The sequence below is a fragment of the Capra hircus genome, chromosome 10 (genome assembly GCF_001704415.2).
Source record: "Capra hircus breed San Clemente chromosome 10, ASM170441v1, whole genome shotgun sequence".
Classification (NCBI taxonomy): Eukaryota; Metazoa; Chordata; class Mammalia; order Artiodactyla; family Bovidae; genus Capra; species Capra hircus.
Window position 1 is genome coordinate 81,242,894 of NC_030817.1, and position 57,863 is coordinate 81,300,756.

At 53.1% G+C, this 57,863-nt stretch overlaps 1 protein-coding gene across 1 annotated transcript; it reads left to right on the forward strand.

The window, feature by feature from the left end:
- Positions 300-45,262, forward strand: HCN4 (hyperpolarization activated cyclic nucleotide gated potassium channel 4). The gene is made up of 8 exons (XM_018054666.1): positions 300-2,081; positions 25,825-26,248; positions 36,025-36,186; positions 38,218-38,436; positions 40,340-40,486; positions 40,584-40,824; positions 41,255-41,419; positions 41,514-45,262. Exons 1-8 carry the CDS (start codon positions 1,294-1,296, stop codon positions 42,977-42,979), a joined length of 3,612 nt encoding a protein of 1,203 aa, XP_017910155.1. The 5' UTR covers positions 300-1,293; the 3' UTR covers positions 42,980-45,262.

Below are 57,863 nucleotides of genomic sequence, written 5' to 3' on the forward strand. Positions count from 1 at the left end.
GTGACTGCTGCAGGCGCATTTCCTCGAAGTCTTACCTCGAAGGGCTTGGGTCGCACCCGCGCGCCCTGTGCCTCCTGGAGTTTCCCCCACGCCCTCCTGGCCGGGTCGCCGCGAGGCTCCGCAGGGGAAAGACCAGCGGGGGATTCGCCCCCGCCCGTGTCACAGGAAAACCCCGGGAGCAGCCCCGACGCAGCGCATTTCCCGGAAACCCCCTCTCCAGGCGCGCTGCGGGAAGGCCCGGGACTCCGCAAACAGACGGCCCGCCTCCCGGGAGGAGGGTCGGAGACCCAGCTGAAAAGCATAACCGCGGGGGAGAGGCGAGCCCGGAGCTCAGACAAGGAGAGATCGGGAAACCCCGCCCCACCCCCCTATCTTGGGGTGGGGAATTAGCAACCCAAGCCCGAGCCCTGGGTTTGGGCGCGCTCCCAGCCTTAGGCCAAGGAAAGACACTCGAGGGTTGAGGATTAAGGTCTTCTCTCACCTCAGCCCCTAAGGTCCGGCAAGGGTCCACCCTGCTCCCCCCGCCGGGCCCGCCTCCGCCCCCCTCCCTGCCCCTGGCCCGCGCGCCACTGCCCCTTTAAGAAGCCCAGGTAGGCAGGCCGGGCTGCGGGAGCCGCTCCTATGGCAACCCGCGAGCTGCGGCGGCTTCATGAATATTCCGGGGCGCGGGAGCCGAGGGCTGCCGGAGGGCGCTCCGGGGGAGGCGGCCGCTGATGTAAGCCCGGCGGGCCGCTGGGCTCCGCTCGGCTGCAGCGGGAGCCCCGGGACGTGCTGGCCGGGCTCGGCCAGAGGAAGCGAGGCGAGCTCGCGAGCAGCTGGCCACAAAGCCCGGGCAGCGGAACAGACAGACAGCCCGCCTGCCCGCGGGACACACGCCCCAGAGGAGCGCTGGCCGTGCGCTCTGCGCTCCGGAGCGGTTTTCCGAGCGCCGAGGCTGCAGCTCCGTTTCAACCCGCGCCCATTGTTCCCCGCGGGGGCGGGGCGCCTCGAGCCCGGCCGCGCGCCGCGCCCCTGACCGCGGGAGTGAGGGAGGGAGGGAGGGAGAGCGGGGTCCCCGCGCCCAGCCGGACCCAGGAGGAGGCGCAGCGCGGAGAGCCCCGGGACCCGAAGCCGGACTAGGAGCCTCCCCGCCGCTCACAGCCTGCCTAGCATGGGCGCCTGAGGCGGCTGGCGCCGGCGGCGAAGGACGCGTCCCTGCGGGCGGACTGACCGGCGGGAGGAGCTGGAGCCGGTCCGCGGCGCCGCACCCGCGCCCCTGCCCCTGGCCCGGTTCGCGCCCCGGCCCCTGGAGCCATGGACAAGCTGCCGCCGTCCATGCGCAAGCGACTCTACAGCCTTCCGCAGCAGGTGGGGGCCAAGGCGTGGATCATGGACGAGGAAGAGGACGCCGAGGAGGAGGGGGCTGGGGGCCGCCAGGACCCCAGCCGCAGGAGCATCCGGCTGCGGCCGCTGCCTTCGCCTTCACCCTCGGCTGCCGCGGGCAGCACGGAGCCCCGGGGCGCGGCCCACGGGGCGGCAGACGGCGAGGGGTCAGCCCGCGGCGCGGGCAAGTCCAGCACGAACGGCGACTGCAGGCGCTTCCGCGGGAGCCTGGCATCGCTCGGCAGCCGGGGCGGCGGCGGCGCGGGAGTGGGGGGCGGCAGCAGTCACGGGCACCTGCATGACTCCGCGGAGGAGCGGCGGCTCATCGCCGAGGGCGACGCGTCCCCCGGTGAGGACAGGACGCCCCCGGGCCTGGCGGCCGAACCCGAGCGCTCCGGCGCCTCGGCGCAACCTGCAGCCTCGCCGCCGCCGCCGCCCCAGCAGCCGCCGCAGCCGGTCCCCGCCTCCTGCGAGCAGCCCTCGGTGGACACCGCGATCAAAGTGGAGGGAGGCGCGGCCGCTGGAGACCAGATCCTCCCTGAGGCCGAGGTGCGCCTGGGCCAGGCCGGCTTCATGCAGCGCCAGTTCGGGGCCATGCTCCAGCCCGGGGTCAACAAATTCTCCCTGAGAATGTTCGGCAGTCAGAAGGCGGTAGAACGCGAGCAGGAGAGGGTTAAGTCGGCCGGGTTTTGGATTATCCACCCCTACAGCGACTTCAGGTAAGGGGGCCCGGCGACGGTCCTGTGGGTTCTCTGAGCGGTCGCAGGCATGCTTCCTGTCTTCTCGGCCCTGCCTCTCAGCCAGAGTTAACTTTCCTTCCTCGCGCTGGGAGCTTGGGGCACCTCGAGGCTCCGAGACACCCCCAGACCTCCTCTTGCACCGCGCTGAGAACTTTCCTCTGTGCTCCAGCCTCCCAACCTCATCCTCTCCGGGTCTCGGCCGCATTAGAGGCAAGCTGAAAAGGTGTTCTGAGCCTGGCCTAGCCCTGCCCGCAGCCACGATGAGGCTCTGCCGCCTTAAGCCCCACATCCCGCCTCCCTCTTCTGGGCTGCAGAGTCAGGGTGGACATCCCCAAGTCTGCTCCAGGTCTTTCAGCCTGCAGAGCAGGGCCCGGAAGAGAGAGACTGACCTTTTGGCAGCTGGGCCAGCTCCTTGGGCGCTGACCCCAGGCATTATTATCTGCCTTCTGGTGTCCTGGGAAGCTGCAACTGGGGAGGAGCTCCAGGGAGACTGAGGTCACTGGGGCCTCAGGTCCAGGGTAAAAGCCTTCTGCACCTACCTTAGCCCTGGGCCCAGCCCCTCATGCCAAGTAGTGGGCCAGGAACAGGCACCCTGGGCAGCTGGCATCCAGATGAGCAGGGCAGCATGACCTTGCTTGTCGTGGTCAGTGAAGATGCCTGGTGTCCTGACTGACGAGCAGTTGCCCTGTGCCCCATTCTCACCCCAGTGGTCCAAGCTCCAGCATCTGCTAGGTCTTTCATGGGTCAGCTATGGTTCCCTAAACGGTGTGACTACCAGTCAGGGAGAGGAACCCCGCCCCCTCCTCATCACCAGAGTAGATGCCGCTGAGGAGCAGATACCACTCTGGGCCTGTGGGGGTATTGTGCAAAAAGAGAGATTGATGATTTTCTCTGAAGTTAGAATCAGCGATGCCCCTACACTCATCAAGATCTTGGGGCCTCCCTGGGGTTTCCTGATACACAGCATTGAAGTGAGGGTCTGGAAAACGTTCACTCTTTTGAGGTGGGTTTAATTCATTCTCTCTCTCTCTCTCTCTCTCTCTCTCTCTCTCTCTCTCTCTCTCTCTCGGGGCCCTGCCCCCTATTTAACTCTCTTCCCTGCCTTCGCTGCTTGCCTGCCAATATAAATGAACATTTTGCCAACGCAGAGCCCTCTTTGCAAACTCCAGGGAAGCTAGGTTTGTAATGAGAGCAAAGCCGTTTTCCATCCAATGAGAGAGATTTCTTGTGCTAGGAATGACCAGTCAGGCAACACTCAACGGCTTAAAATAGGTGGTGAATGGAGGGCCCCTGCCTTTTCCTATTTTGAGGGATCACTCTACCTAACCCTAATATCCAAGATTCCTGTTCCCAGAGGGCATGGGCATTCAGAGGACAGACTAAACAAACAGCTACAGTCCTCAATGAGCTGATGTGTGAGCTGATGGGAGACCCTCCCATGAGGAACTGTGGATGCTTCCCTATACCAGTTTCTTAAAGTGTGGCCTCCCCTCAGGTCAATACTGGAACCTGAGGATCCCAGCCTGAGCTAGGGGAGGCATGGGAAGGCGCTGTTGTCTCCTGCATTCCCCCCCTCCTGGGGTGGGGGGGTGTCCTGGGCTCCTCCTGTCTCTGAACTCCCTGGTGGTGCTGGCAGGTAGGCCCTGTCAATATCAACCTTCCTTCCCTCGCTTGGCTCCCTGCTGGCTTTGTTGTCTGAAAGCCTCTGTTCAGAGTTCTCACCACCAACCTCATTGCCTGGGATGGGAGACTGCTAGGGACCAACCCCAGGAATGCCTAGCTTCTGCTGACAACAGGCATTAATGGAGCACCTTCTGGGAGCTGGCTTTTACCCTTCCAGTTGCCCCTTACCCGGGATGCTGAAGGGTTGGGGCCAGGCTGACTGCATCTATGCAACCTCCCCTGCCTTCCTGATCGAACTCTGCCTATCTTGGCATGTCTGTCTGCAGTCCTCTTGCTGCAGAATCTCCTACTAACCGCAGGCCACCTGGGACATGGTGGAGAAGACGGTGGTAGGGATAGGGAGGTGTGGCTGCAATGGGATTGTTAAATGGGCAACCGAAAAAGGGTCAGACTGGGCTTTGAATTTGGGTTTGTGCAACAAGCAACAGGAATTGGTAGCAGCAAGTATACACCTTCTGTGTGCAGCCTGATGCTAGGTGCAGTGCAAGAGAAGAAATCCAAGAAAAACTATCTGTGTGTGTGTGGAAGGGTTGTGATCATGCCTCTAGAACAAAGCAGCTGGTCTCATCTTCACAAGGTCAAAGAGGCAAGGATTATGGCCAAGTCTTCCAGGCTGAGAACACCCACCAGTTCAACCCAGCCTCACCACCCTGCCCCAGCCGCCCCAGTCAACCCAGCACCCTAAGCCTCAGTGCCTTGAGTTTCAGTCACTGGCCTTGGGCCTCTATGTGGAGCCAATCCAGCTCAGGCTTCACAAGAGCTTCTGTGAGCATTGTTCAGGCCTGTTGAGGATTTGTTCATCATTTTGACGGGCAGGAAGCATTGATCCAACAGAACTGGTTTAATAAAGAATCTCCAGCAAACCATGATAGATTGAGTTTGTGGTTTGGCGTTCAGGGCTTGCCGTCACAGACTGCTTCCGGCATCTCCTCTTCCTGGAGGAGAAAAGGTGGATGCCTTTTCCTGGGGCTGGACTTGGCTACGCTCTGAAGGGCCCACATAACTTGGGCCCTATAGATAACAGGCTTTTCTTGGTTGCCTCTGCTCCACACCGCCCGCTACATGCACACACACCGTGTCCTGGCTATCCCCATGCTTGTCTCCCTTCCTCTCCCCTTCGACTCCACATTTGCCTTTTGAACCCATATTTAGGGTTTGGTGAGGGAAGAGACCAGAACATGCAGCCCCTCGGGACTTTGCTTCCCAGGCTCCTGCCCAAGGCTGGTTGGGCCCTTGGGTCCTGGGTGGGTCCTTCCTTCCACATGAACCATGTCTTGGAAGCTTAGCTTGGTGGTGGGAACCTGGAACAAATAAAAAATAGTATCTGTGTGATCTTGTTTTCCCAAGAGGAGAGAAAAGGAGTGGGGAGACCGCTCGCCCCCCCAGTGAAGATGTACCTGGTTTTGCTCCCGGAAATTAGGCTTTCACGTGTCAGTCTCAGGGGGTTGTCCTGAGTATGTGACCTCTAGGTGTCTGAGCAGATGTCTTGGGGCTGTGCGTGTGGCCTTGGGGGCTGGAGGGAAGTCCCTACGTAGGACGTCAGTTCTAGGGCTACTCCTATGCCCCAAACTCCAGCTTGGCTCTGAGAGTGGAGACAGGCAGAAACTTGACTCTTCTCATCCCCCTGCCCATTCCATCTCCTCGCCTAAGCTTTCTGAAACTGTGAAGAAAGGAAGGAAACAGCAGGCCCTGGAGGGTCCTTGGGGGCAGAAACAGCTGGGTCCAAAATCGCATAAACTGGGCCAATGGCTGGTAGGTCCCTGGGCTGGCCTAAAACTGACTTTCTGTGCTGCTCCATGGCCCAGGCACTGCCACTGCCCACCTCATGTCAATTCCTAGCCCTGTCTGCTAGGGGCACCTGCTTGGTATATGAGCCGTCCCTGTGCCTCAGTTTTCCCATCCAGAAAAATGGGAATCCTGTTGCCTATGGCCAAGCCAGACACCAGTTGTCCAGCTGTGGTCACCCGGTGGAGGTAAGGTGAACTGTGAGAGAACAGAAATTCGAAGGTGAGCCCCGCCACCCTGGCCTCACTGCTCCCTTCCCTTAGTTCTGAGCAGACCAGATGGGCCTCTGTCCTTGGTTCAGGCCAGTGGTTCTGGATCTGCATCAGAGAACTGAGAACCTGCTGGAAACTATAGAGTCTCTATCCAGAAAGACACACGTATCCAGACACACTTGATATGAACACTCTCAGTTTCTGGGGTCTGTGGACCCCTCCTAAGTTGAAAACCATCTAGGCTGTGAACCCTACTCTGGACCAGCCCCAAAGAGAGTCTTGGCCTGGGAGGGGCAGGGGCTGGCCTCCCAGAGCCTTCGCTGGGGCCCTCTGTAACCTGAGGCTTTCCGTTGCCTGCAGGATGCAAATGAAAGCGGGCGACGAGATGCTTTAGGAGGAAAGGTGCCCTGCTGGGGGATGAGTGATTTGTCTGCCTCCTCAGTGCCCTGCCTGTCTCTCTCCCTTTCAACCATGGGAAGGGTTGTTCGGGTCAGTGGTGAGGAGAAAGCAGGCAAAAGCAGGATGCTGGGCGTGGGGCTTTCTGGGGCCTTCCTGGGGGGTCTTGTCCAGGACCGTGCTTCTGCTATCAGTGTGGAAAGCCAGGAAAGACACTGCAGGCTGCTGTGGCGCTAGGGGAGGGGGAAGGGCGTTGGTGCAGAGGGGAATTCCAAGGTGAGCTGCCTGGGCGGTGCTGTCGGCGGGCCCAGTGGGCAGCAGGATTCTCCAGTGATGAGGACGTGCTCAACCTGCTAAGACTCGGGCAGGTGGAGGATGCTCTGCAAAGGCCAGCATCCAGCGCAGGGCTGAGGTGCTCCCGGGATGTCGGGTGCCCCGAAACCCAATAGGGCCAGGGGGCCAGGACCCTCTGGGTTCTCCCCATTGCAAGGCTTCAATTCCGTGTCTGGCTGCTGCAAGATGAGGCTGGGGGCCTTTCTCCTGCCCGGCCCCGCCCCATTTGTTCCCTTAGCTGCTGTGAGCACCAGGCTTTGGGGCAGTCAAGTGGGCTGTCTCACACAGTGCTGGGCCCCCTGCCTTCCATGTGCCCTCCTCTCCCAGTCTGAGGGCACTGGGGTCTTCTGGGATGCCCTCTCAGCCCAGTGTGGCCACCCTCATCCATCTCCCCCTCCTTGCCCATCACATGGCATTTGCATAGAGCTCTGTGTTGGTTACAGTGTGGTGGTTCTCATGCCGTCCTGTCATCCTACTCACCAAGGGTCTGTTAAAATGCAAATTCTGACTCTTTAGGTCTGGGATGGGTCTGAGCTTCTGCATCCTGATAAGTGCGCAGGTGAACCGAGGCTGCTGGCACCTAGCCTAGAACCATGCTGAGAGAACTGAGGTTCAGAGCGTGTGTTCCAGCCATAACCTGGGCTCCCTGACTGAGTTTCTTGAGACCAGAGACTCTCTCCTCCTCTTGGCCTCTAGGACACCCAGCAGAGTGAGTTCTGTGGACTGAGTTGAGCGGCCCGCAGCCACAGAAGTCGGCACAGGCTTGGGGATGTCAGATCCACGGCCTCCCTCCCTTCCTGCATCACTGCCTGGACACTGCCGGCCCCGGATGCTGGCTGTTGGGATGAGCAGGAGGAGGCCAGGTGGCCCGAGGGCCCTCATTAATCCATCCCATCCCACTGTTTTCACAGCTTCTTGCCCCTTCAAAGGGCCGGAGGGGTGGCCGGCTGGAGAAGGGGCAGGGAGTATGGTGACTGCTGTGTTGTAATGAGATTTCTGGGAAGGAACAGATGTTGTCAGTGAGGGAGTCCAGAGGTGCCAGGCAGGCGAGCTGGTGTGAGGGGTAGCTGATGGTGGCTGGCTGGGAGGAGGACAGACACAGTCAGTGAGAGCAGTGGTCTTGGCACCTTCAGAGTGGGGGTCTCAAGCTTAATGCCCCTTCCTCCACCCCAGACCATGCCTAGCGGCCCCACTGGGCTGGACTTGCCTGTCACTTCTCACTGCCCCTGCCCAGCCTGGTAAGCATCCATCTACATCTCGATGACGAGGCTGACAAGTGTCATCGCAGCCTGACTGGCCCTTGTGCCTGTCACAACACTGGCCACCATGGGGGAATTCACCCAGAGCAGAAGGTCTGGCCCCAGTCCCCCAGGGGACTTGTCATGTAACTGAGGAGGCAGCCGGCTCCAGCACACATACCTCTTGGCTCAAGGCTCTCACGAAGCTGCTGCTGCCAGCTGCTAATTAATAGAGGGCTACTGAGGCCGGCCAGGCGGTCCTGCTTGGGCCCAGGGGATGTTGAAGAATCCACATTTCCCAGCCAGAGCGGGCCATAGGGAGGCCAGGGGCACTGCCTTGGCTTCAGGGAGGATGTTCTCTGCCAGCCAGGCTTTACCAAGAAAGCATTGCCAGGGCCCTGGAAATCTGTGATCCTGGAGCCTAGGCGGCCACTCAGAGACACTCTGTCTCATCATCAGTTACCCAGCGCTGGGGCGAGAGTCTGCCCAGTGAGGTAGTGAGCTCCCTGTCACTGAGACTGCTCAAAGTGAGACAGCAGTACTTACACCAGAGGTTGCTAAGCAGCATCCTGTGGACCAAATACACTACCCAGATGTGTTCTGTTTGGCCAGCACCGTGTGTCATAACAAGTCTGAAACAATGTTTAAAGCGGAAGGATGTCAGACAAAAATTTGGCTTCCCAGCTTCTCTTGAAAAATCGGAAACTGGTAATGCCGGCCCCACGTTCCCACCCCACGTCAGAGAACTGGAGCTCAGCAGAGGCCTTAAACTGGTTTTTGGTCCCCAGCTACCCACAGTCCCCTCCTGTCCTGTGGTCTCTTGCCTGCACCCAGCCGTATCACTTGTGCACGCTTAGCTGCCTGACCCCGTAGGCTTCTGAGTTTATGACTCTGGACTCAAACCAATAGAGATCGGAGCTCTCTGTTGAGATTGGACTCACAGACCAATAACCACCACTTATGAACCACAACCATGTGCCAGACTGTGCTAGGAGCTGCATTTCTCATGTTTCACTTATTCTTCATAGTGGCCCGAAAAATAGGTTCTATTGTCCACAGTTTACAGATATGGGAACTGAGGCTCTGATGGGCGGGGGAAAGGATTTGCTTGAAATCACACAGCTATGAAGCACCAGAATTTTTAATAGAATTTGAACTTGTTCTCTAGGACTCAAAACTTGTACTTGTCCCTTTTCTCTCTTCCTTCTTTTCTGTGTGTGTGTGTGTGTGTGTGTGTGTGTGTGTGTTAGCTTTTAAAAGCCAAATTACAAAAGTAGTTCAAGAAAACATTCTCCTAAGAATGAACACATTGCAGATAATACTGAACACACATTATCTGTGTGGAGGAGCTCAGCTGGCATGGGAATTGAACAGGCCTCAGAGTACCAGATCTGGACAGGGCTTAGCAAGCTCTTGGCCTAAAGCCTTTATTTTATAGGTAGGGAGCAGAGGATCAGAGAAGGAAAGTTACTGGCCCAAGGTCAGAGAGTAAGTCCAAGTTAGAGATGAAACCATAACCCAAGAAGGGTTTTGACTCAGAGGTCTTAGGGCTCCACAGCCCACCCCACCCCCAGCCAGAGAGGGGTCCAGGGAAGACTTCTGAATGGTCTCATCACCGGAACTCCTTTTTGTCTCCCCAGCCTCATGCCTGAATTTTGGACTGTTGAGTACGTTCAGGATCCGTCTTAATTTAAGCTCATCAATGAGAAGGGAGCCTTTCCATACCTGAGAATGTAGCATCTGGAGGCTGAGCAATGCCTATCCTAATCCGCCCCCCTGGGGCTGCTGCCTCTGGGGATCTGGACTGGGACACTTGCCCATCTGCTCCCCCTGCACAGCCTGACATGGAGACCTTTGGGATTTTGGAACTACATCTGGATGCCACTGATGTGTTTGGGGTTCAAAGGGGGAAGGGAACAAGTAGCCAGTGGTGTCTGTGTTTTCTCCACCAGAGAAACATATGGTCACGGGGTCTGTGAAGAAGTGGAGTCAGTCTGTGGTTTAAGGCTCAGTGTGCGACCAGGATCAGGGTTCAGCCTGGGACCAAGATAAGGCCTTTGTCTGAAGTGAGGAACTGGAGTACTTGAACAGAGCCTTGGAGCCAACCTCAGTGCCTCCCTGAGACACTGGGGCTGGGGACAGGGTGGGCAGGTTGCCCGTTCCATCCTCTGCCCTGCCACCCCCATCCCCAAAACCGTCCCTTCTTTTAAGCTCCCAGAGCTCCTACACCTCTTAGCATCTGAGCCAGCTGCCTGTGGTCTGCTCAGGGAGGTAAAGTACGAATTATAAATACTCAAAGGTTCTACTGCTGCCGAAGCCAGAGCCACCAAACCTCACACGTGCCCACTCCTGCCATGCTCTGGTTTCTCATTGTCTGGGACTGTGTCTATCTTCCCAGCCAGGCAGCCAGCTAGTGGCTCCTGCAGAGTAGTGCTCAGGCTGGGCAGAGAGATGTGCTGGCTTGGTAGAGGCACTCCCTATTTCCCACTGCATCCCCACCTCTGGGCTCCCACAAATTGCCGAGCAAGCGGTGGGACCTCCAGGTCTGCTCTCGGCAGCTGCGGGGGCCTGATAATTGGCTGATGATGATTTTGTGTCTGTCTAAGCATTTACCTGTGTGGGTGGATATGTTATGTCTGCACAAACGAGGCTTTCAGAAATTAATACATAACACAGGACTGGCTAATACCTTGTCTTCTGGGCTTGGAAAGGGGTGAGTGAAGGCAGGTTGTGCCCACTGGGAGACCAGATGCTCCAGTCCAAGACTGTTTTCACCCATCATGGAGAATGGGGATCTCTACCCATCTGGCAAATAGGAGGGTAGTATTTCAGCTCCTCTTAGGGTCCCCTGGTTGGGTTTGCGGGAGAGCAGACAAGAGATAGACCAATTTGGACTGATGGTCAGGGAAGGCTTCCTGGAGGAAGCAGAGCTGAGCTGGATCTGAAGGAGAGAGAGACCCATTTTGCACACTTTTCTTGGAGGCAAGTGCCTGGGAGCTTGAGCCGCCTGACTCGGTATTGTCAGACAAGGGGGGCAGATTATTCCAAACCTGCCCTTTTGGACCTGCACTCCTGAAGCTTAGCCCTTGAGGACTCTGACCTCATGGCCCCAGGTCTTGCCCCCCGATGCTGCCTGAGTATGTGTGTGTGCATTTGCAGGTGAGTTTGTCTGTGTCTGTCTCTGGCCTCTGACCCTGGGTCCTTGCAGCCCAGGCCAGCTCTTCCAGGCCTCAGCCCCAGCTGTACAGCCTCTGAGAAGACTGCCTTCTTCTGCCATCCTAGACCCGGAAGGCAGATGTTACCACTGTAATAATGTCACTGAGTGTGTGGCCTGGAGCCCAGAAGTAATTACCCTGCGGTTCCCCATCACAGGCTGGAGCAGCCCCTGTCAATAATTAACCTGAGTCCCCGGCCACTTGACGCCAAAGCCAGCCATGGGCTTCTCCTACCTACGATTTGTCAAAGGAGACTGGGGGATATCCCCTTCCCCACGGACAGGAAAGTCCCTCCCCCTCAAGCCCACAAGGCTCCTAAATGCCACTGGCAGCTCCTAAATGGTCCACTGCCACTGGACCATGAAGAAACATGGTCCAGGAGGGGGGACTCTGCAGCTGTGGCCTGTCCTCATGTAACATCAGGGCCAGCCCAGCCCGGAACCCTGGGCCTGTCATCCCAAGCTTCCCCAGCTTGTAACTGTCCACCCTCCCACGCTGGGTTTGCCTTCCTGACCCTCATCCTGTTCTGCCGGGTGACCTCAGCAAAGTCCTTTCCTCTCTCAGGGTCCAGCGTCATAGCTCAGTCTGAGGCTGAGAAGGGAGCAGAGCTAATTGGCCAAATAGGTATTGAACCCGTAATCCTGACCCCATTAGTGCAAATTGAGCCGGCAAAGCAGGGACCACGCCGCTGACAAGTAGAGCTGATGAGAATCTCCTGCCCTGTTTCCTGAGACTCTGAGAGGCCAATCCAGGCGTGATCTTGGATTTACATGGCCCCTGTGCTCCCAGAGTGTGTGTGGGGTTCCTCTTTCGGTGGCGTCTCCACCAGCCCCTATCCTGGGGATCAGGGCTGGGGCCCCCTAGCACATTGTTTGGTTATGCTGTGTCTACTCCCTCCACCCCCCGGCGATTAGATCACAGCCCCTGTTGGGGTGGAGATCAGGCTTTTCTCTGGGCAAAGGCCCCCACCCACCCCTTCCTCCCAGTCACCTCTTCTCTGGGGCCAGGGCTGCTGTCCCCTCCTGGAACCTCCAACATGGTCTCAGTTCAGATGGGGGGATCCACAGAGACCAGGTCACATGAACAGCTAAGGCTGGAAGAGTCCTGCAGGGCAGAGCAGTAGGACCATTGGCTTTGGAACTGGCAAGGGAAGGAAATGCGACAATGTCCATCCTGTCCCAGAGGCTCTGGGGAGTCATCCTCCTGCCGTGTTGCTCCAGGGCTTCTATGGACAGAACGAGGGAGCCAGCTGGAGGAAGAGGCCAGGTGAGACCAGGCTGTGCCCCATGTAGCTGAGTGGGCTGAGCCACGCCCTTACCACCTTGGCCTTGCTCTCCTTCTCTGAAAACGGAGCTGGAGAGAGGTTGGGTTTTAGCATGACCCCCAATCTGAAACTGGTGGTTGTAGAGTCACCTGGGAGCTTTTTGCAATTATGGATGCCTGGGTCTCCGTGCATGAGGCTCGGGCAGGTAGAAGTTTGGGAAGCACCCAAGTGAGCTGGGTACCCCGAGTGCCCTTTCTGCGCAAACCGTCTGCCTGTCTCCAGCTGCAGTGTGTTCACCATAGCCCTCCAATGCTTCCCAGAGCCTGGTAGAGAGATACCTCCAAGCCATTCATGACGTTCTCCTCCCCAGGGAGTCATTCCCTTTCCTTCCTCAGGGCAGGAGCAAAGAGAATCATAAAACTCTGGGCCTGTTGGGACCCCAGGGAACATGGCCCTTGCTCTGTGTCCTTGTCAAACTGTGTTTTCCTGGAGGGAAGGCAGAGTCCCATCCAACTCATGTCCCCAGAGCCCAGGCACTCCCAGGAGAACCCCATCCTAACAAGAAGAGGGGCCCGTAGGGAGAGTCAGCGTTTAGCCATAGCCCTCCCCCCTTCCCCGCCGGTGTCCTGTTCACCCTGTCCATCTCCTGCTTGGCCTCAGGAAGTTTCCCTCTGAGTGCATCCCGTCTCCTCCTCGATGAGGTGTGCCTTCCTGCAGGAGCTGGTGAGCCCTCCTACCTGATCTCCCCTGAGCTTGTGCTCACGTGTGACTCCGCAGCAATATTCTATTTTTACTTCATTCTTCTAAGTGGAAAGAGCTGTGCTTGAGCCTTTTTTGTTTCTTGTAAGCCAGCTGAAGAATTTCTCCATTGCTGGCCCCCTCTACAATTTCCCCCAAATGGTCTGAGTGAAGTTCAGAGAGGTTGGACCACTAGCCTGAAGGAACATCCTGGCAGTTCAGGGTCATTGTAGAGTAGGTGACCCCTGCTGTATAGTTTGGGGTGTGTGTGTGTGTGTGTGTGTGTGTGTGTGTGTGTGCATGCACACACGTGCATGCTTTTATGCTACTGTGTCTCCGATGAGTGCACAGATTCAGAGTCTCCAGTACAGGACTGAGGCCTTCAGAGAAGCAACGGGTTGATGTCTTGGGTGTTCCTCCTGGCCAGGGCTGGGCTTGGCTGTGCCGTTGAGAAGGTGCAATAGCAATCCTTTCCCCGAGGAACTGTTTCCTCTGCACCTTCATGGCTCCCCATGTCCCCAGAAGAGTCCTGACTGCTCAGTCTGACATTCAGTATGCCCCCATCCTTTCTTTCTTTGGGTCAGGATTGGGTTGAGGGAGGGAATGTCATGGTTTTCTGAGATGGGCACTCTTCTCTCAGCAAGCTTTCCCCCTGGCCAGCTGCCCTTGGCTAGCCTCTGCACTGCAGAGATCCATGGAATCAGTATGTCTTTAGAGAGTGTCTGGCTCCATCCTCTCATTGTACCAATGGGGACACTGAGGCAGGGATCGTGGGCACACAGCAAGTAAGAGGCTGAGATGGGTAGAACCCAAGACTCTTGGCCCCTGGTCTAGCTTCCTTCTGCTGGATACCACACACCTCCTTCCTGCAACCACAAGGCCAGCCTTCCTGACCAGTGGGCACTCTCAGGCCCTGTCCTTTTTGGGGTTTTTGTGCCCAACAAGCCATGCTGCTCCCCCCTAGACTGAGGGCTTCTCGAAGTGGGACTGAAACCGCTAGGTGGCATTTTGGGGGGCCCCGAGGAGCTCCAGTCCTTTATGTCTCAGCTCAGAAAGAATTCAGCAAGAGGCAAGTGATAGATAAGAAGTGATTTATTAGAATAGGATGCTTGTGAGGCTTACAAGTGGGTGGGTGAGAGGGTACCATGCCAAGAACTTGGTAGGCTACAGTTTTATGATCAAAGGAGACTTGGGGAAGGGGGAGAACCACCTTCTTCCTCGTCTTGGGTAGGCCTCACACTCCCATCATCAGTCCCTCCTCTGCGTTGTGTGGGGGAGTTTTCTTGTCCCCATATGGTCAAGCCAGGACTGTCATGGAACTATGGAAAAATTATCCCAGGTCTCAGTACAGTGAGGGTCCTTCACTGTGAAATGTTCCCTTTGTACACACCTCTGGATCCCCTTAGTCCTGAGGCCAGGACCTGCATCTGAGTGGTTATAAGAATAATAATGATGATAGTAACAGCCAGCATGTGCTGATTACTTGCACTGTGTAGTACATTATTAACGTTATCTCATTGAATCATCTTGGAATCCTGTGAAGCGGGATTAAAAGTCTCATTTTGTACACAAGAAAACAGACTCAGAAAGGTTGAGCGACTTGTCCAAGGCCACACCGCCAGGTATCCAGACACTAGAGAGCGTCACTGCTGCACTGCCTGCTGGGACCTAGCTGCTCCAAGTGTGGCCCCTGGACAGTGGCCTCAACATTGCCTGGGAGCCTGTAAGCAATACAGGTGTCAGCCCTCACCCTGCACCCAGTGAATCCAAGTCTGCATCTTGGTAAGATTCCCCAGGTAATTTAGGCACTGTGCCATGTGATTAAAAGATCACAGAAGGGGAAGGGAAGGTTCTGGCAATTTCAGCCCTCATACAGCTTACCTTCTCCTTGGGGAATGGCTGCAACTAGCCCTCATTGTATGCTGAGGGACGAGGACCTCAGCCCAAGACTGAGAGGGACCAGGGAAGAGGCAGGGGTAAAAGGTCATTTTGTCTGCGTCTTCAAAAAAACAGAAACAAACCAAATTATGTTCTTCAGGTAATAGCGCATCCTCACAGGAAGGTGAGTTCCCCAAAATACTCCAGAATCCGGATAACCCACCATAAGCCCAGCGCTAGCTGGATGCCCTTGTCTGAATCGCACTGGTTGGGAGGCAGCCTCAGGCGGCTGGGGGGAGCTGCTACCTGGGAGCCCTGTGATTCTGACTCAGAGAGTTTGAGGTGGGTTAAAAATAGAGCCCTAGTGGCCAGGCGGGGGTGGAAGACAGCAATTCATCTGCTGTAGGGGAAGACCCCAGGCTGGGTCAGGGGAGGGTGGACCAGAGGAGGGGGGCTTGGGGGGGCGTTTATTCCTCTCGGAGGCCCGAGTTGAGGGCGGTGGGAGGCAGCGCTTCCCAGCGTGAGAGGCGGAGAGGCCAAAGCGGCCCGACTCCGGCGCCGCGCGCCCCTCGGCTGGGCGGAGCGCGGCGAGGGGGCTGGGCCGCAGCTCTGCCTCGGAGAACGAGACGGGAGAGCCCGTGGTGGGGAGGGGCTGCTCCCTGCTCCCCAACAGTTGCTGTCGGTTGTGGGAGAGGGAAGGCAGGGAAGGTGTCCCACGTGTGTGCGTTCCCGCGCGCGGGGCGTGCGTACGTGTGTGTATGTGTGAGTTGTGGGCAGGCACGTGGTCTCCTTTGCCGGTTACACCTGCCCTTCAAATGGCCTCCCTCTGTCTCATCCTTAACCGCCTCCAGAAAATCTGCTCCTCCTGCCGTCGCGTTAAGACAGCACCTTTGTCTCGGCGCCTAGGAATTCCCCGCGGACCCGCGTGTCTCACATTAGCGGACTCTTCACCGTGTGGGTCACTGATCTGTGATTAATTTTGGGGGGGGGGGGATTGTTTTTCTGATTAAAAGGTAATATTTGCCCATTATGGGGAATTTAGAAAACAAAGAAAGCTATAATATAGGAAACAAAAATCACCCATAATCCACTACTTAGAAATAGCCATGTGAATTCATTTTTAAAATTGACAGTCACCCTCTCCCCCCCACCACAACAGTCTTTAATACACGCACTTATTGAACGATAAGACAATTTTACTGAGACCTCACTCCCCCCACCCTTCTCCTTCTGGGTGCAGCTATTGTGTCTACATCTGGGAAAAGGAAGAGGTGTCATTTCTGCTCTTGGGGAGCACACAGCAGGTGTGAGGAGACGAAACTAATCCTGGGTCTTCAAGGCAGGGGCGATGTAAGGGAATTCAAGGGAAGAAATGGAGCTGCCTCTTCCCTGCCCCTCCCCCCCCCTCGCCGCCCCCCTTCTGGATCTCTGTGCAAGCCTACCAAGTAGGTGGGAGAATCTGCCAAGTCCCCACCAAGGGGGTGTGCCTGAAAGGAGGGGGCGTGCCTGAAAGGAGGGGGCTTGGTGTGTTCTGCCTTGCCAGGCTTGTGCTGGTCAGGCTGGAAACACAGTCATGGCCTTGGCTGACATCTTTAGCCTCAGTCACCCCCACCAGCCCCTGTCATCCCTCTGTGTCAGAACCCCAACCCCACGTTCTGCTGGCCCGTCTCTTGTTCATCTACCTTCCCCCACCCCAGCTCCCCACTCCTCCTCCGCAACGTTTCAGCCATCATCTTAACTAGGTGGGAGCCGTTTGCTAGTGGGTGTTGTTGGGAGTCTTCGGGTCTTGGCAGGGTGGCGGAGGGGAGGGCGGTTTGCATGGGATAAGTTCCTCCCTGCTCTTGGGAGGCCTGTGAAAGCTTCGTGGGAAGGAGTCGGGGTCTCAGAGGGCTGCCCATTTTGTGTAGCTTCTGCCAGGCCTCCTGCCACTCAGCCTCTGGCTCCCAAGGGACTCATTCAGTCATTCATTTATCACTCATCCACCCATTCCCAGGCGTTTTTTGGACCTACCTCATAAAAGGAAGTGCAGTAAGTTCAGAGAGTCGAGTGACTACAATTACATCCTAGTGTGACAAACGGCTACGTTCAGTTCAGTCGTTCAGTGGTGTTCAACTCTGCGACCCCATGGACTGCAGCACGCCAGGCTTCCCTGTCCATCACCAGCTCTCAGAGCTTGCTCAAACTCATGTTCATCAAGTTGGTGATGCCATCCAACCATCTCATTCTCTGTCATCCCCTTCTCCTCCTACCTTCAGTCTTTCCAAGGGGTACCTTGCCAGATTTCCTGAGAGACAAAAAAAGCCTCCCAGGAAAAATGACAGCGCCTCTGAACCAAGTGGCCTGGAGTGGGCAAGGCTGGGGAGGGTATCTCCAGGTATAGGACAATATGTAGGAAAGCCTAGAGGAGAAGAAAAGTCCTGGGTGCCTGGGACACTGAAAGCTGCTGAGTGTGTCTGGAGCAGAACACCCAGTACAGGGCTGGAGGAGGCTGAGTCAGATCAGGAAGTGCCCCCAAATGACAGCGAGGAACTTAGATTTTAACTGGGAGCTTGGAAGGACTTTGGGTTTGGCAAAGCATGGAGGGGACGCAGACCCTGAAGTCTGGTGGGTCCTGGGAGAGGCAGGAGCCCAGGTAAGAAGATGCTGAAGTGGGCCAGCTGGTGGGTTGATGAGCCGTGCTGGATCCCACATGACTGAGTGTTGGAGGTAAGTGAGATGGCAGAGTTGAGGATAATTCCCAGGTTTCTGGGCTAAGTGTCTGGATGAATGGTAGTATCACATGCTGGGAGCACAAGTTTGTGGGGGGAGCTGCTAAGTTATATCTGGCTCTGTCAAGAATGAAGTTCCCATCGGACATCCAGGCGTAGATGTGTAGTCAGCAAGAGAGCACATGGCTGTGGGGCTCAGGAGAGAGAGGTCTGGTTTGGAAGCCAGCCGAATAATTTTGAGACCTTGGGAGTTGGTGAGGTCACCCCAGGAGAGTGTAAAGAGGGAGAGGAGGTGGGGGCCCCAAGGAACAAAAACATTTAAAGGTCACGGAGGGAAAGAGGAGCTCCTGCGACGGGAGGGAAAGGGGAACCAGAGAGAACAGAGAAGAGCCAGTGGAGCAGAATGTCTCAGTGGAAATGGTGCACAGTGTCAGATGATGCAGAGGGTCAGGATGGAATGGACTGGAAATTGTGGGATCTGGCAGCAGGATGTGTGCCTCGGCAGTGTTGCTGCAGGATTGAGAGGCATGCTGGGGAAATGGACGTGGAAGTGAGAGAGTGGGGACGGCCACACGTCTTTCAGGAAGCTTGGTTCTGAGGGGAGAAAAGATAAGACAGTCGGGGTTCAGGAGTGATTTTATTAAGTGCGAGATCTTAAAAGCTGATCGGAAGGGACTGAAGATATGGGCAAGAGAGAGGATAACCTGTAATGTTCCTGGGAACGAAAAAGGGAACAGTGTTGAGAGAGCAGATAGTAGAGTCATCGACTGATCCCTTGTGACTGGGGAGGGGGAAAGCGGGGAGGGAGACAAGCAAGGGAGTAGTTTGATGGCAGAAAGAGAAGGGGGCATTCTGCGGGCTTCTGTTTCCTCTGTGAAGTGCTGTTATCTGCTGGGAGGGAGGGGGAAAGTGGTGGTTTCAGAGCTTTGAGGAGAGAGGAGATAATTTGGAAAAGCCGCTGTGGGAAATGGGTGGGAAAGGCTGTTAGGGTCTCCTGGGGGATGGGCTGGCAGAGGTGAGGACCCTGCTGAGTACGGAAACACTGATGAGGAAATAGAGACACAAGGAGCTAAGGCACTTGGTATTCAGTAGGACTGGTCTGAGGTTGTGAGGTCTTCTGTACAGCCCACCCCCCTCCATGGAAACAGGGAAAGAGCTGATGATGGCTGTGAGTTAGTTATGATCTAGTGAAGTTGGACCCAGAGGACAGGGCAAGAGAGGTTGAGCAGAACCACTATGTGTGGGGGGAATGGGGGGAGGCAGGAGGGTTCTCATAGGATAATTAGAGGGCCGGTGACTGCAGGTTCCTGGGACACCAAAGAACAGACTTAGCATGATTGGATAGAGAACTGGCAGAAAAGGAGGTTAGGGTGGGAGAGAGCACTACTTATCTGAGATTAAAGATGGACCAAGTGCAGACAGTGACCCGGTCCAGGATGTGCTGTTGGAAGGGACTGGAGTGAAGACTTTAGAGGTGGGACATCAAGCCAGTGGGAGGCTGGGTGTTATTGCTGGGTTGATGATGGGGAGTAGAAGTCACCTAGGATGAAGGCAGGATTCACAATGGAATAGAAGATTGTGAACCAGGTGCCAGCCTCACCACGGTCCCCAAGAGTGGCAAGTGGATGCTGTAAAGAAGGCCAGCAAATGACAGGATGCTCAAAGGATCTTGTAGGCATTCCTACCACAGGCAGGAAGAGGCATTAGTGTGGACTAAGCTGCTCACTCCACCCTAACCTTGAGGTCTGTGGGGTTTGGGAGAGTGACATCCTTAGGACACAACTAAAGTTCAGTTAAGGGAAAAAGCAGGTGGGTTAGAGGGTGAAGAAGTTGAGAATGAAGGTACCATGGAAGAGAGCACAGGGGACAGGTTTGGGAGGGAGAGAGGGAATAGGAGGAGGCACAGAGTTTAGGAAAGAGAAAATACTGTCAACTGGGTTTATATTTGTATAGAGCGATAAGAAGTGGGACTCTGGAGCCAAGCTGTTTGAGTGTGAAATCCTGATCTACCATATACAGCAAATTTCCCAACTTCTTGAGCCTCAGTTATCTCAACTGTAAAATGGGCATATTCATAGTATCTACTTCATAGGATTAGATGAGATAGTCTATATAAGGGTCTCAGATGAGTACCTGGCAAATAGTAAGTTGTTGATGGCTGTCCTGCATTCTCATCAGCTTCACGGTCAGCTTGTGCGGTTATCTGTGCTGGGCCTAGAATGGAGGGGGAAGCTCTTAGCTCCCATCTAGTTTTCAGACGTGAAGCTGCCTGGCTTCTTTGTTTTGGAGCTGGAAGGAGAGTTTTAGGTGGCACCTGCTGAAACGGGCAGAATGTGATGACTGCTACCGCAGACACCCTGCAGAGTCAGGTGAAGTTCTGAACTGCCTCCTTTTGGATGAGAGAAGGGACTTCAAAAGCTGAGGGTTCAAGAGGTAGGGGCAGTTCTCAGAAGGAGGAACCAAGAGGTGGACAGACGTGAGGCCAAAAGTTGGGTGTCCAGTTGGCTCCTGTGAACGAAGTGGAAGGGAGAAGAAGGAAGAGGAGTCGGGGTGTGGATCTAGGAGCTTGAACCTTCCTCTATAGCCACTGGGGTCTCCAAAGTGGAGTTCAAGCATGGAGTGGCATAATCATAATGTTTGGCCAGATAACCCAGAGAGCATGTGACACGGAGGGAAAGAAGGAGGAGGCGGGGGACCAGGTGGGTGGCAGGCACAAAGTCTGGGTGAAGAGTAGTGAGGAACTGATCTAGGACAGAGCTTTGGGGACAGATTCAGAAGCTGTCATTGACGGGGCCAGGCAAGACTTGGTTACTGCTAGAGGGACCTGCAGGGGGTGGGAGGACAGAGAAAGCAGCTGAGGGTGGCTGCGGGGTTTCCAGCGGGTGATTGAAATGCTGACTGTGCCCTTCAGCTTTGAGAAGGAAGATGCTGAGCTCAGCCTTGGACTTGTTGGGTGGAGGAGCCAGCAGGCCCTCCAGGTGGCAGGCAGGAATGCAGTCTGGTGCTAGGAGTGGTGTCTGAGCAGGAGCCGTCTGCGTGGGGGGTGGGGGGAGGGGCACAAGATGGAGCTGTGGGTGTGCTGCTTATCCGAGAGAAAGCACGGGAACACCTCCCCCTGCTGCCGCCAGCCCTGCAGGGGCACAAGCATGTCTGAGACAAGGCCCTTGCATTCAAGAAACCCCCAGCATTCTAGGAGATCCAGGGCCAGACCTTGGGCTGGGCTCCAGTGAGAAGCTGAGGAGGTTCAGAAGTGGTAGCACTTCAGATGAATGTTGAAGATGGAAAAGATCTTAGCGGGCAAAAACCTAACATTCTCTTCCTTGCAGCCGACAGGATCCCCAGTGGCTACCATTTGTGTCAAAATGTGTGCAAATGGATGTGCAAGAATATGTATGTGTGAAAATGGGTATGTGTACAAAGGCAAAATTGCCAGATGACCCTCCTCATCCCATTGTTCCCTATGAACAGTGGTACAAAGGTGAGCGTGTGTACAAAAATGTTTTCATGTGTGTGTGTTTGAGAAAGCATATGTGCTCAGAGGCAAGCGTGGGCAGGGGTGGACAAGAGGAAACTAAAGTAGGTCATCCCCGCTCTGGGACCTCCACTTCTATCTCTGTTTTATCACCCTTTGCATCCTCTTCCACCTCCAGGGAAGAAGAGGGCCCTTGGTCTGGCCCTTGAGTTTCTGAGTTCAGGGTCAGGAGCCTCCTGTCTTCTCTTCCCTCAGCTCCCCTGAGGCCATAACCTTCCTCTCAGACCATGAACTGTTCCAGGTATCAGTGGAGTGGGCTGTTGGGTTTCGTGCCACCCCCTTCCTTCTGCATGTGCCCCACCCCACCACCACTCCACTCCACCAAAGCCGACCCACAGGCCATTCCCTCCCTTGCTGGCTCGGACTTCCTCTAAACTTAGAGAACACTGGGATGGGGAAAGTCGTCTGGCTCTGGGGAGACCAAGTCTTCTAATTCAGGTTTGTGCCAACTCCAGCATGCCCGAGTCTGGCTATCCATTGCTTCCCTGCCAGGGCCTGCCACCCGCCACCATGGATGTATAGAGTCTGGACTGTGGGATTTATTCATGAATGATTCTACAGCCAGTGGGAGTGGGCAGGGGAGCACTGGGCATACAGCTTGAGGCTTTGGAATGTTACTATTCCTTCCTTCGTGGACCTCAGTTTTCCTTTTTACAGGTTGGGTACGACTATGCCCTACTGGCTGCTGATGACTGGGGTGCTTTTAATATTCGAAAGTTGTGTTGGTTTGCTCAGGAAGTACCTCAGGAGGCCTGGCATCAGGAGGATAAGTCCCCTTGAAACCTCTTTGCAACCTTCTTGTCTCTGGGGTGGGGGCTGCACCTGCTGTGTCCGGCTTACCTCCCCAGTGTGATACAAAGATGCCAGAAAGGTTTATCCACCTCCCCACATTCTACTGAGGTGCCTAAACTCCCAAGAGGTCTGACAGGAGTTCCACTGACCTCTCTGAATTTGGGGTCTGCTCCTTCCTAGCTGTGAGGACTTGGGCTGATACTGCTCTCTGAGTCTCAGTGTCATCATCTATAAAATACAGATAATAGCAGCCACATTAGTCCTGGTGTGAGTAATAAATGAAGTAATGCATTGAAAGCACCAAATATTAGCAAGTATTTGATATACAAGTTTTGGGGTCTTTTTGAATAGAGTGTTTTCAGTCACCAAGGAGTCCCCAGTGAAAATGCACAGGGGCATTAAGGAATCATTTGAGATGCTTCTGATCACTAGGACTGGAAGAGAAGAGGGGCCAGAGAGGCGTGGAGGCTGTTGCCAACTTCCCCTGGCTGGACCAGTGCGGTTGGGCTGGCAGGCACACCGGGGAGCTGTCCGTGGTGCTGAACATCTTCTTTTTTTTTTTTTTTTTTTTTTTGCTCACACCCGGCCCAGCCTTCAGAAATTTGTGCAATCGTCTGGCAAAGAGTAAGGAACATGGTGTACATGGCCAAGGTCGGCTCCCAAAGCCCAGCTCCGATTACCTTTTCCAGGAGCACTTTATGACCTCATCTGTCTAGGCCCCCAGGAGCCCACATTTTCAGATGCCTGGGCTGCCTGAGATGGTTTCTTATATCACTGCCCAACTTGTCTTCTGTTTAAACCTTGTCCTCTGATTGGACATGAGCTCCCTGAGATCAGGGCATCTCTCTGCTGAGATAAATCGATTCTGCCATCCAGTTGTCCAGGGAATATTTTGGGCCCTGCCTTCCACCACTGGCTACTTGAACCATTGTAAGTTCCCTTCCACCACCCCAGTAGATGCTTTGCTTTGACTCTTCCCTGGAGGATTTCACCTGCCTCCCTCACCTCTTTCCTGTTGATTTGAATTACTTATTTACTCATTTAAAAATATGGGCTAGGCATAGGTCAGAGCATTTTACAAATATCAATTCATTTCACTCTTAAAAAAGTTCCAGTAGTTCATTAATATCATCCTCATGGAGCAGATGAGGAAACTGAGGCTTAGAGAGATTAAATGACATACTAGTAAATGATGGAACCAGGAATCAAGTTCAAGTTGGTTGGCCTAAGAGCCTGTACTTCTTTCTTCTTACCACATTATGCTGCCTTTTGAGTTGCTCTTTGATACTCCAGAACAGTGGTGTGTGGGAAGAAGTGCTCTAGTATTCCGACCCCAGCCCAGATCAGGCACCAGAAATATCCCTTAGCATCTGGAAACTCATGATTGAAACAATTAGTCAGAATGCAAGGAAATGGGTGTTTTTGCCTCGTGTAATTTGGTTTTATGAAGATCACTAAATGCAAACATTCTCCTGTTAATTACTGCCTCAAATTTGGGCTGTAATTGAGAGAACTAGAGCTTGGAGAGTGTAGAAACCGCTGGAGTGGCAGGCCTACCCGAGTCAGCATTCCCAGCCGCCTTGCACCCGTTCTGTTAATTTTAGAAACTCTTCCAGTCTGGGTATATTATTAGCTTTATGTACAGAGGGCCACAGGGCCCTCCATGGCCTCTGTGTCACAATTTTTTGTTTTGTTTTTCCCAAGAGATTAAGTAAAAGGAACAATGACCATGTGTATATCGGGGAGTTTGCACACTGGCTGTGTGAAAGGGGATACCTGGGTATGGCACTAATGAGTTGTCAGCAGCTGTTTTTGAATGAGTTCACGAGGCTGAGAGAAGCATGTACACAGCTTGAGAGCAGCATAGAAGCTGAAACCACTCTCGCAGGGCCCACGAGTCATTAGCAGGATGCTCCGTGTGCTGTGTAGTGGGTGTGAAGGCTGGGGTGGGTTTTCCCAGGTGGCATAAGGGGAGTGGGGCTGATGAAAGGGTGGTGGGCTGTGGGGCAGGGAAGGAGATAAAGTTGACCTCTTGGCACCAGACTTAGAATGAAAAGCCTTAGCCCAGTGAAGCTCTGACTTGAAGTCTCATCTTGAGCCCCTGAAGAACGTGGCTTTCGAAGGAGCGGCCAGAAGCTGTCTTTCGGGAACCTGCACTCACCTGGGCTGTGTGACGTGGGACGGCTGTCTCACCCTCCTTCCCGGAAGCAGGCCCTGCCCTCTTCTTGACTCGTAGCACCATTTTGAGTCTGACAAAGAAAACAAGTTGCTGTGAAGTAATTTCTTTTCAAACTTTGACCTCGTTAGACAGGGGCACTTTGGTTTTACGGTGGGACTCTCCGAAGACTCACAGTTTGTCTTTCTGTCTACACTCTCTTCCTCCTGGCTTCCCTGCAGTAGAGAATTAAAGATGGCTGAACTGTTATTTCTCTTGGGAGAAGATAGGCTATGTCTGCCCAGCATAATACCTTTATCTGTCATTGGGTAACTGTCTAAATTACTAGCAGAGAGAAAAGCTCTGCAGTGCAAGTTTTTTGTTTTAGGGCCAGCTCTGGAGTGGCTGGATCTTGGGCAGGGCGCCTGGTCATGCCTCTAGACATAGGGTCTATGCTTACCTGTGCTGTCTTCGTACTCGATAGGGTCCCTTTTTGGGCCAGGTAGGAGACCTGTGAGCTAGTTTTTACCTCCTCATATTGCTTAACCCTTCAGAGGCTTCACCCTGAGGATCCCTCCCCGCCTCCCCCAGAAAGTATTAGCAGTTGCTTTGAGGCCTTGGGAGAAGTGATGCTGGAAGCCCCCACTGGTCTCATTCCATTGCGTTGAGTAGTACCTGAAATCCCCCATTAACACTGCCTATCACTTTGCTGTACACCTGAAACTAACAAACATAAACTCTCATAAAAGTTTAAAAAAGATTTTTATCACAAAAACTTCCAGTTAACTGAAACAATGTATGTACCTTCTACCAAATAATGTTTAAAGGAAACTTTTTAAGAAAAAAATGAGAAAATATTTGTAATAGTTTATTGTGATTAATATATTGATTGTATAATCTGTGTTTATTTAAATGTGTACTTGAACATGAAAAATATCTACTTTGCTAAGTATAAATTATTTGTTGGAAAAAATGAAATTGTTGAAATATATTAAAAAAAAAAAACAAACCCTGCCTGTATTTGAAGATATCACTGACCTTCCCGACCACTGTGTTAGAAGCAAACCTCTAGGAGAGATAGATGGTCAGAAATTTTCTGACTGTAGGGAATAGACTAAAGGGAGACCTGTCCCCCCGCGCCAACCCCGAGAGCCAGTGCGGGAGAAGGCCAGATCAGAATTATAGGACTGAGTGTTCAGACCCCACCCCTCATGGCACAGTGGGAAATTCAGGCCAGAGTGGGGAGGGCACCGGCCTGATGTCGCACAGCGTTAGTGACAGAGCTAGGACTGGATCCCACGCCCACAGCCTCCCAGACTCCCGCTGTGTGTCTGGTCCTCCCCTGTTCTCTAGTCACGGTCTGTGGCACGTCTGACTGCCAGCCTGTCTCAAGCCACAGTTGACCATCAGGGAGGATGGAGCAGCCTGGCCTGAGCCTGGGGGTGGTGCGGGGTGAACTACTTTTGCTGCTAAAACAGCCTCTCACCTCTCTCTGGATGTCATTATTTAGTTTGCTTCTCAGCCTCTCACTGGGGTATAGGGATTGGAGTAGGAGGCTTGTCATCGGGGAGTTCATGGAGAGGCAGGCAGAAAGCATCCCTAAGGAAGACTAAGGAAGAGCCTCTCTCTATGCCAGTCACTACATCTTGCCCTGGTACCCATCACCTATCTCCTGCAGGAGTTTGGAAGCTCTCAAGACCTCTCTCTCCACCTTGCTGTCTTTGAGCTTTCTTTTGGGGTCTGTCATTCATTCCCTCTCCCCTCCTATGACTGACCGGTGTGTCTCTGGGCAGATTTTACTGGGACCTGACCATGCTGCTGCTGATGGTAGGAAACCTGATCATCATTCCCGTGGGCATCACCTTCTTCAAGGATGAGAACACCACACCATGGATTGTCTTCAACGTGGTGTCGGACACGTTCTTCCTCATCGACTTGGTCCTCAACTTCCGCACAGGGATCGTGGTGGAGGACAACACAGAGATCATCCTCGACCCGCAGCGGATTAAGATGAAATACCTAAAGAGCTGGTTCGTGGTGGATTTCATCTCCTCCATCCCTGTGGACTACATCTTCCTCATTGTGGAGACACGCATCGACTCGGAGGTCTACAAGACTGCCCGGGCCCTGCGCATTGTCCGTTTCACCAAGATCCTCAGCCTCCTGCGCCTCTTGCGTCTCTCCCGCCTCATTCGATATATTCACCAGTGGGAAGAGGTGAGTGTTCAGATCCAAACCTCTTCAGGGAAGAGTTACCTCCCTGCCCTGAGGGGAGTGAGGGGTCAGCAAATAGTTGGATGTGGGCTGTCGGATTATAGTAGGCACATCTCCTCCAAGAGGACAAATATTAGTAATTTCTTGACTTCTTAGCATGTGCTAGATACTACACAAATCACTTTACAGGCAGTATCCCGTTTAAGTTTCTAACAAGCATCAGTTCAGTTCAGTCACTCAGTCGTGTCCGACTCTTTGCGACCCCATGAATTGCAGCATGCCAGGCCTCCCTGTCCATCACCAACTCCCGGAGTTCACTCAGACTCACATCCATCGAGTTGGTGATGCCATCCAGCCATCTCATCCTCTGTCGTCCCCTTCTCCTCCTGCCCCCAATCCCTCCCAGCATCAGAGTCTTTTCCAATGAGTCAACTCTTCACATAAGGTAGCCAAAGTACTGGAGTTTCAGCTTTAGCATCAGTCCTTCCAAAGAGCACCCAGGACTGATCTCCTTTAGGATGGACTGATTGGATCTCCTTGTAGTCCAAGGGACTCTCAAGAGTCTTCTCCAACACCACAGTTCAAAAGCATCCATTCTTCGGCACTCAGCTTTCTTCACAGTCCAACTCTCACATCCATACTTGACCACAGGAAAAACCATAGCCTTGACTAGATGGAAGGTACCAAATAGGTACATGTAAGTACTCATTTTTCACATGAGGAAATAGAGAAAGATGAAGGGATTTAGATAAGGGATTTATGAAGGGATTTATATAATGTCACAGAATTATTAATTGGTGAACCTGGACTCCATAGCTTGCATTGTTAATCACTGTACTTTATTGCTTTATTGTGGGGTCTGAAAACTCATAAGCCTGGCAGAGCATATGAAAATGGCTATTTGAAGGATGATAGGGAGTGTGGTGGAGTGGGGAAAACTGGAGAACATATCTTCCATCTGTATCAGGCACTTCAGCTCATCTCTGGCCACTGCAGCCAAATGGTATGGGCCCGGGTTTCTAGAGCTGTCATAAGAAGCAGAAATGGGGAATTTTGTGCAAATTTTGTTGACAACTATCTTAGATTGGGCTCTTCTGGTGCAGACCCTCAGGTGAGGATTTGTATAAGGTGATTTTTTTTTTTTTTTTTTGGGTGGGGAGAAAGTGTTTCTAGGAAAATCTGGCAAGAGATTGGAGAAGAGGGATAGGGGAAGGAAGGAAAGGAATAGAAAGGAAAGAAGGAAGCCAAACAAGGCTGACACCAAGCTAAGTCTCGGGGGACACTCTGTGACAGGACACAGCACGCCTCAAGACCTCAACTTGAAGGCAACAGAAGCGGTGACAGAGGACGAGAGGCTTGGATGGCATCATTGACTCAGTGGACAGGAATTTGAGCAGACTTTGGGAGATGATGAAGGACAGGGAAGCCTGGCGTGCTGCAGTCCGTGGGGTCACAGAATCAGTGTGACTTAGTGACTGGACAACAGCAGCAGCAGCAGCAGCAGCACACCTGGGAACTGTCCCAATCAGGGCAGAGGAGCTGGACATTTTATATCCCTTCACCAGTCAGTCACAGGTTCAGGGCACTGACAGCCCTCAGCGCTAGCAGGCAAAATGTTTTCCTACAGCCAGCCCTCTGATAAAGAACTTTGAGTGCTGGCTGTAGGGAATGCAAGCCTGGTGCTTTTCTGGAGACATGTGAGCACAAACTGTAAAGGGATGCTAGGGGCCCTGGGCAGAGCACTGGCTATAGAAACGAAATAAAAATTGTAAAAGAACGAAGTGGCCGAAACCATTCCGAACAAACCTAACTCATCTGTGGGCTGAATACAGCCATCTGTGGGAGCAAGAGCGGACTATAGGCTGGCAGCAGCAGGCAGGCCAGCCTGGAGGTGGCAGGCTCAGGGTCCAGCATGGGCCTCCACCTGGGGAAGCTTCTGCAGAGGGCCATGTCTTGCCATGACTCACTGCTAGCCTCCAGGTCTTTGGAACCTCTGCGTGATTGGATGGAAGTGCCATGCGCAGGACAGCAAGCCCCACCGCCTGCCCACTCCCTGCAGCAGCCTGGGCCCTGGGCAGCAGTGCCCATGGCTGATAGTCAGGGCACTGGCAGATTGAGGTCAGAGGTGTCATGAACACCTGGCTGCAGAAGTGCCTACACCAGCCTGGCAGAATCCCTTCATGACAGGAATTCTCTTTGGGCTGAAAAATTTGCATGATTTCTGCTGATAGAAGGAGCAATGGCTTGTCCAAGGTCACACAGCAGACCTCTAGCAGAGCTGGATCAGATCCAGTTAGCACTTTTGGCTCCCAGCAGTGTGGTCCACGTCCCTGCAGAGTGTGCTGAAACGCGTGTGGGCTTTGGGGTTAGGATGACACATGTGAGAGCTGAATTAAAATCCTGGCTGACTGACTGAGAGGCAACCTTACCCCTGAGCCTCAGTCTCTTCTCTGCAAAGTGGGAGTAAGTCATACCTTCCTCAGTGGATTGTTGTGAGGATTAAAAGAGATAATGTTTGCAAAACCCTTGGTGTGAAGCCAGGTGCAGAGAACTGTTTAATAAAGCCCCTCCCCCCTCAATTTTCTTGTAACCCTCCTGTTTCTATGGGGTGTTTACTCTTCTCAAATACTTTCTGTCCATGGTTTCATTGGTTCCTCACACCTGGCTGACAAGGTCAGCAGGGTGGGATTTATTATCCATATTTGTCAGAGGAAACTGAGGGTGAAGGGGTCAGCCGCCCCAGTGGCAGGATTTTGACCCAGATCTCACGACTCTGGTTTCCTGCCCTTCCCAAGTTCTCAGGTAGCCTGAAAGGAGGCTGACTGGGTCTGTTACCACTCCCTCTGTTGGGAGAGACTCTCTGCTCAGGCGGGGGATGTAGGCAGTGGAGGGGAGGAGCATGGGGTGAGTTCTTTGGGACAGTTTGGGTTTGAGGAACTTGGGGGACATGGTGCAGAGAGGGGTTAGCGTGTGGCTCTGAACTCAGGGCTAAGAGGGGACAGTGCCTGTGGGGGTCAGGGTAGTGGTGGCCAGGGCATCCCTGAGTGGCTGCCAAGGGAAGATGGAGGTGAACCTCCTGGAATGCCCTGATGGGCTTGTCTCTTGGTTTCTGTCCCAGGTGGAAATTCAGAACCATGTGGGGCCCCTCAGTCCCCAAGAAACCCCAGAAGTTCTGTGTGTCTTGAAATTACCGCTAGTCTGCGGATTAAAAGCAGAGGAGTCAGGACTTCCCTGGCGGCCCAGTAGTTAAAATCCTACACTCCCAGTGCAGAGATGCAGCAGGTGTGGTTCGACCCCTGGTCAGGGAACTAAGATTCCACATGGTGTGGACTATGGGGGAAAATAAAGCAGAGGCGTCGCTCTTTCCCTTCTCTGACATCAGTGCATGTCTCCAGGCCCCAGACCCCTGGGGGCGAACCTCGCTCCTCATGTATGCCTGGGCCCTGGGTACCGTGTATCCTGGGGAGAGCTGGCTGAGTTGCCAGTGGCTGGGCAGGGTGGGCCCATGGATAGGCCCTAAGCACACCCTTCAGTGTCCCCACTACCCCTCTGGCCTGTTTCCCCTCTGGGCTCCCCAAAACTGGCCAGGCAGGCTCTCACCCTGGACAAAGGCCCCAGGTCGGGGCTGGAACTGGACAATGTTACCCCCTCTCATGGGCAGGAAGGGAGATCCTGGGAGGCCAGATGGAAGACTCCCTCCCCCTGCCCGTCCACACACACACCCTTATCTTGACGACAGCTGGGAAGGAAATTACTTTGAGTTGGTGGCTGCCAGGCACGCTGTCTAGCCAAGGGCTCCCACTGAACCCCTGGGATTGGATTGGGGTTTCCCAGCTGGCCCCGGGAGCCCTGATTCCAGATTCTCAGTAGCCTACCCACATCCTGGGGCTTTTCCCAGTTTCACTTTGGCTGGGAGGAAGCCACAGGGAGACCCTCTGAGGCCTCCAGTCTCAGGCTGAACTGGGGAAGGAGGTATTTCACAGGGAAGACTCGGCTCTGTCTCCTCCTCGGACTGTAACTCACATGAATCTCTTCCCTTCTTTGGGCTTCAGTTTCCCCACCTGTCACATGTGCTCTGATGTTCTCGGAGGCTGGGCCTCAGTCCCCCTCCAACCTTCCTCAGCAAGGATCACGTTAGCTGGTCGTCCTGAGGACACGGTCCTGGCCCTGGGTAGGGGCTGGGGAGTTGGCCTCCTGTGGGGAGGGAAAAGCTGCTGAGAGGCTGGGTTCCCAACCCTCAGCCTTCAGATCCCTCCCCCAGCCCAGCCCAGCCCAGGCCAACCTCCTATCCGGAGGTCCTGAATGTTAGTGTAGCCGCTCTTAGGAGTCAGGGCAGGTGGAGGGTCTTGGCAGGCGTAGGCGATTGTCTCAGAGGATGCCAGCCTCTGCCTCCATCCTGGGTGATCTAGGTCAGCATCCTCCTCCCAAACCTCTCCCAGCCAAGCCTCTTCCCTCCCTCTGAGGTGAGAGCTTGTTATAGGCACGGAGGCTATTGTTAGAAACCATGGTTACCCCCCTTCAGATGTTCCCCTGCAGGGCCCAGCACCCCAGTGACCCATCCCAGAAGCCTCTTCTTTCCCTCAGCAGCATCTTGGAGTGGTGGGAGGGGCTGGAGGCAGAAGGTCAGGCTGGGGCGGCTGTGTAAACCCTGATAAGTTTCTTCTCCTTTTGGGGCTCAATTTTTCTACCTCTCTCAGAATTGGGAGTTCAGGATGACCCAGAGGCATGGTTCTGGGGGGTGGGAATGGGTCCTCTCTACCGGCCCCAGGAAGGGACCTAGCGTGATGCTCAGCTCAGCCACCTCCTTTTGGTACCCAGGAAACACACACATCAACCACTCTCTCCAGCCCTGGACTGCTGTCCTTAATGTGGTCACTTGTTCCAGAGACACAAGGAGAAGGTTTTTCCTCTTCCCTAGGAGGAAATGAGTCTTGGGAGGAAACTCAACCAAGAAGAGGCCTTGGCAGAAACTCCAGTTTCTGGTCTCTCCCTAGGACTGAGGAAATCAGCTTTTTGTTTTGAGGGCTGGGAAAAAGACGGGAGGAATGGAATTACCATGTGCTGAGTACCTCCTGTGTGCCAGCTGATCCCCAAGACAGCCCTGGGAGCTGGCATGAGGAAACTGAGGTTCAGAGCAGAGAAGGCACTTGTCCACTGTGGGAGGCGGTGGGAGACCCATGCTGCCGTGTGGTCCAGAAGATGCAGAAGGAAGCAGGAGTAGGAGCATCCCTTGAGTGCCATGCTAGGCTTGGAGAGGGAACTGCCCAGGCCACCTGCCTGGCAAGCCTTGTGGGGCCCTCAAAATGAAGATACTCAACCCCTGGAGTCAGAACTAACATCATAAAAGGGGGTTTTAATGAGGTATAAAGAGCAAGACAAATATTTGCACAGTGCAGCTGACTTGCAGGTGGCCTGTGGCCCAGCTCACAGTGGGGACACACGAGTGTTTAGCAACCTCTCCCAGCAACGTTCAGCCTTGCTCTCAGGAACCACACCTGGGTGCTGTGGAGTGTTGGGGGAGGGGGGAGTGTCCACTATCTGGGGTCTCCTCTTAGACTGAATGGAAGTGCCCCCCCAGCTCTTTGCAGAAAGCTCAGACTTTGCATGTCGGTGCCCCTGGCTTAGTGTGTGAGAGCCATCCACGGTACCCCTCACACCACCAAAACTCTCACCACCCACCCCGACTGGAGCTCCTAGCACCTGCACCCTTCAGCCAATACGGGCACACTGCCACCATCACCACCACCACACTCCCTTGTGAGGATATGTGAGTCTGTGCCGCGTGAAGGAAAAAGCACATTTTCCCTCCTCCAAAGGCAAGTTCCTTGTGGGCTGCGTCTGCTCAGTACGCATGCTCAGCTGCTCAGTCGCGTCTGACTCTTTGCGACCCCATGGACTGTAGCCTGCCAGGCTCCTCTGCCCATGGAACTTTCCAGGCAAGAAAACTGGAGTGGGTAGCCATTCCTTCTCCAGGGGATCTTCTCAACCCAGGGATCAAACCTGGGTCTCCTGCATTGCAGGCAGATTCCTTACTGTCTGAGCCACCAGAGAAGCCCAGAGTGGGGCCTTTTTCAAATGCCACTGTGTACCCTCATGGCACCTCTGACCCCTATCGTCCCCATCACTGTCTTCCTCACCTTCACCTTTGTCACTTAAGCACTTTCAGTTCCGGAGACCCTGCCACTTGTTCTGCACACTCATTGCTGAGATCATGATAAAGGCAAGATTAGACAGGGATCTGATCTTGGAAGAAAATTAGTTACAAAGAAAAGAAAAACAAGGATGATAGAAAAAGGAAAGACATTGCATTAAAATGTGCCAACCTTGATCTGGTCTTTAAGACCCAAAGTAAGACATAGGAAGAAGCCATTATCATAGGCTGTAGAGTCTGGGATGTTTTTTAAAACTGGTCCAAAGCTTAAGTGTGCAGTATATGGTTCAGGCTATTAGCACAAGATACCACAGGCTGATGGGCTTAGACAACAAATATTTATTTTTCACAGTTCTGGAGGCAAAAAGGATATTAGAATGCTGTTGTAGTCAAGTTGTGGTAAGGGCCCACTTCCTGGTTTGTAGATAACCATCCTCTTTCTGTGTCCTCAGGCAGCCATATATTGTTTCAGATGTCTCTTCTTAAAAAGGCACTAATTCCATTCATGGAGACCCCACCCTTATGACCAAATTGTCTCCCAAAGGCTCCACTTCCTAATACCATCACATTTGAGGCTTAGGGCTTCAATGTATGGATTTTGGAGAGACAAACATTCAGTACATAAGAGTTGGAAATGAAGGAACTTAATAATAATGATTCTCTCCCACTCCACCTCCTATGTGTTTCTGTATGGCCCAGAGCACTTTCTTAGCCAGTTTAATTTCTTGAACAACCCTTGGAAGTGGGGGCAGATGTATAGCTTTATTGTAGTTGAGGGGAAGTTGAGTGGTGGTGGGAGGTGAGAACAGATGCTAGCCATCTCTGAGACTAGGTGGTTCCATGTCACTCACCCTCCCCATCCCCCCAGAGCAGGGGAGCTGGTGTCACCCCTGTCAACCAAGACTGTGAAAGTTAGTGAGTCCAAGGTCATGGAGCTACTGAGTTTACCTAAGCAGGTACTGACGAGACATAAGTGGAATATTCCCTTGGAGCTGCAGCTGGGGCGCTGGTCCTCAGGAGCTGCCTGCCCTGCCTGGTCTCTAGTGCCCAGCTCTGCTTACACAGAGATGTGTCAGCTTAGCCAGGCAGCAGCATGCTGACAGCCCTGGGGCTGGATTATGGGCCCCAGTGGGGCTAAGCTGCTGGGCACACAGCTCTGTCTGCGGTATTACACTGTGTGCCAGGCTTCCAAGATGAAGCACCTGAGGTCCAGCTTGCAGTGTGGATCTGGCCATATCACTTGGTCACTTTGGGTTTGAATTGTAGGGCTTCCCTGGGGGCTCAGATGGTTAAGAATGTGCTTGCAATACAGGAGACCTGAGTTCAATCCTCTGTCTCAGGAAAATCTGCTGGAGAATGGAGTGGTAACTCGCTCCAATATTCTTGCTGGGGAAATCCCATGGACAGAGGAGTCTGGGGGGCTACAGTCCATGAGGTCACAAAAAGTCATACACAACTGAGCGACTAACACTTTCACTTTATTTACAAAATGGAGATACTAAAAACCACCCTTTCTGCCCGGGACCAGTCTAAGAATTTACAGGTAGCCCTGGGTTCCAATCTGCCTCTTCTGTTGCCGCCATGATTGAGGGCAAGTCCCTTCACTTCTCTGAGCCTGGGTGTAAATGGGTTAACAACATCTTCAGCAAAGTGTTGTTGTGAGTTTGAAAGAGATGATGAATGAGGGACTGGCTGCCTCCCGGCAGGTACACTGTTACTGTCCCTCTGCCCCAGGGATGTAAGGGGTGACGGGACAAGCTAGAGCTGCCATCGTTCATGAAACTGTCCAAGGTCTGTTTCGTCTTTTCAGCTGGTACACCCAGAGTCATGCTACTAAGGGGTCCACAGGTGGGCACAACCCAGGGGGTGATGGACAAGACATATTCATCTTCGGTTTTTCCAGACCAAGACCCAGGCTAAGCCCACATTTCAGAAGGGGAAACTAAGAGGCTTCCCTGGTAGCTCAGTGGTAAAGCATCCACCTGCCAATGCAGCAGACACAGGTTCGATCCCTGGTCTGGAAAGATACGGGCACCACAACCCCCGAGCCTGTGCCCTGCAGCGGCCGGAACCCGTGCGCCTGGGGCCTGTGCTGCGCAACGAGGGAAGCCGCTGCAGCAAGAAGCCCGAGCGCCGCAGCCCCGCTCGTCGCAACTAGAGGGAAAAGCCCCAGCAGCGAAGAGCCACCACAGCCGCAAATGACAGTAATGGTTTTAAAGAAAGAAAGCGAAACTGAGGTCTCAAGTGTCAGAATATCCTGCCACCAGCGATGGGGCTGTTACTAAAAGACCACTAGCCAGGGGCTGACACATCCAGAGTCTGTTTCTTGAGGTCTCAGTTTCCGCCATCTGAAATGGACTTAAGCTAGCTCTCTATGGCACTTGACAAGTCTACAGTTTTTGCCCAAAGCCCCTCTCCAGGAAGGCTGTCTACCTGGGACTCATATGGAGGGACCAGAACTCTGGGTGGGGACACCCCCAAAGTCTCCCAGGCCAGAGGCAAAGTCAGAACTTCCAGAAGCTTCCCTCTAGACTCGCTCCCACCTCTGTCCCCTCTCCGTCCTGTCCAGGTTGACCCCTGCTGAAACTGGGCCAAGAGGCAGCTCTGGGAGGCGGGGATGGGGCAGGGGAGCTGGAATGTGCCCCTCAGGCCTGCCCAGCCACACTTCAGCACACTTCAGCCCCCCACTTTGGAGCCACAGGAATAGAGATGGATGGGTGGCCATCCACCTGGGGATGGCCTGGGGCCCCTCTGGGGGCTGAGGTGGGCTGGGGTTGAGGCTGCTGTATTTTATTAAACTGTACAGGAGAGCATTACTTCTCATACATATTAACTCATCAGAAGGATTAATTATTAACAACTTATCAATTAATAATGGTTTGCAATTTATTGAAAACTTCCATACCTAGTACTAAGCACTTTATATGTATAATTTAATCTTTTTGACAACCCACTCAAAGTTAAGAAGTTATATTGCATTTTCCAGATGAGGCAAAAAGGATCAGAGAGGCTCAGGGACTTTCTCAAGGTCACACAGCTAGGAAGTGGGCAGGAGTGGGGTCTGGGATCAAGGACTGTGGGAACTTGGAGCCTGTGTGTCGATACCGCTCCCCCTCAGTTCCATGGCTGCCTTAGGCAGAGCCCGCTTTCCCTGGGGTCTACTGAGAGACTAGTGACGGCAAACACCATTTGCCTGGCCTGACCACACACGGTGGTCCCCTGAGAAGCCTCTGGCGGGCTGGCTCTTCTGCGTGTTATCCTCAGAGCCCATGCGAGCTAAGGAAGCAGCTTCTCTGCCCACTTTGGGCCTCATGGACCCCGCAGGCCCTCCCTTCATGTGTCTGGCCTGGGCGGCTGGACGCCCCATGGGAGGTGCTCGGCATCCATGCGGATCTCAGATGGCATCCCTCTGGGGCCCCGCCGCCTGCAGGCTGCTTCTCCTAGTGCCTGGCCTGATGCCTTCTCTCCTCGCCACGGCTGGGGCATGCACTAAGCTGGGCGCACTGCCCCATGTGTGCAGAGCAGCGGCGGGCTGCAAGCAGCTGCTGGATCTGCCAAGTCCGGGAGCAGGCCAGCCCCCCCAGCCCCGCAACTGCCCGGCGGGCCACTCTCTCCCCTCCGCCCGCAGATCTTCCACATGACCTACGACCTGGCGAGTGCTGTGGTGCGCATCGTCAACCTCATCGGGATGATGCTGCTGCTCTGCCACTGGGATGGCTGTCTGCAGTTCCTGGTGCCCATGCTGCAGGACTTCCCCGACGACTGCTGGGTGTCCATCAACAATATGGTGGTGAGCGCTGGCCCGGCTGTGCGGGGGACTGAGGACGGTGCCCCAGCCAGAGCAGGCCCCGTGAGGGGCCCTTGAGTCCCGGCATGTAGGACCTTCCACTGAGTGCTGGTTAGGGCGGCGCCCCCGCCTCCCTGCCGCTGCTTCTGCCACCTTACAGCCTCCACCGGGGACCCCGACTGCATCAGGGAGACCAAGACCAGACCTCCCTCAGATTATACCAGGTGTGAGAAGGCCGGCCTGGTGGCTCCTGCCCTCTTACACGTCTGCTCCCAGGGGCAGAACAACCTTTAAAGGCCTAGGAAAGAGAAGCCGGGGAGGGGCACCGTGGGCAGCCCACACAGAACCCCAGATCCCACGTGGCTGCCACTTTCTGCTCCAGCAGCAGCCCAGGGCTGCCTTTCTGCCCCCTTGCCCCTTCTCACCCAACCTCCATTCCCTGCCCCACAGACGCACACTCTGGTCACACATGGGGGTCCTGAGCAGAGAAAGCAGGTTAGATGGAGCCTGATCTCCCTCCCCCTCCAACCCTGTGGGTGGGTGAGAGGAGCCATGGGGCAGGGTGAGCTCCAGGCAGGGTGGAGGATCCCCTGGACCTGTGAGCCTTTCTCTGGCTCTGGGAACCCTTACCTTCTCCTCTCAATCCCAGTTAGTTTGGTTTGGTCTCTAGGGACCCCAGGGGTGGGAAAACTGGCTTTGAAAGAGGTGAAAGAGACCCTGAGGCATCTTTCAGCATCAAACAGGCCTTTACAAAACAGCCTTTTGATGAGCTAAGTGTAAATGAATTGGCCATATGGATTGAATTTCCGGGTCCCCAGAGGCTCAGCAGTAAGGCCGGAAGCCCTGGTTGGAGGCAAGTGGGGGCTGCCCCCCCAACCCTGTCCCCCAGGCCGGGAGCCCAGGGCCCCTCCACCCTTGAAGATCATCCCTGCAGACCTCCCACCCTTGTCTGAACTGAGAACCCCAAGACTAGCTCAGCTCTGTCCAGGATGGTCCAAGTGACCTTGAACTTGGCAGCTCCTGTGCCTTCCTCCAGGTGCTGGAAACAATCTTGGTGACCTCTTGGTGACCTCAGAAGTGCTTAGGGCTCTGGGCAAGAGTCTGGGGGGTCGTGTATGAGGGTTGATTTCCACGTCAAGGCTAATGCACCCGCCTTGTGGGCAGAGAGCACTGGGAGGTGGAGTGTCACCACCTGGTGGCCTGCTCATTTGGGGCAGTTTACTCTGCTCCTTGTGTGGGTGACGGGCCCACACATGCACTAAATTTAGGAGGTGGCCCTTCCAAGCCCAGTGTCCCCACACTGAGCCTTCCTTGAGACACCGACTGGCTTTGCAGACAAAAATAGCCAGGAGCCTCGCTCCCTTTCTCTGTCCTCCCGCCCCCAGCATTGTGTGGGTTTCGGACCATTCACCTTTGGGGTGGGGGAGGGTAACCAGCGGCGCAGCCCTGCTGGATGCAGGCTGGGTTCACACAGGAGGCACCTTAGCGTGGCAGCTCTTTAACTTTGCTCACCCAAAATGAGGACAGCGCTTTTGGCTCAGTCTGCCCGAGCTTGTCCCCCCAGGGGAAGCATATCTGGTTTTATAATTGAGGTCAGTGGGGAAATGGGCTTCACTTGGCAGTAGCTTGGTTGGGGGGATGGAGCTGCTTCAGCAAGTGCAGGACAGCGGGGTGGCCCAGCCCGGAGCCCTGGCTACTGGGGAGACTCCAGGCTGCCCCAGGGGCTAAGACATCAGCCAGGGGCTAGGCTGAGCCCATCCCTTTGCTGGGACTTCTGGTCTAAGCCGTGCCCTCCCTGCCTTGCCAGAGAATAGCCTCGGTGAGGGATTCACTTGGTCACCCCGGCTGCCAGTGTGAGCCTCCTCTCTCCTCAACCAAGGTTTTCAGCTGACAGCAAGATTGGGAGCCTGGGCCCCAGCCGCTGGGAGTTAGGCTGGGGGGAGGGGTGTGGCTTTTCTAGGTGCTGGAGAGAAGGGCCTGCCTCTCCTTGGCCTACCCCTTTCCCCATCTGCCCACCTGTGCATCTGTCCTCAGAACAACTCCTGGGGAAAGCAGTACTCCTACGCCCTCTTCAAGGCCATGAGCCATATGCTGTGCATCGGGTATGGCCGGCAGGCCCCGGTGGGCATGTCGGACGTCTGGCTCACCATGCTCAGCATGATTGTGGGTGCCACCTGCTACGCCATGTTCATCGGCCATGCCACCGCCCTCATCCAGTCCCTGGACTCCTCCAGGCGCCAGTACCAGGAGAAGGTAGGGCGGAACCCTGGGGTCCACCCTGGGCTCCTTAGGAGAACCTGCCCGTCGCTCCTTCCCACAGGGAGCACAGGCTGATGGGCACCGGGCTTCTGTGGGTCCAGCCCCCTCTGATGGGGGCTCCCTGGGTGGGCGACGGGTGGGGGGGAACTCCTCTTAGGTGACGCTCAGCTCCCAGCCTTTAAACACTTCTAATGTCTTTTATCTGTACCCCTTTCCTCCTGCTGTAATGGGGGCCTGTGTCTCTTGCCTGAGGGCCCCTTTCCCACCTGGCCCCCTACGCCGCATCTGTAGTCCCTTCAGGCCTCCTCCTCTCCAGGGCCCTCCCATCAGCACTGACGCTTGCTCCATCTCTCCCTTCTTAAAAATGTCTGTCCATCCATCATCATTTGGCTTTGGCTGCTATCTTTTCTGCTCTCTGCCTCTTTCTCATGGACAAATTCCTAAAACAACCAACGCACCATCCAACCAACTTGCATTGTTTGTGGCTGCTGAATCTGCCCTTCTCTCAGCCTACTGAGTCTGAGGTCACCTCTGCCCTCTGTGTTGCTAAAGCCAGCGGGTCCTGTGGGGTCCTTGTCTTGCTTGGCCTCTGACAGTTATGACTCCCTGCTGGGCTTCGTACTTGTTTGCACGACCGCGTGCTCTCTGCCCTTTTCCCCACTCTCCTTGGCTGGCTCATCTTCTCAGTCATCCCACGCTGGGTGCCTGGTGGCGTGGGCCCAAATCTCTGCTTCTCTCTCTCCCTGCATCCCTACCCCATGTTCTGTGTCCATCTCACTGCAGTGAGATGGTATAATCAGCCCCCAGCTCCTTCTTAAGCCCTGCACTACTTGCTGCCTCTTTGGACCTCACCCTCATCATGTCCAAAATGAGAACAGTCTCCAGCCTTCTCCACTCCAAGCTCCCCTCTTGCCTGTCTTAGTGGATACAGTAGTGCAGATGCCCAGGCCAGAAACCGGGAGCCATCTTTGGTGCCTGGTAGCGGCTGCCCTGTCACCAGCTCCTTCTCATTCATCCCCGCTGGCCCCTGCCTGGGTCACGGCACCTGGAAGAACCTGAGGGAACGTCACCTCCTTCTTGTCATCGCTCGGTCGCAGCTCTGTGTCCCCACCTCTTTGAAGTGCTAGTACATCCTATTTCTGATGGTTCCTGGGGTACAGGGACTTCCCTTACATCCCCCTGTGGGAACATCTGTTTTTTGCCTAATTGTGCCTTCTGTCCCAGCTATGCACCTGAGGATCCCTACTCTCCACCCACAATCCAGGGATGGCTGGAGCGGCACCCACCTATCACCCCTAGGGGCGGGGGGCAGGAGCGTTTCTCAGTTGGTTAAGTCCTGGGCAGTTAGGTTCACAAATCTCTCGTCCCCAAACCTTTACTTAACATCCCTTCTCTACCCAGCCCCTCCTCCCTCCAGCTGGTAGGCCCAGCTGGAGTTGCTCTTTGACCAAAGACTCAGCCTGACCGGAGGCCACGGTTGGATACATGCCCCACCCGATGGGTCAGGCATCCTGCCTTCAGTCTCCAACCCCTCCAAACCTCTAACGCAGCCCATTCCGCTGCTCTGCCAGTTTGTTACAACTGCTGGGAAACAGCTCCTTCTAGAGTCTGTGAACGAGGCCGCCCTGGTCCACAGTGTGACACAGAGGAGACTGACCTTTAGAGGAATCATTGTACTCAACATGGTGAAGACTGGATACTCTAGTGCCCCTCCTCTACCCCAAGTGGCTGAGAGTCAGGGCCACACCCACGCTGAGGCCCTCACTCTCAAAGGTCAGCCAAAAAGGCCCCCAGCAGCCATGCTGGCTCTGGTCACCAGCAGCCGAGACAGCGTGGTGCCAGCTGGGGCGGCCAGACCGGCTGGCCAGGCGGTGACACTCTCTCTCCTGGCGCTCAGTACAAGCAGGTGGAGCAGTACATGTCCTTCCACAAGCTCCCGCCTGACACCCGGCAGCGCATCCATGACTACTACGAGCACCGCTACCAGGGCAAGATGTTCGACGAGGAGAGCATCCTGGGCGAGCTGAGCGAGCCGCTGCGGGAGGTGAGCTCGGTGGCCCGGGAGGGAAGCCGGGCCTTCCTGCCGGGCGGTCTCCCTCACCTCCGCCTCCCTTTCTCAATTCACCCCATCTTGGGAGCAGGAGATCATCAACTTTAACTGCAGAAAGCTGGTGGCCTCCATGCCGCTGTTTGCCAACGCGGATCCCAACTTTGTGACCTCCATGCTGACCAAGCTGCGCTTCGAGGTCTTCCAGCCTGGGGACTACATCATCCGCGAAGGCACCATTGGCAAGAAGATGTACTTCATTCAGCACGGGGTGGTCAGCGTGCTCACCAAGGGCAACAAAGAGACCAAGCTGGCGGATGGCTCTTATTTTGGAGGTGAGGCAGCTAAGGGGTCCTGGGGGGGACAGGGGAATGGGTTGGGGAGTCACCAAGGATGACATCACAGACCCTCACGCCTCTGCCTGGGAGTGGGTGTCTGTGAGGCTGGCGCATGCTATCCGACTCTTTTCAACCCCATGGACTGTAGCCCAACAGGCTCCTCTGTCCATGATGGGGTTTTCTAGGCAAGAAAACTGGAGTGGGTTGCCCTTTCCTCATACAGGGGTGGTTCCAGAGATGGGAAAGTCAGTCTGGTACCCATTTGGTTGCAGGCTGGCATCCGAAAGGGTCACAGCCTGGGGATGGGGCCTTGTGAGCCTGTCAAGCTTCTGTCCCAGACAGCAGGGCCCAGGTCAGGGTGGGACGGGGTGGGGGTGGGGTTCTGTGCAATCTGCTGGGAGCCCCCTGACTCCTGATATCCTGGCAGAAATCTGCCTGCTGACGCGGGGCCGGCGCACAGCCAGCGTGAGGGCTGACACCTACTGCCGCCTCTACTCGCTGAGCGTGGACAACTTCAACGAGGTGCTGGAGGAGTACCCCATGATGCGGCGGGCCTTCGAGACGGTGGCGCTGGACCGCCTGGACCGCATCGGTGAGCGGCCTGCCTGGAGGGAGGCGGGGGCGGGGAACGGGCTTCTGTCTGCTCCCACCCCGGCCTAAGCGCCTGATCTCGTTCGGTGGTCCAGGCAAGAAAAACTCCATCCTCCTCCACAAAGTCCAGCACGACCTCAACTCAGGCGTCTTCAACTACCAGGAGAACGAGATCATCCAGCAGATCGTGCAGCACGACCGGGAGATGGCGCACTGCGCGCATCGTGTCCAGGCCGCCGCCTCCGCCACGCCGACCCCCACGCCGGTCATCTGGACCCCGCTGATCCAGGCGCCGCTGCAGGCCGCCGCCGCCACCACCTCCGTGGCCATCGCCCTCACCCACCACCCGCGCCTGCCGGCCGCCATCTTCCGGCCTCCCCCGGGGCCCGGGCTCGGCGGCCTCGGGGCCGGGCAGACGCCCCGGCACCTGAAGCGGCTGCAGTCTCTGATCCCATCGGCGCTGGGCTCCGCCTCGCCCGCCAGCAGCCCGTCCCAGGTGGACACGCCGTCTTCGTCCTCCTTTCACATCCAACAACTGGCTGGATTCTCCGCGCCGGCCGGCCTGAGCCCGCTCCTCCCCTCGTCCAGCTCCTCCCCGCCGCCAGGGGTCGGCGGCTCCTCCCCGGCGCCCACTCCTTCCACCGCCGCGGCCGCCGCCACCGCCGGGTTCGGCCACTTCCACAAGGCGCTGGGGGGCTCCCTGTCCTCGTCCGACTCACCCCTGCTCACCCCGCTGCAGCCGGGCGCCCGCTCCCCGCAGACCAGCCAGCCGCCGCCCCCGCTGCCGGGGGCCCGGGGAGGCCTGGGACTCGCGGAGCCCTTCCTGCCGCCCCCGCCCTCGGCCAGGTCCCCGTCGTCCAGCCCCGGGCAGCTGGGCCAGCCTCCCGGGGAGCTGTCCCCCGGGCTGGCCGCCGGCCCGCCGAGCACGCCAGAGACACCCCCGCGGCAGCCTGAGCGGCTGTCCTTGGTGGCAGGGGCCTCAGGGGGGGCTTCTCCTGTCGCCTTCACCCCCCGAGGGGGGCCCAGCCCTCCTGGCCACAGCCCGGGCCCTCCAAGAACTTTCCCAAGTGCCCCGCCCCGGGCCTCCGGCTCCCACGGATCCCTGCTCCTGCCCCCTGCATCCAGCCCCCCGCCGCCCCAGGTCCCCCAGCGCCGGGGCACGCCACCCCTCACCCCCGGTCGCCTGACCCAGGACCTCAAGCTCATCTCAGCCTCTCAGCCGGCCCTCCCCCAGGACGGGGCGCAGACTCTCCGCAGAGCCTCCCCGCACTCCTCTGGGGAGTCGGTGGCAGCCTTCCCGCTCTTTCCCAGAGGCGGGGGCGGCAGCGGGGGCAGCGGGGGCAGCGGGGGCCTCGGTCTCCCCGGGAGGCCCTATGGTGCCGTCCCTGGCCAGCACGTCACTCTGCCTCGGAAGACATCCTCAGGTTCTCTGCCACCCCCTCTTTCTTTATTTGGGGCAAGAGCCACCTCTTCTGGGGGCCCCCCTCTGACTGCTGCTCCCCAGAGGGAACCTGGGGCCAGGTCTGAGCCGGTGCGCTCCAAACTGCCGTCCAACCTATGAGCTGCGTCCCCTGCCTCCTCCTCTCCTCTTTTTATTTCTTTTTCTCCCTTCTTTCTTCCTTCAGGTTTAACTGTGATTAGGAGATATACCAATAACAATAATAATTATCATTAAAAAATCCACACCAGAAAAACAAAAGACAGCAGAAAATAACCAGGTATTCTTAGAGCTATAGATTTTTGGTCACTTGCTTTTATAGACTATTTTAATACTCAGCACTAGAGGGAGGGAGGGGGGAGGGGAGCAGGCAGGGCCCAAGTGTAAAAGCCAGAGGAAGGCAGGTGGGGTTTCTGGGGCTTGGCAGGGGTGGGGATGACCCATGTTTGGGATTCCTAGCGCAGACGGGTCATTGTATTCATTTTAGGGCAATAGCCACCACTAGGCCCTTAGCTGTGAACCTGGAGCCCCACTCTGCTGGGAGTCATCTCCGTTCCTCCAGGAAGGGCTGCCCATGAGTTTGTTCCTAGGGAGCCTCAGTTGCCTGAGTCCTGGGGACAAATGGGCCAGGGTCCAGAGTCTTGCATTTTTTTCTACTGCAAATTTAGCAAGATGTATATGTATATGTATGTAAGATGTGTATATGTATAGCTATGTAGCGCTCTGTAGAGCCATGTAGATAGCCACTCACACATGTGCACATGTGTATGCAATCTAGTTTAACCCCATGTTGCCAGGACACCCAGGTCACCTTCCATCCAGTAACCTGCCTTGGCCCGCAGGCTGGGCACCACAGGGCCTGGGGGAAGTATCTTCTCCAGTCCTCAGGGAAGAAGACCCCAGGGCCTCTTGGCAGGCCTCCTCTCTCCCCATCTCTGGTCTCAAATTCAGCCCCAGCCCGACCTCCCCTCATGGAAGCAGAAGACTCCAGGCCATGCCTCTCCTACCCTGTAGGGCCTCAAGCACATCCCATCACCTCTGCAGTCCTCAGTTTTCCCAGCTGTAGGATGGGAGGGGAGGGAAGCTTCTATTTATTGAGTCTGCTCTGTGCCAAGCACTGGTTTAGCACTTTACACACATTAACTTCTTCAATTTTACAAATTGAAGGAGGTGTAGCTGCTTTGATTCTTCCCATTTCACAGACGAGGAAACCGAGTGTTAGTCATCGTTCCAGAATCGGATAATTGCAAGTGGCAGAGCTGGGACTGATCTGAGATTGTAATCTAGGCCTACCTTAGGCTAAAGCTGATGTTCCTTTCATTAGAAAATTGTGTTGAGAGGAGCTGAATTTGACACCATGCAGGGTATAGAGGGAAGAAACCATATTTTGGAGGTAATCAGACCTGGATTTCAATCCCAGACCTGCCACTTCTTAGCTGTGTGACTTGGAACAAGTTATCTGAGCTTTCTGTCTGAGCCGTCTGTAAAATGGGAATGCTCGTGGTACCACCCCACAAGGACCTGTGAGGGCCAGATGAGAACTGTAGTACACGTGACATGCCCAGCCCAGCGCCTGGCACACACCATAGTAGGTGCTCAGTAAATCATGTCTATTCTGCCCCCTCATGTGCCCAGCACCTTGCCCCAGTGAGCTCTCGTGAGATCCCAAGGAGCTTTGGCTGCTGTCTCCAGGACTTACAATCTCAGGACACAGGAGGTAGCTGGAACTTTCTAAGGGTCTAAGGAAGGTGTGTGGCCAGTGGTGGGCTTGAGCCAGGCCTCCAGGTGTGGGAAAGTTAGAGGGAGGGAAGGAGGGAGCAGGGGGTCAGATGGGGTGCACAGTGGGGAAATGACTGAGGTGGATGTGGAGTTGTGGAGTCAGGGGCTTTGGGAAGAGATCCAGAAGCTATGGTCAGAAGGAAGCCTTATGTGACAGGCTAAGGGAACTGACTTGGATTCTGAAGGCAACCAGGAGCCAGAGCAGGTCCAAAGTGGAGGCCATTGTGAAAACAGCTCAGAGCCATGGTTAGTGGTACACCCACTGCCTAAAGCGGGGGAAGAGGTTCAGCTGCCAAGACCTGAATAATGAGAGGGGCTGGTGTTCCCTTGCCCATCTGGAACACTCCTCCACATTCTTAAGGCAGAATGTTGGCGAGATCAGGCTTTGTCCTGGAACGTGGACAAAATTTCTCTATAGATGGGTCACGGGGTGTGAGGCAATAATCCAGGAAAGGAAAGGGGGAAGGATCCTGGGTCTTCGGAAGAGCCACCTGGCCTTGGTCTCTGCTGGGCAGAAGAAGGCCCCTTGAGTTTTTAGGGCTGCACATAGCAGCATCTTCTGTAAGTGCTGCTCATAGAAGTCTGGCACCTACCTATGCCCCACAAGGAGGGCAGCACTGTATCCTGGTGGCAGGGGGTGGGGAGGGGGGAGGGGTAGGGTGGGGGGTGTGGGGCCATGAGTAGTGAGGACCCTCCCTGCCACCAGGACTTGGTCTCACCACCCTCCACACACACACAGGGGCACAGATACACACGCAGTTTATGAAAGCTCCGACTCAGCCCAGCCACTCCAGAGACTGGGAAAGCCAGGTCTGGTCCATCCCCCATCTCTCACAAGCAATTTTCAAATCTTCCACTTTTAAAACAGAAAACGGTAAATGCACCGAGTTGTATATTTTATTTAAATAAAAAAATTCCAGCAGATGCTGCCTTCTTCTAGGGGCAAGGGACGGGGGGTACAGCATGGATCCTGAAGCCTCAGGAGCCTGGCCGTGGAGAGCAGTGGGACATTGTCCCTAGAGCAAGGTGTGCTTGTACGCACAAGACTGTGCCCCCAAGAGCAGGGGGCGGGGAGCAGAGCTGTGAGAGTGTGAGGTCTGGCTGTGGACAGAAGTGTGCACTGTTGGTGGGCTGGTGAGAGAGAAAGCGTGTGTCCTTGGCTGGTGTAGGCGTGAGACCCTGACTGAGGTCCTTCCCAGCCCAGCTGTGGGGGCTGCAGAGTCCCCGGGACTCCTTGGTGCTGCCTGGAGAAGGACGGTCAGTGCGCACAGGAACTCCAGTGAGATCCTGAAGAGGGAGATGCATCTCAGCGTGATCAGATGGGTCGCAGAAGGTTACCAGGCTGGGAGGAGGGCGTCATGGCTAGGGCAGAAGGTTGCGTGTTAGCGTAGCCAAGGAGGCAACACAGCTGCTGGGCCCTTGCGGGAGCTGGGGAACCAGAGAGGCCTCACTGTAAGGGGGTGTGACCTGGTGCTCCCGACTGTGGGCACCGGAGGGGGCGCCTGACTCCAGACCCTTTGAGAAGACCCTCAGGGCTGCTTCCTCCACCCCTCGCCGAAGAGGGTCCCAAGGGCCCTCAGAGTTGTGCCTTGCAGTGTAGGAGAGAGGCAGCGATCTGAGTCTGGAAAGCAAATTCCCCAGGGCTGCACTGTGGTGGCGGAGGATTGCCGTGTTGCCCGCGCTCCAGAGGGGAAAGTCCTCAGAAAAGGGCAGGGAATCCGTCCCCATCCCCATCAGTGATTGCCTAGTAGATGCTGTTGCCATGGTAACTGGCCTGGGAGTCCCGTTGCCAAGGAGGCAGCTGCAGCAGGCCCTGTGTCCCCATGACAACTGCCCCCTGCGGCCCAGGAGGCCACGGGTCCTCAGGGACCCACCAGGAGGGCAGGGCAAAATGCAGGCCTGGTATCTGGGGCTATGGTGAGGCCTTTGCAGACAGACAGCCACTGGGGGGTGGGACAGATTAGCTACACACCCAGCCAACTTGCAAGGGGTAGAGCCAGGATACTTGCCTCCACTCAGCCCCTCGAGGATCCACCACAGGCTTGCACTGGGCCTTGCTTCTCCACCAGGGGCTGGAGCAATATGAGTCACTATCTTCTCTGTTCCCTGACTACAAAAGGACACTTAGTAAGCACCTACTGTATGCTGGGCACTTGGTGCTTTCCTGTTCTCTCATTCCATCCTCAAAAATATACTAAGGGAGGGCCTCAATACAGTGAGTCCAGGGGCTCAAAGAGGGAACCTGCCTAGACCAGTTGGCTAGAATGTGAAGGAGCCAGGGTGCACACCTGGGGTCTGGAGACTCAAACCTGATCACTCCCATTGGCGGCATGTACCAAGGGCTGAGTGCCAGGAGCAGTGTGTCCATGCAGGCAAGAAGGGGTGCACAGTCTGTAGAAAAATTTTAAAACCGAATATAAATGACTAAATGTGGTTTGCTTTCTCTTACCTTTCACCATCTCCAGCTAGCAGCAATTCTGAACAGTCAGTAATGATACACTTCTCCCCACCAGGGCAGTTAGCCAGCCCCTCCTCGAAATGCCACTGAACCCCCTGCTTCGACTCCAGCGGACACCTGCTGTGCTTACAGCTGCCAGTTGCCCAAAGACACTCTCTGCCCTAGTGGGGTTAAACCAGACTGGGATTAAAAAAAAAAAAACACATTAAAAAAATCGAATAAAATCCCTCTTTAACTCCGAGTCTCTTCCCAGCTGCTGCTCCTCATCTGTCAGCCAAACTTCTTGAGAGCTGTCTGGACGCCCCACCCTCATCTCCCTTCCTCTGAGTCAGAGCCTCCTCCACAGCGATCTGGCCCCCGCCGCTTCTGCACAGAACACGGTATAGACGAGGTCCTCCCCAGTCCCCTGGTAAACCTAAGGTGGCTCTCCGCCGGTTTTGTCCTGCTGCCCAGCCCACTCCAGCTTTTAGGACCTGCTTTCCTCTCACTGCTCTTTCTGTTCAGCCTCAGAAGAGCTCTCCTTTCTCCCCAGGCTCAGTGCCTTGGGCCCCTGGTCATCTCCTCTCTGCCCACTTGCTTCCTGGAAGCCTCGCCGTACTCATGGCTTCCCCTCAATTCAATCCCTCCCACATGACTCCTCAAACTTTTCTGGCCAACCATGGTCCTTTCATTGCTTCTTGAGTTTGCAGTTTCCAGTGCATCCAGTGAGTCTCCTCCAGTCCCGGCCCTCCCCCTGATGTGGCATTTTCAATTTTCTCTTGAGGGTGGAATATTTCATAACACAGAGAAGAAGATATAACCATAACAAATACCTAATATTGAAAATGTGATAAGTAGCCATACACCAATCACTTGGTTTTAAAAAATAGAACATAAGGCATACCTTTGGAAGCATCTGCTGGTCCCCAACTGTATCCCTGTCTTGCTCTCCAAGATAAACCACTCAGATGAACTTTAGTCATCCCGTTGCCATTCATGATACTGTTTTTTACTGCAGAAATAAAATGTCTCTAAACAGTGTGCTCAGTTCTGTACCAAGATGGAAGGGTGGGGACTGGAAGTAGTGGTCTTTGTGGGGAGGAGGGTTTCATCAATAATATTGTTCGGAATCGCTGAGGCATAAGGATAAGCAGCAGCAGATGGAGTCTGTTTTTATTACTGTTTAAAATTTCTTTACAAATAACTCACCTTTTCATTGCCTGCATTAGGGGTGGACCATACTGCTTCCACTTACGTACACCACTGAATGTGTCTGTAAAATTTTGAACTTTATATAAGTGGCATCCTGCCGTATGTATTCTTTAGTCGTTTGTGGGTTTTTTTCCATTCAGTATTGTAATTTTGAGATCTTGTTGATGCACGGAGCGTAGTTCACTCATCTTCACCACTGTACAGCATTCCAGTATCTGAATATGTCACCATAGACATATGTGTTCTTTTAGAGACAGATATTTCAGTCATTTCTAGTTGTCTCTATTACCAACACCGTTGCTACAAATGTTCTTATTTGTGGTTCCTGATACAGATATGTCGCGGCATCTCTAGGCTCTGCATCTAGGAGAGGAAGAACTGAGTCATAGGGTGACTTAAGCTTCACTTTACAAGATAATGCCAAGTTGTTTTAACTAGTTCTAACAATTTACACTCCCACCTGCAGGGTATGAGTTACTGTTAATCCACATTCTTGCTAATGATTGCAATTATCAGACTTTCTTATTTTTCCCAATCTAGTGACATCTCATCGTGTTTGAGTGTGCAAGTCCCTAATTACCAGTAAGGTTGGCTTTTCTTTTGAATATTCATTTGCCATTTATGTTTCCTCTTCTGAGCAATATTTTTTCATGTATTTTGCCTGATTTCCTATTGTCTTTTGTTGATTCATAAGAGTTTTACACACATACATCTATTTGTTCATTGTATGTGTTATAAAGATCTTCTTCTAGTATATGGCTTATATTTTCTTTCTTTTTTCACTGTTCTTTGGTGAACAGAAGTTTTACATTTTAATGAGATCAATATTAGCAATATTTTTTAAAAAAGTCTAGTACTTCCTTAGTGCCTTTTTTGCTGGTTTAAGAAACCTATCTTACTCTGTTGTTATATTCTTCTGTGTTAATTTTTAAACTGTGAAGTGTTGCTTCTCACATTTACTTAACCTAACTGACCCAGACTTTGGGTATGATGTCAGGACACAGTTTGGTTTCATTTCTGTCTTATACAGACAACCAATTGTTCCTACTAATTTACAATGTCACTTCTATGTCACATCTGGGTTTATGCCAAAGCTCTCTATTCAGTAACATTAGCTTGTCCATCCTTGTTCAAACCATCTTAGTTACTGTAGCTTTATGAAGTGTGTAGATCTTAGTAGAGCCTGTCCTCTCACCTCCTTCTTAAACAATGTCTTGGCTACTCTAGCCTCTGCGCTATCATATACTGTGTACAATCAGTTTGTTAAGATGCATGAAGAACCCAGTGGACTTCTGCTTTGAAATCACATGAACGCTCTTATTAAAATTTGTATCTCTATGGATGAATGAGACCCACATTTGGGTCATCTTTACTGTTTCTTTTGTATTAGGGCAATTAGCACTCGTGACCCCAACAGAAAAAGCCCAACATTTCAATGGTTTAACACAGGGAAGATTTATTCCAGCTCAGGTTAAGTCCCCAGCAGGCCAGGCAGCCACTCTCCTTACTGACAGCAGCTGGAACCCGAGGTCTCCAAGATCACGTGGAAGGAGAAGAGAGAACTGGAAGAGACCGCAGACTCTGAGCGACTCTTCTCCAGCAGTCTCTGGCAGAGACACACCTCACTCCTCGCCCTTGCTCGTCACTTGGCCCCAAAGTAACTGCAAAGGAGGCTGCTTGGTGTGGGCGGGCGTGTGGAGCATTTACTGGGCATCATCTGTCTCTGCCAAGTCTTTCACACGGCTTTCCAGTTTTCTTCATGAAGGTCTGTACATTTGGCTAGTTTTATTCCTAATACCTTTAATTTTTGTTGCTCTTGCAAATTGTGTCTATTTTCTTTATCGAGATATAATTTATAGATAACAAAATTCACCAATCTCGCTGAGTTCTGACACATCTGTCCAGTCCTAGAACCACCTTGATAACGCGGATGATCACCATTTTCCTCACTCCTCCAGATCCTCCTCCACCTCTCTGCAGTCAGCCTCCTGCTCCTGGCTCCTGGCAATCTGCTTTCTATCACTTAAGTTTTGCCTTTCTGGCAAACTATAGGTAGAATTTCATATAAGTGGAATCATGAAGTGTGCAGCCCTTGTGTCTAATTTCTTTCCTTTAGTCAAAAGCCTTTAAGGCCTGCCCATTTTGTTTTGTGCTCTGTGGAGCAAGTGTCCCTGGCTGAATATGCCAGGATTTGTTATTCCTTCACCCACTGGTGAGCAATTGGGCTGTTTCCAGTTGGGCTACTAAGAATAAAGCTCCTATGGACATTCATGAACAAGTCTTTATGTAAGCCTGGATTTTCATTTTTCTTGAGTGGCACTGTTGAATCATTTGGTCACTATAGATTTAACTTGATCAGACACCACTAGATTATTTTCCAAGGTTGGAATACTTCTTTGAATTCCTACCAGCAACTGAATCAGAGTTCCAGGTACCGCAGATCTTTGCAATTTTTGATTGTGTCTTTTATTTCTACCGTTCAAGACAGTGTGTTATATCAACTCCTGGTTTAAATTCCATTGCCATAATGACTAAAGATGCTGAGCATCTTTCTGAGTATTTATTTGCTATCTATATGGGTTCTTTGATAAAGTGTTCAAATCTTTATTCATTTGTTTGAGTCATTTGTTTCTGATTATTAAATTATAAATAATATATTCAGGAGACAAGTCCTTTATAAGATGTATATTTTGCAAATATTTTCTCTCAGTTTATGGTTTACCTTGTCATTTCCCCAACCATGTCTTTCAAAGAGTAAATATTTTTAACTTTGAGGATGTTCAACTCATCAAATTTTTCTTTTATAATTTGTGCCTTTTGACAAGAGCATTAAAATGGTACACTGAAAAATGGACACTTAACACAAAGGACAGTCACAAAGTAACAGAGGGACAAAAATTGAAGACATATAGAAAACAAGTAACAAAACAAAGTGTAAATACTACCTTATCAGTAATTAACATAAAATGTAAATAGATCAAGTACTTGAAAGGCAGAAACTGGCAGGATGGATTTTAAAAAACGATATAATTTTGAGATATACCTCTCTCAAAATTATATTACATAGCTTTAATATATAAATATATAATTTATATATTACTAATAGCCATTAATATTAATAATATAGAATACTATTTGTTGATATTATATTACTTAACACATATATTTTGGGCTTCCTAGGTGGCGCCGGAGAAGGCAGTGGCACCCCCCTCCAGTACTCTTGCCTGGAAAATCCCATGGATGGAGGAGCCTGGTGGGCTGCAGTCCATGGGGTCACTAAGAGTTGAACATGACTGAGCGACTTCACTTTCACTTTTCACTTTCCTGCACTGGAGAAGGAAATGGCAACCCACTCCAGTGTTCTTGCCTGGAGAATCCCAGGGACGGCGGAGCATGGTGGGCTTCCGTCTATGGGGTTGCACAGAGTCGGACACGACTGAAGCAACTTAGCAGCAGGTGGCACTAGTGGTAAAGAACCTGCCTGTCAAAGCAGGAGATGTAAGAGACGTGGGTTCCAACCCTGGGTCAGGAAGATCCCCTGGAGGTGGACATAGCAACCCTCTCCAGTACTCTTGCCTGGAGAATCCCATGGACAGAGAAGCCTGGTGGGCTACAGTCCATGGGGTCTCAAAGAGCTGGTCATGACTGAGGTGACTTAGAACGTACACATGCATTGTATATTTTATGGGCTTCTTTTTGAGACAGAATTGTTGCTAAAGATGAAGTCTACTTTAAAGTGATAAAAGGATCAAAAAATGATAAAAGGAGCAGTCTGTCAGGAACAATTAACGATTTAAACATACATACACCTAACAACAGAACCCCAAAATTCATGAAGCAAACTTGACACGATGGAAGGAAGGGATAGACAGTGCAACAGTAACACCTATAGACGTCACGCCCATTTTCAACAACGGAGAGATGAACAGGACAGAAGATCAGCAAGGAAGCGGAAAATCTGAGCAATATGATCAGGGCATCTAGAACCCTCTACCTAACAACAGCGAAATTCATATTCTTTTCAAGTGCACATGAAATATTCTCCAAGATAGGCTATGTGTTAAGTCACAAAACAAGTCTCAAGAAATTTAAAAGGATTGCAATCATATGATATGTGTTCTCTGACCATCATACAATGGTTTTAGAAATCAATAACAGAAGGAATTTTGGAAAATTTGCAAATATATGGAAATTAATGCATTTTTACCGAACCAGTGGATCAAAGAAGAAAGCACAAGAAAACATTAGAAAGTAAATTAAGATGAACAGAAACAAAAACACAACATACCAAAACTTATGGGGTATAGCAAAAGCAGTACTCTGAGAGAAATTTATAGGCGCTTACTGCTATCTAACGGAGAAGGCGATGGCACCCCACTCCAGTCCTCTTGCCTGGAAAATCCCATGGACGGAGGAGCCTGGTGAGCTGCAGTCCGTGGGGTCACACAGAGTTGGACACGACTGAAGCGATTTAGCAGCAGCAGCAGCAGCAGCTATCTAAAGATCTTAGATCAATAACATAAGAGACTAAGGAAGAGGAGAGCAAACTAAACAAAGCAAGTGGCAGGAAGGAAGCCATAAAAATTAAAGAAGAAGTAAATGCAATCGAGACTAGAAAGACAGTGCAGAAAAGTGGCAAAATCAAAAGTCGGTTCTTTGACAAGATGAAAAAGACTAACACGTTTTAACAATTGGATCACTGACCCTATTGGAGACAGAAAAGCAATTGAGAACATTTTTCAAAAATGATGTCATAGAAATATGAACTCTCTTTGCAAAATGCACATTCTTTTGTATAAAAGGATGGACACGGTATTAGAGTGCTGTCAGAACTCTTACCTAGAGAACATTTTTCCCCTGGTAATTATGACTCTGGGATAGAACTGCTATTACTGAACCAAAACCTGGATCCCCTTGCTCACAGGGCGCAGTAAAGCCAATCTACAGACACCAGGTTGTGGTGAAGGAAAGTGTAGAGTTTATTATAAGATGCCTTACAGGGAGTCCAGGACATGAGTGCTCAGGAAGCCCAAACTCCCTGATGGCTTTGAGCAAAGCGTTTGGTGTCCCAGGGTCTGTGATCAGTTCAGTTTGGTTGCTCAGTCGTGTCCGACTCTTTGCGACCCCATGAATCGCAGCACGCCTGGCCTCCCTGTCCATCACCAGCTCCCGGAGTTCACTCAGACTCACATCCATCGAGTCGGTGATGCCAGCCAGCCATCCCGGCTCATGACAGTTCTCTGTCTGGTTGATGGTAACGTAACAGGCCAGTGTCACAGGGGTGAACATCATTAGTCCTTCAGTGCCAGGAGGTGAACGTGGGGTATTTGGTCATCAAGTAGTTAATTTCTTCCATTTGGTGGGGGTTTTGACATCTATGAAACAACTCAGGAATTGTTCATCAGATACTGTCATCAGGCACTTCAGAGAGGAGTTAAAGCTATGGGAGGGAGAGGTGTCTGTCCTGGGAAGGGCCCCATAGCATCCTGCTCAGTTACACTGCCATTTTGAAACTTCCCAAATTAACAAATTACTTCCCACTGCACCAAATTTTTATGTGAACAAACTTGAAGTTGAAGTTTCTTTGATCTGACAAGCCATAACAAATCTGAATAAGTGTTTGAAGGAAAGTTTTCATATGCAAATGTTGTAGCGTTACCTCATTTGGGGGGCATCAAATTAACTCTGTTAATTCTTTTTTTTTTTTGGTTGCACCGAGGCATGTGGGGTCCTAATTCCCCAACCAGGGATCGAACTTGAACCCCTTGCACGGGAAACACAGAGTTCTAACCACTGGGCAACCAGGGCAGTCCCAACTCTGTTAATTCTTCACCAAATAAAATAAATCTGCTGCTTGAAAGTTTAAGAGAGAGAGAGAGAGAGATTTACTGCCAAAAAAGAAAGGAGAAAGAGAGAGACAGACCCGGAGACAGATATATTGGGTTGTCCAAAAGGTTCATTTAGATTTTTCCATTACATCTTATGGAAAAACACAAATGAACTTTCTGGCCAATCCAATACTAACAGGAAAGAAAGATGGGATGATGCCACCAACTTTTAAGAAACGAAAAGGGACATAAGGGAACCCTATGAACAATAGTATGCCAAAAAATCAGATAACCTAGGTAAAATGGACAAATTCTTAGAAACACACAAACTACCAGAACTGAATGAAGAAGAAATAGGGAATCTGAATAGACCTATAGTAAGTGGAGAGATTCAAATAGGAATAAAACTTCTCATAATGAAAAGGCCGGGATCAGATAGCCTCACTGGTGAATTCCACCGAATGTTTAGAACCATGGACACCAATCTTTCACAAACTCCCAAAAAGTAGAGGAGGGAGCACTTTCTTTACTCTATGAGGCTGGTATTACATGGATACCAAAACCAGATAAAAAAAATTACAAAACAAGAAAACTACAGACTGCTATCCCTTATGAATATTGACACAAAAATCTTCAACAAATTCTGAAGGGAGATGAGAAATTTTACCTATTTTTTAAAAATACAGTGGTGCCAGCCAGACTTGCTTGGTGTCCTTTCCTGACGGGCGGGTCTCTCCTGGGCTGCCCTCTCACGTGCTTTGGCTCCCAGCTCCCAATGCTCCTCTCCCTGCTTCCACATTCCTGTTTATTTGGCTTTTCCTTAGGGAAGCACCAGCTTCTCTTTCTGTTTGACACTTGTGTTCAGGTTTCGGGTCCTCTGTTAGGGAAATCCCTTACTTTCTTTTGAACAAATAATTCACAAGTGTCTCTGTTGTTATTTGGGCTTCACAGATGGCGCTAGAAAAGAACCTGACTGCCAAGTGCAGGAGACTTACGAGATGTGGGTTCGATCCCTGGGTCAGGAAGATGCCCTGGAGAAGGGAATGGTAACCCACTGCAGCATTCTTGCCTGGAGAACCCCACGGACAGAGGAGTCTGGTGGGCTACAGTCCATGGGGTCGCAAGGGGTTGGACACGACTGAAGCAACTTAGCACTGTTCTTATTTAGCCAGTATCTGTGTCTTCCCTGCTTTTCAGATCTAGTATGAGCAGTGCTGGAAGAAACACCATTTCCTCTCTCCAGTGAACCCCCCACCACTCTCACCAGCCTCAGTGGTACTTCCTCGGTGTCTGGCAGAGGCTGTAGTCCGGGTTGGAAGCTCCTTCCTGGCCTTGCCAGATCAATGGTCAGGTCTCTTAGCACTATTCATCCTGGGTGGTAGCTTCTGTCTGTTTCATGTCTGAGGCCTCCTCTAGATTGTGAACACATCAGCAGAGATGCTCGTACTCATTCCATATCCTCAGTGCCTGACCTGTAGTTGGTCCTTGTAATAGGGTCAGAGTAGGAACCAAATAGCTCAGAAATCCCATTAGGATTGTGGATAGACAGGGAGCTTTAGCGGGATTTGGGAGACCCCTGTAAGTTAATGATCACTCAAGAAAACAGGTTTGCTTGGCCACAAAACCAAGCAGGCCTGCTAAGCAGCAAAACCACACCACAGAAACCTGAGACAGGCCCCAACTCAATAAAACAATGGTGGCTGAGACCCACATGCTGCCCAGAGAGCTGAGTAAGTTAATGACCCCTGGGACATGCTCTCTGCACACATAAAAAACAATCATTTATGGGAGAGGGACATTCCAAAGTGAAAGACCCTCATTGTACTGAGACCTGAAATAATTTTCCTGTAGTGCCTTGACAGTTCTTGCTTGACCGTTTAGGAACAAGGAAACTCCCCTGTCCTACCTGGAGGAGGAGATGATGATGGAAGCAAGGCATCTACTCAAGAGTAAGGAAGAAGATGGTCTTTGCCATCTCCCCACCTTTTCTTTGATTACAAAACTGTAGCCTATAATGCTTGCCCGCTCACTTGTAAGCCTCTCAAGGACCCTGTTCTAATAAATCACTTCTTATCTATCAGTTTGCCTCTCACTATAAATTCTTTCTGTGCTGAGAGAGACATCAAGGACTGGAGCTCTCCAGAGCCCTGCAAAAAGCAGGAAACACTCGTGAAACCAGGAGCGATTCCCAGCTTCTCGAGGGGGGAGGACTTTTCTGACTGGCCCGTAATATTCCTTTTCTCATTCCACCTACCCACCCTGAGATCTCTTTGGTTTCAGTTCCTATTTCCCTCCTGTGTGTTGGTCTGGAATGTTCATCAGCTGGTTTTCTTGAGTGTGATCCATCATTTTGCCTTCAAGAATAGATTCCAGCTCTTTGTGTCCCGTACAGGAAGCTGCCCAGAATTCTCTGTTAGACCCTGGGGTTTGAGTTTATGGAAAAAACTCACCTTATACTTAACTCACTAAGATTGACCCCACCACACCCAGCTCAACCAGGCCAGCATCACCCTTGCAGTGTTCAGGGCTTTGGGGAGCAGAGCACTAGCTCCTTGTGCTCACCCCACCTGGGGCTCCCTGCACTTTATCTAGTGCCAGGAGGCCCGCACGGCCCTAGAAGTTGCAGTGGCGAGCAGGATGGCTGAGTCCGCAAGGTATCTCATGACCACGTGGAGCAGATTAGATTCCCAGCATTGGCCTCCTCCTCCCTCCAGACAGAAAGCCTCATTAATTCCTAAACTCAGCTCAGCCTTACCTCTGCTCCAAAACCTTTCTGAATATACGATTTTGTCAAATTACCCCAGCACTGGCCCACAGTGACTGCAAGTCCATCTTCCTCACCAGGCACGTTCATCAAGTGAACACCTCTAATGCGCTGGGCGATGGAAGGGAGAATCAAACACACGCCTGTTTTCCTGAAGGAGTTCACAGTGTATTGGAAGAGGCAGAGACCAGGAACAGAAACCACCAGGGGACTGAATGGTTAGGCTGGGTGTTTAAAAATAAATAGAAATTTATGAGGCAGAGAGAGCCAGCAGTAAGGGTAGGTAGGGGTTAGGGAGACAGTTTGAGCAAAGGGAACAGTACAGAGGTCAGACATCAAGGTTTATTCTGTAAGTGCAAGTGGCTCTGTATTGCTAGGGCCAAATTTGGGTCAAAGGCAGAGTAAGTGGCAAACAAAAGCCAAGAGGCAGCAGGCCACACCGGATTCTGTTTCTCAGGGCAGGTGACAGGGGAGCCGCCGCATGATGCTGAGCAGGGGAGGGAGGCCAGAAGTTAGAAAACTCAAATCCTTGTGTGGAAGCGGGACTGCCTGTAAGGCTGAGGTGGGGCGGTGGGGCGAGGAGGAGTTTGCACAGAGAAGCCAGTCTGGGGATATTTTGATAGCTGTAGGGGTTGCGGAGCCACGTGCTATCATATTGAGGGAAGAGTTTAGAACGGCCCCCAGAATTCTCCTTGGGGAGACCACCTCCACAAAAGGCAGGGACAGCCACGAAAGGCAGGCGCCTGTGTGCACCATGACGGGTGATGGGGCTTTGCTCCAGGCCACTGAGGTGGAGGGTGTGGAAGTGTAGAATGGTGGCAACCCAGACACCTCCTGAGGTCAGTCTGCCTCTTCACACCTGGATAAGGCCGGCTGGGCTTCTCATTTCTCCGCCTGGGAAAGGTCTCGCGCCTTCTCCTAGGTCCCCTGATTTCCGCGAACTCTCAGGTTTTAAACTTGGTCACTTCTGGCTCGTGCCAACCCCAT

Excerpts from the sequence above, each read along its gene's own strand:
- HCN4 (XM_018054666.1), top strand. The coding sequence starts at position 1,294 with ATGGACAAGCTGCCGCCGTCCATGCGCAAGCGACTCTACAGCCTTCCG. Across the intron at positions 38,437-40,339 it reads GGCGCCAGTACCAGGAGAAG|TACAAGCAGGTGGAGCAGTA; the intron begins GTAGGGCGGAAC and ends CCTGGCGCTCAG. Across the intron at positions 40,487-40,583 it reads TGAGCGAGCCGCTGCGGGAG|GAGATCATCAACTTTAACTG; the intron begins GTGAGCTCGGTG and ends TCTTGGGAGCAG.